Source organism: Coregonus lavaretus (assembly GCF_964263955.1).
Source record: "Coregonus lavaretus genome assembly, chromosome: 2".
Taxonomy (NCBI): Eukaryota; Metazoa; Chordata; class Actinopteri; order Salmoniformes; family Salmonidae; genus Coregonus; species Coregonus lavaretus.
This window is the reverse complement of record NC_139989.1, coordinates 86822263-86894351: the sequence shown is the minus strand read 5'-3', so window position 1 is coordinate 86894351 and position 72089 is coordinate 86822263. Positions and strand designations below refer to the sequence as shown.

General features: G+C 43.2%; 1 protein-coding gene across 1 annotated transcript; it reads left to right on the top strand.

Annotated features, from left to right (window-relative positions):
* The first annotated feature begins 33791 nt into the window (after positions 1-33791).
* Positions 33792-53992, top strand: LOC311141064 (NLR family CARD domain-containing protein 3-like). Its single transcript, XM_084176342.1, has 10 exons — positions 33792-33847; positions 36351-36435; positions 38755-38943; positions 46248-46356; positions 46852-47146; positions 47494-49283; positions 49560-49735; positions 51024-51197; positions 52040-52082; positions 52862-53992. The coding sequence occupies exons 3-10, from the start codon at positions 38771-38773 to the stop codon at positions 53330-53332; spliced, it is 3231 nt and encodes a 1076-aa protein (XP_084032468.1). The 5' UTR covers positions 33792-33847; positions 36351-36435; positions 38755-38770; the 3' UTR covers positions 53333-53992.
* The last annotated feature ends 18097 nt before the right edge of the window (positions 53993-72089 follow it).

The following is a 72089-nucleotide window of genomic DNA, read 5'->3' as shown; positions in this document are numbered from 1 at the left end:
CCTAAGCAATTTTAATATCTGTCGTTAAACCTAAACCTCAGCTCATCTTTAAATATTGTTCTTTCTTGTTGTCATAGAACTCCATCTGCTACTAATGGATCTCTGGATTGTATTTTCGAATTGTTATCACAGCATGTCAACTCTGAGTTTGTCTTGATGGGTGATCTGAATCAGGATTGGTTAACATCTAGCTCTGATCAACTCAATTCTATGCAATACCTATAATCTCACTCAGATTGTCAACAGTGTAACCAGGTTGAGTATAAAGTGTCCTCTGAAATCGTCTTTGATTGATTTAATCTTAACCATTGTTTTAATGCTTTTGGTGTTTTTCAAATGACATTAGTGATCAATGTGCTATTGCCTGTGTGAGAGATGGTAAAATTCCTAAGCGATCTCCACGTGTCATTACGAAAAGAAACTGGAAGCAGTTTGATATTCAAGTTTTTTTTTTACATTATGTATTTAGCATTGAATGGAATATAATATAATTAATCCCTGATGTTGAATTAGCCTTTTCTTACTTCCAGGATGTAGCAACAGGCCCCTTTCAAAACATTCAGGATTAAGGGCAGAGAGAATTGTTGGTTTATGATGAATTTACTAAGATCATAAGGGAACTAAATGCTATGTCGGCTAAAGCAAGAGGGTCTGGTTCAGCGGATGATTGGATGGCTTTTAAAAGTCTTAGAGATTGTAACCGAGAGACCCTCTATTCTGAAAGCTTTAAATCAGCATTTCCTAGATGCAGGCAGTTTATTTGAAAAGGTTAAAGGTCTAAATGAGCCCCCTGTGAATTTACCAGACACCCCGGTGCCCTCCTTCGCCAGGTTCTCCTTCCCATCCTTCTCTTTTTCAGAAGTGCGTAAAGCCCTGAAAGAAATTGATAGAAAGAAATCCCCTGGCCCTGATGATCTAGAACCCCGTCTCCTACACCAAGCTGCAGACATCGTTGCTCCCCCCTTAACATGTATTTTAAACCTCACGCTTGACGTTAAGGAAATCCCAAAGTTACGGAGATCCTTCGCTACTTGACAACTATCGACCCATATCATGATTGTCTGTACTGTCTAAGGTACTGGAGTCCCTAGTCAGTAGACAGCTGAAGGCCTACCTCCAAGAAAACAACATCTTAAATGGAATGCAACTGTTTCAGCAACATTGAAGGTTTTAAATGACATCCACTGTGGGGAACCCTGACCCTGACTACCATGTTGAACATGGTGAGATTGTAGACTCCTAATATGATAGTGCAGTTTGATTCTGTGATTTTACCGCTAGCTAGCTACTTCACATGCTGATATTGACTTTGGTATTAATGTGTGTAGCTACATTTGCTAGCTAGCTAGCTAGCCAGCTTGACCAGAGAGAGCGAACACTGCATTGTGGATTTTGTAGTGGACTTAGCTGCAACAGATTTCCACACGCTGCTCCCAATCTTAATAAAACAACAAAATGAAACAAAAAAATGTTGTTCTCACAGAGTTATTGAACACAAATCAGGGATCATCAACTAGATTCGACCTTGAGCCAATGGTCGGGGCCAGAGCATAATTATTAATTAATTATAAATCATTTGTAGACTGCAGAAATTTTACAAACAATAATTTCAAACCTTGCTTCCATTTGTAATCAATCACGTCTCTCTATTATTAGTGGGAATACTGGGGAACAGATTTCCAAAATAAAAATCATTTTGAGGGTGGAATTAGGTAAAGTACCTTTAGCAGAACTCTTTATGCCCCATAGATACTCCTCTCCATACCAATTAAACAGCTATGGGCTTACAGCTGCGGTACAGAATCCCTCCTCTGTACTGGAAGGCCACCAGATTCTGTTCCTCCTCACAACGGGGACAGTTAGCATATCTGACAGAGAGAGGGGATGGGATGGGAAGAGACAGAAATAAAGAGAAACAGAGAGAGGGGATGGGGAGAGAGACAGATGACAGGAAAACAACTGTAGACCTCCACGTGTCTGACGGATCTGAGGAAAACAACTGTAGTCCTCCACGTGTCTGATGGATCTAAGGAAAACAACTGTAGTCCTCCACGTGTCTGACGGATCTGAGGAAAACAACTGTAGTCCTCCACGATCTGACGGATCTGAGGAAAACAACTATAGTCCTCCACGTGTCTGACGGATCTGAGGAAAACAACTGTAGTCCTCCACGTGTCTGACGGATCTGAGGAAAACAACTGTAGTCCTCCACGTGTCTGACGGATCTGAGGAAAACAACTGTAGTCCTCCGCATGTCTGACGGATCTGAGGAAAACAACTGTAGTCCTCCACGTGTCTGACGGATCTGAGAAATTTAACAAGGTCTGAAAATAAGAACTATTAATATATGCTGTAACCCACCAATGAGAGAGAAAGAGGAAAAAGTATGTTTCTACCTCCTCTCCCCCTTCTTCCTGAAGTGTGCACTCGTTCACTCCCCCTCAAGAATGTAAAATCATTGGAATGGCGTGAGCATGGTGCTTGATGGAGTTTCCACAATATTTCCTAAAAATCCATGAGGGGGAGTGAACGAGTGCACACTTTTGGGAGGGGTTGAGAAAGGGGAGGGGCAGGATTGGACAAGTGTTGTGTCATCAAGTGTTGTGTCACCATACGTAAAAATGTATGCACACATGACTGTAAGTCGCTTTGGATAAAAGTGTCTGCTAAATGGCATATATTATTATTATCAAGGTTTCCTCCTGCCACACCCCTTCTACCATCCCAACTGAGTTAAGATGTTAGTTCTGTTAGTTACCAACCTGACGTAGCAGGCGTTAAAGAAAATGCCTGAGCTGTGGCTGGAAGAATCCGGAAGCATCCGGTTTTCAGGCTTTGCCTCTGCTTCCTCTCTGCTTTCTGAAAAACCCTGATGCTTCCGGTTCCGTCCAGTCCCGCTGAGGGTGATTTATTACAGTTTAATATCAGGGTTCTGAACTTCACCTCCGCTGGTCCTGCCACAATCACACTGGTTACTGATTGGTTGGTTGGTTCATTGACTAATTGACATACTTTTCCCCTTTTCTGAGAGTAGCATTTCTGAGAGGATAGAATAACTGTGTGAATGTGTTGAGTCGTTTCCCCAGGAGGATGTGCTTGGTGATTTGGAGTGTGTGTGTTTCTGTTTTCTAACGCAACATATGAGAATGTGAAGTGACAGCATGACCGATCTGCATTTATAATATGAATTAACCAAATGAATTATTAAACCATGAGAGATTGAGGAATGTGTTTATGCACGCTCTCTGAAGTTTGACCCCAAAGGCTGCAGGGTCGGTCTCTCTCTCTCTGTCTCTCTGTCTGTCTCTCTCTGTCTGTTTCTCTCTGTGTCTCTCTCTGTAGTCCCTGTGCCCAAGAACACCCACTCCAATTTGCATACCGCCCCAACAGATCCACAGATGATGCAATCTCTATTGCACTCCACACTGCCCTTTCCCACCTGGACAAGAGGAACACCTACGTGAGAATGCTATTCATTGACTACAGCTCAGCGTTCAACACCACAGTGCCCTCAAAGCTCATCACTTAAGCTAAGGACCCTGGGACTAAACACCTCCCTCTGCAACTGGATCCTGGACTTCCTGACGGGCCGCCCCCAGGTGGTAAGGGTAGGTAACAACACATCTGCCAAATAGATCCTCAACACGGGGGCCCCTCAGGGGTGCGTGCTCAGTCCCCTCCTGTACTCCCTGTTCACCCATGACTGCATGGCCAGGCACGACTCCAACACCATCATTAAGTTTGCCTGATGACACAACAGTGGTAGGCCTGATCACCGACAACGATGAGACAGCCTATAGGGAGGAGGTCAGAGACCTGGCCGTGTGGTGCCAGGATAACAACCTCTCCCTCAACGTGACCAAGACAAAGGAGATGATTGTGGACTACAGGAAAAAAAAGAGGACTGAGCACGCCCCCATTCTCATCAACAGGGCTGTAGTGGAACATGTTGAGAGCTTCAAGTTCCTTGGTGTCCACATCACCAACGAACTATCATGGTCCAAACACACCAAGACAGTCGTGAAGAGGGCACGACAAAGCCTATTCGAGAGCATCCTGACTGGTTGCATCACCACCTGGTATGGCAACTGCTTGGCCTCAGACCGCAAGGTACTACAGAGGGTAGTGCGTACGGCCCAGTACATCACTGGTGCCAAGCTTCCTGCCATCCAGGACCTCTATACCTGGCGGTGTCAGAGGAAGGCCCTCAAAATTGTCAAAGACTCCAGCCACCCTAGTCATAGACTGTTCTCTCTGCTACCGCACGGCAAGCGGTACCGTAGCGCCAAGTCTAGGTCCAAAATGCTTCTCAACAGCTTCTACCCCCAAGCCATAAGACTCCTGAACAGCTAATCATGGCTACCCGGACTATTTGCACTGCCCCCCACCCCCACACCATATTTTTACGCTGCTGCTACTCTGTTAATATCCCTACTGTTATTTTATTTTACTTCTGCTCTTTTTTTCTCAACACTTTTTTGTTGTTGTTGTTTTATTTTACTTTTTTATTAAAAATAGATGCACTGTTGGTTAAGGGCTGTAAGTAAGCATTTCACTGTAATGTCTGCACCTGTTGTATTTGGCGCATGTGGCCAATAAAATTTTATTTTATTTTATTTGAGTTCACACTGTCTAAACTTAGTTTTAGTGGATACAGTCAAAGCTGTCCCTGAGGTAGGACAGTTCTTCTCCTTACTAGAAAGACTGTATGTCTTCACATCTGGGTCATACATGTGCATCAAAAATGGCTTAGCGTACAAAGAGAGATGTACCCAGGTGCACCTAGAGCGCTTCAGAGACTAAGTGACACTCGCTGGGCATGTCGATATATGGCTCTACATACTATTATGGATAGATTGCCTGCCGTTAAGCGAGTCCTGCAAGACATAGTCCAAGAACACAACGGTGACAGATCTGTTGAGGCACGAGGTCTGCTTGCACAGATAGATTTACAATTCATTGTGTTCCTTGTTACACTCCATAAAGTTTTTGGAGAAGCAACATTTCTATCAGAGATTCTACAGTCTTCATCACTTGACCTGTCAAAGGCTGTTGATTTAGTTGAAGCCTTAGTTCAAACTTTGAATGACTACAGGGATGAGTCATTTTCTGATGACCTATGGAATGAAGTGTTGAACACAGCTGAGCAATGTGATACTGCATACAGCCCCCTGCAAAACCTTGCCTTGGGAGAGGTGTGCACATTTCATGGGCGGGATCTGTACCCAGGTGTCCCATGGGAAAAACCAGTGTCTTGACCATTAGACCAAAAGGTAATGCCTTCTTGACCTGAGGGTGACACTGATTTTGAAGTTGAAGGCAGGACTACCTCATTACCAGATCATGAGACAGACTCATGTTTTCTACACACATGGGATAGTGTAAAAGGAACTTTGCCTAGGAAGCCCATGCTAGAAGTGTTAAGAGGTGGAAGTTAGAGAATTAGTCCAGTAACTGAAAGGTCACTGGTTTGAGTCCTGAGCCAGACAATAAAACGTGGGATTTGATCTGAACTGGCAGATCTGTGACCAACCCCTTCAGAAAGACACATTCCCTTTGTTCCCTGTAACATGGACTAATAAAGTTGTACTGTACTGTGCTGTGCTGCACTTTATTGAACAGAACCTGAGAGTCCAGCATGTCAGGGGATGGGGTGGGGGGTGGGGGGTGAGAGCAGCAGTGGGGGATGGGTAGCTAGTCCTTGATTGGCTGTAGACCTGGGAGCCACAACTGCCAAGAGAAATTCAATCTACCCTTTTTATCAGCCAAGCCAACATACTGTTTTACACACCATTTTTGTGGACTGTTAATGTTTATATTTAAAATCAACACTGAGCTTTTCATGTTATAATCTGTTATTTATCAAATCTGATAGTAAGAGATTGAAACCATATACAATATACACTAGAAATGGTTGTAATGAAAACCTGAGACACTCCTATAGACCTATGGAATTATGAGGGGGAGGGAAATTATCTATTTCTGAAAGATTTTAGGATTTGAAGTAAATTCTTGCGTGGGAAACTGCATTCTGGTTTGTTTGTCTGAGTGAACAGAGCAGTTGGGGGAAGGGAATACACATACAATGTTTCAATCTCCAACTGTCTTGTTTCACAGACTCCTGTGAGAGAGAATATAGTAGACGGTTGCTGTCAAAAAGTGATTGGTGAGTTTTCCTGTGTCCTGTGTTTATGACCTTTTAAGGACATCCTGTCCGGACGTTCTCTTCACTATTTAGGGTGTGCTTATGTAACTTGATAGTGCAGCTGTTTCTTTGAAGTAAAGCACGTTGATGAGGAATATATGATCTATTATGCTGTGAGAGAAAGAGCACATATTTACCTGATTTGTTAAATATTAATAGTTAACAATGAATATGATTAACAATAGTAGAGACATTTCTGAACTACCAATGCTGTGCTTTTGGTAAGGATGGTTCCCTCTAGCTCCCTGCAGCTGGTCTGGGCGTGTAGTCAAGGACATGGGATAGAGATCAACTGGAGGAACAGGTAGACCTGGTAGCTCCCTGCAGCTGGTCTGGGCGTGTAGTCAAGGACATGGGATAGAGATCAACTGGAGGAACAGGTAGACCTGGTAGCTCCCTGCAGCTGGTCTGGGCGTGTAGTCAAGGACATGGGATAGAGATCAACTGGAGGAACAGGTACACCTGGATTGTTTCAATTTCTCGTTGCTTCCAAACAGCCACAAGAAGAAAACAAGGTGGCTCCTGATCTGCCAGGGAGGGGCGTGCTTGGATGAAAAGCAGAGATTGTTTTGGACAATTTGCAGAACTTATGAAGAGCTATACAAATCCTGTTGACTCTGTATTAACTTCAGCCTGCAATTGCATAACTAAGGATATTTTACATATACTCAGAAGCCGTTGTCTGTGTCATTTTCTAAAGTTGAAAGTTTGTTTAAGAATAAGAGAATATCAGCACTGTGCAAAGAACCTTCTACAACATGTTTGAAATAAAAAGTAATGGCCTGGTGATTGATGTGTCGTGTACTGACCTAGTTGAACTTAAAGTTTGAACTGTTTGAAAAATGTGAAACAGTTGGGAATTTTTGTAGTGAACTTATGGAGCTGCTGTGTAGTGAGCTTGTGACCCCTTGTAGAATGAAAAAGTAATTTCCGGGTAGGTCTGCCTGAGTATAGTAAGTGTTAGACTTGTCCTGTGAACACTACGAGCGACAAGAAACCTCAAGAGAGATCAACCACAGAAAACTCCTGAAAACACGTCTCCTAGACCAATTCTAGGTGTGTTGTGTCCTTCATGTCTGGGCCACAATGACAAAACCATCGATGCCATTCTTTATGATGCACCTGATTGTTTTAATGGTGGGATTGATAAGAGTGGAGGCCAACCGGATGATTCAACAGTGAAGATTTTCACACACAGCTGTCTCAACAACTTTTTCAGCCAAAAACCAGGAGTTTTTCTCCTGCGTTTCTCATGAGGGAATGGCTTAAGATAAGACTTGCTCTATGTCAGATCTAAAAGGCCCTGAATGGAACATCCCTGCCTGGGTACGTACTGGAAGAGGAAGTCTGTGGGCCAGAATGATTTGAAAGTCATACGAATCTCTTCAGTAGCGTATAGTCCAGACTCCAAAGTGACAATTGTAGGTTGTTCTGAATTCGACAGCGCAAATGCCACCAAATGTTAGTTCATATGTATTTTCAAACGCTTGCACAGAGGTCAACTATTTTGTGCCTGTCTTTAGCTTCAAGTGGCGAGATTGGTTTAAGGTGCTTGATATGATGAAACAAGTGCAACAGTTTTTCCACCATCGTGAACATTTACGAAGATGGTCCCTTCTGTCCTCAAGACAAAACTTTGGCCCTATCTATCTATCTATCTATCTATCTATCTATATATCTATCTATCTATCTATCTATCTATCTATCTATCTATCTATCTATCTATCTATCTATCTATCTATCTATCTATCTATCTATCTATCTATCTATCTATCTATCTATCTATCTATCTATCTATCTATCTATCTATCTATCTATCTATCTATCTATCTATCTATCTCTCTCTCTCTCTCTCTCTCTCTCTCTCTCTCTCTCTCTCTCTCTCTCTCTCTCTCTCTCTCTCTTCTCTCTCTCTCTCTCTCTCTCTCTCTCGTCTCTTCTCTCTCTCTCTCTCTTACACAAGAGCCACTGGTTCTTTGGGTTGTGTGTGTGTGTGTGTGTGTGAGTGTGTGTGGAGTTTCTTTAAAACAACTGTTTTGTAAACCTGTTTACCCTTTTAGAAAGAGTTCTCAGCTATCCATATTTTAATTGTCAACAGTTTGCTCATCTAGGGAGTCCCTTACACACAAGGGAACTGAATGTACACGTGGGGTCCCCCAAGTGTCTTTTAAACTACTTTTTTAAACCTGTTTAACCTTTAACCTTTTAAAAATAGCTCTCAAGGGGGGGGGGGGGGGGGGGGGGGGGGGGGGGGGGGGGGGGGGGGGGGGGGGTGGGCGTCCAGGAATGTCCGGGAGGCGTCCGAGGATGGGAATGTCCAGTGGATGTCTCAGTCAATTAAAAACAAAAAAGGTAAAACAATTGTATTCTTAAAGATGTCCCGTTTACTGCTGACCTAAACAGATCCATTTGACCCCCATAAAAGAGCGTCCGTGGATGTCTCAGTCAACCAAGAAAAAAGACCCAGAGGACCAGAAGGCCTGAAGACATACATCTTAAGAGACTCCTTGAATCATTTAATCCTCATGGAGCATTTTGAAGGTGAGTTGAATTTTCAATATGATGAAGGCTTCTATATCTAACTATGCATATATATATATATATATATATATATATATATATATAATTTATGTTGTATATTATAAATGAATATTTTAATAATGTATTGTATAAAATTATATAGTATATAATGAATGAGATGTTGCGTTATGGATTTTTTTAAACGAGAATGGACTCTACCTACATATGTATATATCCTACTGTTTATACCAAACAAATGTCAATTTTATGTAAAGTGTCTAATCAAGAGTGGACCACTGGCTCTACCTAGTGGATGATCAGTTACATCACAGTTGTAGAAATAAATTACCTGGCACGATAGTATACTCTTCTATATCCCTCTCTCAATGGATAACAATTCACTCAATGGATAACAATGGGTTTTTAAATATTTAACAGTATTTCAATATTTGGTTTTTGCAGACATTTTAAGACTGGATGACATACAATTTTCAGGTAATTAATATTGTTATTTTATTTATTTGTTTTTTTTAAGGGGGTAGATCAGCTTAATATTGCAGATAGATTGTATCTTCTATCAATGTAATTGTCTGCATCACTTCCAGTCCCCCATGTTTTTTATATACACACACACACACACATATTTACATTTACGTCATTTAGCAGACGCTCTTATCCAGAGTGAGTGAGTGCATACATTATTATTTTTTTTTCTCCATACTGGCCCCCAGTGGGAATCGAACCCACAACCCTGGCGTTGCAAACGCCATGCTCTACCAACTGAGCTACATCCCTGCCGGCCATTCCCTCCCCTACCCTGGACGACGCTGGGCCAATTGTGAGCCGCCCCATGGGTCTCCCAGTCGCGGCCGGCTACGACAGAGCCTGGATTAGAACCAGGATCTCTAGTGGACCACTGCGCCACTCAGGAGATAATACACATACACATACATATACACATATATATATATATATATATATACATATATATATATACATATATACACACATACATACACACATACATACACACATACAGTGAGGGAAACATTTTTTGGATCCCCTGCTGATTTTGTGATTGACAGTTATTTTGTGTTTCTTCCATTTGCGAATAATCGCACCAACTGTTGTCACCTTCTCATCAAGCTGCTTGGCGATGGTCTTGTAACTCATTCCAGCCTTGTGTAGGTCTACAATCTTTTCCCTGACATCCTTGGAGAGCTCTTTGGTCTTGGCCATGGTGGAGAGTTTGGAATCTGATTGATTGATTGCTTCTGTGGACAGGTGTCTTTTATACAGGTAACAAACTGATATTAGGAGCACTCCCTTTAAGAGTGTGCTCCTAATCTCAGCTCGTTACCTGTATAAAAGACACCTGGGAGCCAGAAATCTTTCTGATTGAGAGGGGGTCAAATACTTATTTCCCTCATTAAAATGCAAATCAATTTATAACATTTTTGAAATGCTTTTTTCTGGATTTTTTTGTTGCTATTCTGTCTCTCACTGTTCAAATAAACCTACCATAAAAATTATAGACTGGTCATTTCTTTGTCAGTGGGCAAACGTACAAAATCAGCAGCGGATCAAATACTTTTTCCCTCACTGTACATACATACAGTACATATCCTTTTTTAAAAATATATTCCCCTTTATTACTTTCCAACCCCTTTCCCTACTTGGAGTAAACTAGTGAACAACAATGCTTAGGCCTCTACTTCCAGCTTATGCTTACTATATACATTTTATGGACACAGTCAATTTTACAATAATTATATTTTGTTTGTTTTTGCTCCTGAACTTCTTCTACTCTCAACCTCTCCGATCATTTTCATGATGTCCATCCGGTTTGCTTCTATATGCCATATCTATCCATTCCAGCCTTGTGTAGGTCTACAATCTTGTCCCTGACATCCTTGGAGAGCTCTTTGGTCTTGGCCATGGTGGAGAGTTTGGAATCTGATTGATTGATTGCTTCTGTGGACAGGTGTCTTTTATACAGGTAACAAACTGAGAATGTGTACTTCCTAATATAAAAGGCTTATCAGGACGGATAAGAAGACAGGATGAAGTAGCATGCTGTGTCTCAACTAACAATGTTATGCAGACTTTCTTTAGAAAAGGTGAAGGTTTGTCTGCCAGACCTACCAGGAGAATCTGGACATTTTCTGCGACTTGGAGACGATGTGGTGGTAAAGGATTAATGAAGTCATTGATGGACAACACCCAAGTGGGAAGGTTAGTAATAGGTGTTGATGGCTACCTTGATGGAGGGCCAAGTAAGAGAGAGAGATTCCTAGATCTATATGGACCATTGGAGGACTATTCTAACGCAAAGGAGGAAGGTGGCACCGCTTCGGCTGGGCACTGTTTTGTTTTGTCTGTGTGTTTTTGCAGCAGAGACTATTGGTACGCTGATAGAAGGATACACTCCACAGAGAGACGGTGATAAATGGAGAAGGACTCTGCATGATCATAGAACTAGTGAAGGAAGAAGGTTCATGCATCATCACACCGTCTACACCAACGGAGGTATGGATAGAGGGGAGATTGAACAGGTATCAGGTCACCCGATGCTACAGATGGCTACGAGGAAACGGGCGATCTGGAGATGATAGTAGGTATATACACTGCTAAAGTGATAGTATTGAGAATGCATTGAGATAATGATCTGTATTTATTTTCAGGATGAGGAAAGTCATAATTGAATTATGAATGTTTATAGTGTATGTTAATATAAGTATACATTCTGAAAGTTGTAATGGGTGATTAAGTTGAGAGTTTTTTCATTTTCAGTGATAAGGATAAAGTGAATATGAATTGTCATTTTAAATTTGGTTGAGTTCAGTCATTTGGTTGGTTATAATTCATAAGATTAATGAGTGATTTAAGTGAATTATTAGTATGTATAAGCATAGAAATGTTTTCTATAGATATTAGGGGTTTAAACAGTGATACATTAAGGTCATGTCTTAGGATACATTTATATGATTTATTGAATAGACATTGTTGACTCATGCTGTTTGAAACATGGAAGTTAAGGTGAGGATTGTGAATGAAATCATGAATATGTTGATTAATTGGGTTAAAGTATTAACATATTAGTAATGATATAGATTTGAAGTATTGGGTGATATTGATACGGATGTTTAGAGTGGTAAATATCTATGTTGATAGGCAAGTACTTAATTGGTTATCATCATGGGGTTATGATATTTTCATATGATGTGAATTTGGTTGAATTATTAAAGCAGGAATAGTCTAGGGATGTGATGATGTAACAGGGGGTGATAATAGAGTGTTATAATGTGTATGTTATATCAGGTATATTAGGAGGACAAAGGCGGAGTTTAACATTGTATATTTTAACAATCATGAGTTTTTAAGAATTGGGTCTGAGATGTTAATCATTAGCATTGGATGCTATTATATTAAGATTAGGAGGATATGGTGATTTGAATGCTGTTGAAGTTTTTTAAAGGTTGTTTAGTGGTAATTCCATAGGAACATGGATGGCAAGTATTATATGTCCTCTAGTGGCAATAGTACTTACTGTAGCTATAGTTATGGGGTGTTGTTTTCACATTTTTCGGGGATTGATTTTAAGATCTGTACAAACGATTACTAACATGCCAGTTATTACAGCTAGAGATGTATCAGTTAATGGTAATACAAGGAGGGAAAGGACTAATTATTCCTCTATGTCATCTTGTTCCAGTTTAGAGTCCATTGATAATGTTGATTGAGGAATGGGAATGTTACGTTGGAAATGTATTCCATGGCATTTAAGGTTTACAGGATCGAAGATGGATATCTCAGTGGATCAGATAGAGCCCCTTGTGACCAGGGAGAAACTTGGGGTTCCTCTGACTGCGCGTGGATGAAGTAGACAGATGTTTTTGTTATTTTTATATTCACGTGTTCAGATTATAATATCCATGTAAGTACAAAGTGTCATGGATCTTTGTATTTGTAGTGATGATGTCAGGATGGTCACAATTTCGTTGATGTATGTTTTCTTGGTAGCATGAATAAGAAATGGGTATATTTGATTAGCATGTATCAGAAAAAGGGGTCATTTTAAAAGGGGGGATGATGTCTATGTGGGATTTTTCCTTATATATAAAATAAGGTTTTGACTACATAGATTATTAGCATGAATATATAGTAGTTAATTATGTGTTTATCTTTTACTCAGACTGAGTTTATAGAGGTTTGAGAGGTTTGATATCACATAAGATAGATGACTGGGAATTTATACCTTTGTTGATTAAATATATGGAGAATCAGGTTGGATTCAGGTATAGAATGTAGAAGGGGATCAATTCTCAGTTATCTAGCATAGTTTAGGATCTAGTCAGAGATATATGTGATACTGAGTAGAGAATATTGTATTATATTATATTATATATAGTTATATGTGAATTGTTGAGGTTAAGTCATGTCACTTACCACAAAAAAAAGAAAAAAAAAGAAAAGAGTGGATTGATATGATGTTTTTATGGTATAATGATGTCATGTCATAGTGTTGTGGGCACCAGGGAAGAGTTATTGGATAAGTGGTTAGGAGACAGAAAGTCTACATTCTATTATGTCAAAGGAGATTACTGATGTTTAGGATAGCATGATGGATGGACAGGATACTGGCTCTGGGGTAAAGAGTGATGAATATCAAAGACAGGGAGCGCCCATGGAGACTTGCCAGATGTATGTCAGGAAGATGGTAACAGAAGGGTATATAAGGTAGAGGGTTTCTTTGTTCAACGAGTTCAACTGACGAAGGCCAAAGCCACGTCCGCTGGTTAGATGAACCCACGAGCTCGTGATTCAATAAATAATTGGTATGAAATCTCCACAGAATGTCTAAGTATAACCTTGCATCCTTGATTCTTTGAGCACCCTAGAAACTCATCATAACAGTTGGTACCGTTAAAAATCCCTTAGCCACCTCCTCTATATAACAAGTATATAACACCTGGAATCACCCCTTTCTGTTTATTTAGTAATAAAGGGTATATAAGGTAGAGTCTTCTTTGTTCAAGATAGTTCGTAACATCAAGGGCAAAGCTCTGGTCATTGTTGTAACAAACCCGGTACCAATCATTAAACATTTGCATTAACTGTCTACAAAGTGTCTCAGTATATCCTTGCATCCTTGATTCTTTGATACCCGAGAAACTCATCATAACGGTCCCTTAATACAAGGTTTGGTTTACTGTCTCTATGTTAGGTTCATTAATACAAGGGTTGGTTTACTGTCTCAATGTTAGGTCCATTAATACAAGGGTTGGTTTACTGTCTCAATGTTAGGTCCATTAATACAAGGGTTGGTTTACTGTCTCAAAGTTAGGTCCATTAATACAAGGGTTGGTTTACTGTCTCAATGTTAGGTCCATTAATACAAGGTTTGGTTTACTGTCTCAATGTTAGGTCCATTAATACAAGGGTTGGTTTACTGTCTCAATGTTAGGTCCATTAATACAAGGGTTGGTTTACTGTCTCAATGTTAGGTCCATTAATACAAGGGTTGGTTTACTGTCTCAATGTTAGGTCCATTAATACAAGGGTTGGTTTACTGTCTCAATGTTAGGTCCATTAATACAAGGGTTGGTTTACTGTCTCAATGTTAGGTCCATTAATACAAGGGTTGGTTTACTGTCTCAATGTTAGGTCCATTAATACAAGGGTTGGTTTACTGTCTCAATGTTAGGTCCCTTTATACAAGGGTTGGTTTACTGTCTCAATGTTAGGTCCATTAATACAAGGTTTGGTTTACTGTCTCAATGTTAGGTCCATTAATACAAGGGTTGGTTTACTGTCTCTAAAAAATAAGTGTATTTTGAACAGAAAATGATTTAATCCCTAGGATAAGGTCCACAAATACACAAAGCTCTTTGCAAAGGTATTTGGCCTTGGTAAAACAAGGTGAGAGAGAGACCAACCATTTATCGCTTTCCCTACCGGAACTCTTAAAGGAGGAAGAGCATAGAGAGAGGCCTGCCCTGGTAATGCCTGGACCGGAGACCTTACAGGTTGAAGATCAAATACATGTTGAAGATAATGTTCTGCATGACATGTTAACACATGTTCCAGCACGTAACCGGAGAAATGTTAGATACATTATGAACAAAATAAAAGACTCACCAGTCGTGGCGTCTATGGCTTCCATAGAAGCTCCAGCAGTATCCTTGCTAAACAGCCCAGTGCTGAACTGTGTCTTCAAAGTGTCTTCGGAGTAGTTTAGTAAACATTCCAGGATAGCCCTGTAAGGATAGGTGGCACTGCTTTGACTGATAAGGCGTTCACCCAAAGTCACATCCACTTGGGAGAAGATGGTAGCCAAGGGGTAATTAATGAGGCTCACCTTGGCATCATTTGCAATATTGGTCCCATCTCTTTAGGCCACTCTGAGACGCAAAGGTAATAAGGTGTTGTTGAGGTCCAGGTAGTTGTCACCATGGCCTGGGATGGACAACTCTATAGGTCCATTGTCTGTGTTGTTGAGGTCCAGGTAGTTGTCACCATGGCCTGGGATGAACAACTCTATAAGTCCATTGTCTGTGTTGTTGAGGTCCCGGTAGTTGTCACCATGGCCTGGGATGGACAACTCTATAGGTCCATTGTCTGTGTTGTTGAGGTCCAGGTAGTTGTCACCATGGCCTGGGATGGACAACTCTATAGGTCCATTGTCTGTGTTGTTGAGGTCCAGGTAGTTGTCACCATGGCCTGGGGTGAACAACTCTATAGGTCCATTGTCTGTGTTGTTGAGGTCCAGGTAGTTGTCACCATGGCCTGGGGTGGACAACTCTATAGGTCCATTATCTGTGTTGTTGAGGTCCAGGTAGTTGTCACCATGGCCTGGGATGAACAACTCTATAGGTCCATTGTCTGTGTTGTTGAGGTCCAGGTAGTTGTCACCATGGCCTGGGGTGAACAACTCTATAGGTCCATTGTCTGTAATGGCAGAGAGTGGGGCTATCTCCACATAACAGGACCTATCTATTGGAAACTGGGTTAAGGGGGCCGTGAAAAGATGTAGCTCTGTCTTTAGAGCTTCAGAGGACATGCGGTGTAAAAGAGACATGTTGATTGTTCTTTTAGAAAACGCTTCTGAGTTTATATTTTAGCAGTTTTTGGTCGAGACCTCCTCACTTTACGTCGTCTTTGACTTACTGACTTTCTTCCAGCGGTTAACCTCCGCTTTTTAAGGGAGGACATACGTCTTCTACCCAGAGGTCTCTTTTTAAGGGAGGACATACGTCTTCTACCCAGAGGTCTCTTTTTAAGGGAGGACATACGTCTTATACCCAGAGGTCTCTTTTTAAGGGAGGACATACGTCTTCTACCCAGAGGTCTCTTTTTAAGGGAGGACATACGTCTTATACCCAGAGGTCTCTTTTTAAGGGAGGACATACGTCTTATACCCAGAGGTCTCTTTTTAAGGGAGGACATACGTCTTCTACCCAGAGGTCTCTTTTTAAGGGAGGACATACGTCTTATACCCAGAGGTCTCTTTTTAAGGGAGGACATACGTCTTCTACCCAGATGTCTCTTTTTAAGGGAGGACATACGTCTTATACCCAGAGGTCTCTTTTTAAGGGAGGACATACGTCTTCTACCCAGAGGTCTCTTTTTAAGGGAGGACATACGTCTTCTACCCAGAGGTCTCTTTTTTGGTCTTTGAGACAACAGCATGAGGCCTGAGCCTTCTTGATGGTCAGGATCTGATGACCCACGTCTACATTTACATTTACATTTTAGTCAGTACATTTAGCAGACGCTCTTATCCAGAGCGACTTACAGTTAGTGAATACATATATATATATTTTTTTTTTCATACTGGTCCCCCGTGGGAATCGAACCCACAACCCTGGCGTTGCAAACGCCATGCTCTATCAACTGAGCTACATCCCTGCCGGCCATTCCCTCCCCTACCCTGGACAACGCTAGGCCAATTGTATGCTGCCCATGAGTCTCCCGGTCGCGGCCGGCTGCGACAGAGCCTGGATAGTCATAGCATTAGCCACCACTTCACTTACTATGTTTTTGGCTGCTGATTTTAAATGAGGTTTGGCTATGCTAATGCCTCTCTTCATAAAGGGTATAACCATCCTAAAGAGGTTACGATATATACCCCCTATCCCCGAACCATACATGGTCTGGGTTCCATAATAACCAGGAAATCCATTACCCACTTGATCAACATAGGATGATACATAGTGGTTAGGATCGAGATGGTGGTTGTGTACCATAACCATTTTATTTATTTATTTATTTATTATTATTATTATTGTTTTTGTTTTTTATTAGATATGTAGAGAAGCTTTGACAGGTCTAAAGTGGAGTTTTACAATCACTTTTCCAGAAGTAAACTCTATATTTTGGTTCTGATCCGTTTTGATCTCAAGCTGAATGTTTTCAATATATTTCTTGCTTACAGTTACGTAGTGTGGCTTGTCATAGTTAACACTGACTACATCCCCATCCTTGCCATCTATATGAACTGTTCTCAGGAGGGGTACATAACTGTCTCCTACCCTTTGATAGGATATGATGTCGGTATGCACAAACATGGTGTCAAACCCTGCATGTATATCCACAGGGTATGGGAATAATCTATCTGTCACAGCCACCCCTTTATTGGGTGTCGTCCCCAACATGGTGTAAAGCCCTGCATGTATATCCACAGGGTATGGGAATAATCTATCTGTCACAGCCACCCCTTTATTGGGCGTCGTCCCCAACATGGTGTAAAGCCCTGCATGTATATCCACAGGGTATGGGAATAATCTATCTGTCACAGCCACCCCTTTATTGGGCGTCGTCCCCAACATGGTGTAAAGCCCTGCATGTATATCCACAGGGTATGGGAATAATCTATCTGTCACAGCCACCCCTTTATTGGGCGTCGTCCCCAACATGGTGTAAAGCCCTGCATGTATATCCACAGGGTATGTGAATAATCTATCTGTCACAGCCACCCCTTTATTGGGCGTCGTCCCCAACATGGTGTAAAGCCCTGCATGTATATCCACAGGGTATGGGAATAATCTATCTGTCACAGCCACCCCTTTATTGGGCGTCGTCCCCAACATGGTGTAAAGCCCTGCATGTATATCCACAGGGTATGGGAATAATCTATCTGTCACAGCCACCCCTTTATTGGGCGTCGTCCCCAACATGGAGGATAAATGACCACTGGTCTGTATAGCTAGCTCATCACCCCCTGTGATTCATACACGTTGTTGAATAGGGTTGTAGGTCAACACTATTTTCATATGATTCAGGGCTAGGAGGCCCGAGTCTCCTCTGCCCCACTCTTATTTTTTAAGACAAAAGCTATTTTAGAGTAAAACGTCTATAACCGTTAGCATGTATCGATCTCCATCATTTTTATCGGCAAGTGCCTGCATGTCACATAGATCAGCCTGAAACTGTGACAAGGGATGAATAGAAAAAAACTATATTTCGATGAAAATTGTTTTTCGCAACCTGCTCTGCTAGCCAATCGGTCACTTGGTCATCGTTTAACCTGCGGCCTGTTTCTTCAGCTGTAGCTGTCTGGAACCTCTCCTTCCCACCCAAAGACCCTGGGTTAGAGGGGGTATAATACATGACCCTGGGTTAGAGGGGGTATAATACATGACCCTGGGTTAGAGGGGGTATAATACATGACACTGGGTTAGAGAGGGTATAATACATGACCCTGGGTTAGAGGGGGTATAATACATGACCCTGGGTTAGAGGGGGTATAATACATGACCCTGGGTTAGAGGGGGTATAATACATGACCCTGGGTTAGAGGGGGTATAATACATGACCCTGGGTTAGAGGGGGTATAATACATGACCCTGGGTTAGAGGGGGTATAATACATGACCCTGGGTTAGAGGGGGTATAATACATGACCCTGGGTTAGAGGGGGTATAATACATGACCCTGGGTTAGAGGGGGTATAATACATGACCCTGGGTTAGAGGGGGTATAATACATGACCCTGGGTTAGAGGGGGTATAATACATGGACCTGGGTTAGAGGGGGTATAAATCATGACCCTGGGTTAGAGGGGGTATAATACATGGCCCTGGGTTAGAGGGGGTATAAATCATGACCCTGGGTTAGAGGGGGTATAATACATGACCCTGGGTTAGAGGGGGTATAATACATGACCCTGGGTTAGAGGGGGTATAATACATATAATACATGACCCTGGGTTAGAGGGGGTATAATACATGACCCTGGGTTAGAGGGGGTATAATACATGACCCTGGGTTAGAGGGGGTATAATACATGACCCTGGGATAGAGGGGGTATAATACATGACCCTGGGTTAGAGGGGGTATAATACATGACCCTGGGTTAGAGGGGGTATAATACATGACCCTGGGTTAGAGGGGGTATAATACATGACCCTGGGTTAGAGGGGGTATAATACATGACCCTGGGTTAGAGGGGGTATAATACATGACCCTGGGTTAGAGGGGGTATAATACATGACCCTGGGTTAGAGGGCGTATAATATATGGCCCTGGGTTAGAGGGGGTATAATACATGACCCTGGGTTAGAGGGGGTATAATACATGACCCTGGGTTAGAGATGGTATAATACATGATCCTGGGTTAGAGGGGGTATAATACATGACCCTGGGTTAGAGGGGGTATAATACATGACCCTGGGTTAGAGGGGGTATAATACATGACCCTGGGTTAGAGGGGGTATAATACATGACCCTGGGTTAGAGGGGGTATAATACATGACCCTGGGTTAGAGGGGATATAATACATGACCCTGTGTTAGAGGGGGTATAATACATGACCCTGGGTTAGAGGGGGTATAATACATGACCCTGGGTTAGAGGGGGTATAATACATGACCCTGGGTTAGAGTGGGTATAATACATGTTTTTAATCAGCTGCTCAGCCATCCTTCTGGCCTCTTTGATGACCATAACAATAATTCACCCATTTCAAATAATGACAACATTTCATTTGCATTTTTGCATTTTATTTTTGCGTACATTTTTATGTATTACGTATCCATTCAGTTTAGGTTGTAAAGACATATCTAGGATGATCAATGGAAACAGGATGCACCTGAGCTCAATTTCGAGTCTCATAGCAAAGGGTCTGAATACCTTTGTAAATAAGGCATTTCAGTTTTTTATTTTTAGTACATTTGCAAACATTTCTAAAAACCTGTTTTCGCTTCATCATTATGGGGTACTGTGTGTAGATTGATGAGGATTTTTATTTTGTTTAATCCATTTTAGAATCAGGCTGTAACGTAACAAAATGTGGAAAAAGGGAAGGGGTCTGAATACTTTCCGAATGCACTGTATATGGGAAATGCCATTAGGAAGATATATTCTTGTTTTACTGAACTATCACAATAATAAATAGAATGTTAGACCACACATTTTGGACATACTTGGACATTGTCCCAGGTCATTGAGAACGTTCCGTACATCACAGTTTCCTCCTGTGAATAGACCAGTATCCTCTTAAATATCTTAGTCTGGAATTAACATTGAGATTACTGACATACACGTAATAACCACTCATTGTACTCATAAATAAGGTAGCCTGTGTAATCACCTTGAAATAACAGAATTATGAAATAGGCTGAATCAAAATTGTGTTTACATATGTTTAAGACTCACACTTACCTCAGCCTGTTTCTTCCACTTCATGATCTGGGTATCATTGCCGACCCTCAACCTGTTAACATGTCCTCTAGTGGCATCAGAACATAGGCAGATGGCCATGGAGTTCAGAGTGATGAACATCTTCTCACAGCATCCTCCACTCCACAGCTCCATCTCCAGGCATGTTGGTACAAACTTCATTTTATTTTGCCTGCTGGTGAACAAGGCCATTGACAGCACCATCCATGTCCCTCTGTCAAGGAGGTCCTGCTTCTTACATTGAAAGTCGTCTCTGAAAAGAGGAGACATTAGAAGGTTTCTTCTCTTAGTTTTGTCTTTTGTCTCGGACAAGGCTTACATGTCAGAGGCGTACTTACTTTACTAATTGACTTGTAGAAACGGTACAACTATATACAACATGTCAATTGTGAAATGATTGATATTGGACATCTAGTGTGAACATGATATTGGGTTAATCCTCACCTTGTGGTGATTTCTCTACCTTTGGTGAGATCTACTTTGAGGTTTCTGGCCTGGGGAAGGGTTGCCCTCTAACAGGTGGTCATCAAAGGTGCCTTCTCCTCTGCCCCACGCCAGAGTCTCACTCCAGGAAAAGGTCTGAAAGACCTCTGTCTCCACCAGTTGGGACAAGGGACCATCTTTTTCCTGCACTAACTCCTTTTCTCTGAAAGTACATAGAAATCACACAAACCTATGATCCTACATTGTAGATGTATGGTATGGCATATCAACTGAATTATAATCTCAAGTCTAAAAAACAATCACTCTTATCACATACTTCTACTACCTTACCTCTTGATGATGTCCTCTTTGTACTTCTTCACGTGTGACCTCACCGTGGTCCTCTGTAGCTCAACTGGTAGAGCACGGCGCTTGTAACGCCAAGATAGTGGGTTCGATCCCCGGGACCACCCATACACAAAAATGTTTGCACGCATGACTGTAAATCGCTTTGGATAAAAGTGTCTGCTAAATGGCTTATTATTATTATAAACAAAGCATGGAGGTATTGATGGCAATCCAGGTAATATCTGGCCCTGGCAAGGGGACCAGACCCATAGACTGGAGGTGTCCTCTTCACCTCGGGGACAGGGGACTTTGTTGGTCTTCCAGACAATCTCACCTTCTTCTCCTTAGCTGGTGTAACAGCCAATCTCACCTTCTTCACCTTAGCTGGTGTAACAGCCAATCTCACCTTCTTCACCTTAGCTGGTGTAACAGACAATCTCACCTTCTTCACCTTAGCTGGTGTAACAGCCAATCTCACCTTCTTCACCTTAGCTGGTGTAACAGCCAATCTCACCTTCTTCACCTTAGCTGGTGTAACAGACAATCTCACCTTCTTCACCTTAGCTGGTGTAACAGACAATCTCACCTTCTCCTCCTTAGCTGGTGTAACAGCCAATCTCACCTTCTTCACCTTAGCTGGTCTTCCAGCCAATCTCACCTTCTTCACCTTAGCTGGTGTTCCAGCCAATCTCACCTTCTTCACCTTAGCTGGTGTAACAGACAATCTCACCTTCTTCTCCTTAGCTGGTGTAACAGACAATCTCACCTTCTTCTCCTTAGCTGGTGTAACAGCCAATCTCACCTTCTTCACCTTAGCTGGTGTAACAGACAATCTCACCTTCTTCACCTTAGCTGGTGTAACAGCCAATCTCACCTTCTTCACCTTAGCTGGTGTAACAGCCAATCTCACCTTCTTCACCTTAGCTGGTGTAACAGACAATCTCACCTTCTTCACCTTAGCTGGTGTAACAGCCAATCTCACCTTCTCCTCCTTAGCTGGTGTAACAGCCAATCTCACCTTCTTCACCTTAGCTGGTCTTCCAGCCAATCTCACCTTCTTCACCTTAGCTGGTGTTCCAGCCAATCTCACCTTCTTCACCTTAGCTGGTGTAACAGCCAATCTCAGCTTCTTCACCTTAGCTGGTGTAACAGCCAATCTAACCTTCTTCACCTTAGCTGGTGTAACAGCCAATCTCACCTTCTTCACCTTAGCTGGTGTAACAGACAATCTCACCTTCTTCTCCTTAGCTGGTGTAACAGCCAATCTCACCTTCTTCACCTTAGCTGGTGTAACAGCCAATCTCACCTTCTTCTCCTTAGCTGGTGTAACAGCCAATCTCACCTTCTTCACCTTAGCTGGTGTAACAGCCAATCTCACCTTCTTCACCTTAGCTGGTGTAACAGCCAATCTCACCTTCTTCACCTTAGCTGGTGTAACACCCAATCTCACCTTCTTCTCCTTAGCTGGTGTAACAGCCAATCTCACCTTCTTCTCCTTAGCTGGTGTAACAGCCAATCTCACCTTCTTCTCCTTAGCTGGTGTAACAGCCAATCTCACCTTCTTCTCCTTAGCTGGTGTAACAGCCAATCTCACCTTCTTCTCCTTAGCTGGTGTAACAGCCAATCTCACCTTCTTTTCCTTAGCTGGTGTAACAGCCAATCTCACCTTCTTCTCCTTAGCTGGTGTAACACCCAATCTCACCTTCTTCTCCTTAGCTGGTGTAACAGCCAATCTCACCTTCTTCTCCTTAGCTGGTGTAACAGCCAATCTCACCTTCTTCTCCTTAGCTGGTGTAACAGCCAATCTCACCTTCTTCTCCTTAGCTGGTGTAACAGCCAATCTCACCTTCTTCACCTTAGCTGGTGTTCCAGCCAATCTCACCTTCTTCTCCTTAGCTGGTGTAACAGCCAATCTCACCTTCTTCTCCTTAGCTGGTGTAACAGCCAATCTCACCTTCTTCTCCTTAGCTGGTGTAACAGCCAATGTCCTCTTCTTACCCTTCTTCTGGGTCTTGGTTCTTAGTGTGGCCAAGCACGGCCGGCACAGAAATGAGGTTTTAGATGGAGACACAGGATCCAGTGGTCTGGCAGTAGGAGGACTGGTCAGGGACAAAACACTTGTCCTATTGTACCCTCCTCTGCCTTTAACTCATTCTAAACTACAACCTACATATTGATTCTCAGACATATTGTCCTCACAACTGTCTGTCTCTCCCTATCTCTCAATACTGTATGTATGTGTGTGTGTGTGTGTGTGTGTGTGTGTGTGTGTGTGTGTGTGTGTGTGTCTGTGTGTGTCTGTGTGTGTGTGTGTGTGTGTGTGTGTCTATATAGTAAATGCTATATATATTATATGGTTATATATTGATCATTATATATTATATTTATATAAATGACGGTAGTGTGTATATATATATATAAATATAATGTGTAAAACTAGCAGTGTGAATGTTAAAACAATAAATGTTATAGAATAAGAGTTTACTGAAAATAATAAGTAATTTAGTGAATAATGGAACAAATGTAGTGAATGTGTCTGTTTGTAAATGAAACCTAGGCTATACAATTATTGTAATATGTAAAATAAACATATCTTTCTATGATTTATCTTTCCTGGTTGTTATTTCTCAGTGTCTCTGGACAGAAAATGTGCCAAGTCAATAAAGTTATGCGCCCAATTTTGTGTTTACTGACGCCTGTAATGATCTGCAAAATGTTGATTGGTTGACAGCCCATCTGTAGATTGTGTGATTTGATTGGACAACGAGTATTTGGAGCCCTTGGTCTAAGTCATTGGATATTCAAATGACACAGTTGCAAAAAAAAGGAGCAAAAAGTCGGTGGTTGAATTTCATTAACGTTTAATGAAAAAGTATGGATTTCAGCAAAAAAAGAAAGACACGCAACTACAGAGGACAAACATTTTATGATTCATTATTTTTTGAAGTATTGACCTTGGGAGAATACATAGCCTTTTTAGTGTTTTTCAAAATTGTTATTACACGACAAGTTCAAGCCAATTTTGTCTGCATTTTCAAATGATATATACTTATGTCTTATGTCTTAATTGTAGTAGCGTAACTGTGTTGTGAGATCTTAACTAGAACAATAAGAAACTATTACTGGATATAGTCAATAGGATAGTTGTTGTCATGGTAGACTTTTAAAACTAATTATGTGGCTGGCCACCCCTTTACAACTCAGAAGGCATGGTTTTGCAGATAAATGAGTAAACGTGAACTACACTCTTAAAAGAAAAGCTTCCTGTAGGATCCTTTAGGATAATATAAGGTAAAAAATATACCTTAAGATTAATTTCCAAGCCTATACTCTGCCATCAGCTCGTTGTTGAACCGTTGTAGACTTCAGGGGTTCTTTGAAGAAGCCTTTTCAAAAGAGGGGTTCGTTTTGGAACCAGCAGCGCCCTCGTGAGTAAAGGGCGCTCGAGCGTAGAATTCAAATTGTGACCGTTGGTCAAAAGACAACTGGAAGCGGGAAGCGCGCGGATGGTTGGAGAGACGCGACCAATAAGAGATGACTTGCAACGGATTGACGTGAAAGGTGAGTGAACCTTAGCTATTCGCTAGCTAAGATAATAATTCATCAAACTACTATCAAATAACTAAAAAACAATACATGATGTAATGTACTCTTGGTTTTTCATTAGCTAGCCAAGCTACATAGCCTGTAATGTTAGCTGGTAATTGTTGTATAAATGTTGGTACATTTTAGCTAACGTTAGCTACAGTAGCTAGCTAGTTAAAGTTACTGTAACGTTAGCTAATTTTAGCTAGCTAGACTCAATATTGAGAAATTGTAGTCATTTAAACCCATGATATACTTTCTCACCATCTCCTTCCATCCTCCTCCCTTTAGTACCTGGCTTATCCTGCCCCTGTCCAGTTAAGTGGTGGAGAGTTTGGGAGCTGTGAGCTCTGATAGAGAAATGTATCAAATACTACGAACAGGTAAGACACACACACACACACACACACACACACACACACACACACACACACACACACACACAGATGACCCAATGTAGATTATGTTCGACTTGACGAAAAGAAGAATACATAAAGCAGATCAGATTAGTTAGATGCATTTGATATTGAATACTCATGTTGTTTATGTTGTGTTTGTGTCTAATTGATGTCTTTCAGGTTGGTGTATTGGGGCGGATTGTTCTGTCCTCTGTATTTCAGACCAAAGCAAGACAACGTTGTTTGAATGTTAAATAACGAGGCAGAGGCATTGATGCGAGTAACCAGTCTTGTTCAGTATATTGCAATACATCCGGGTATCTCAAGTACACCGGTAAAACACTGGAGTTGCAGTAATGAACATTTACCAACAGATGGCATCAATGTGCCATCTTCCACCCATAACATCTTCCCTTTTATAAAATAGGACAGGAGCTGTCAATTCACTAACAAAACAAACCTAGTAGTAATTTCCAACATGAACAGTTAAGTATTTTTTATTTTTATTTTTATTATTTTTATTAACCACTTAACACATTTTGATACTCTCTTCACTTTTATCTCTGTCTGTCAACAATCCCTAATGGGAAACCTACAGATTAAGTCTTTTTGGTGGCTGGGACAGACGCCCGCAGCGTGAAAAGACAGGGGGCTTGTCTGCGTGGACTGCGGGCTCCCGCACAGGCGTGTCACCTGACTGTCTAAGGGGAGTATTGATGGGCGAGGGAGTGGCCGACCTGTGATCTCCTGGCTCTTCGCCCAGTGCCTCAGGCCCCATGTGACTTGCTGGGGTTCCGTCTTTTGTCATGCGACCCCTATGACCATCCGAGTTCTGAGTAGATGCTGGCTCAGCAATCCGAAGGTCAACCCTGTTACGACGGTACAGTGATCCATTCACTTCGACCAAGTAGGAGCATGGTGCCACTTTCTGTACACAGGATCCGAGTCTCCAGAGGCCCGTCCGGTCCCCTGGTAGTGGCTTCATTCGCACCGTTTCACCCACCCTGAGCTCAGGTAAGTCTTTTGCTGATTTGTCGTAGATGAACTTGGAGACCTGTCTTCTGTGACGTAGCTTCACCAGCACGTCTGTCACCACACATGGCTCCAGGAGAGTGCTTGCTACTGGCAGAGCTGCTTTTAAACGCCGTGCCATGAGGCGCTGGGCCGGGCTGCTATCCATGCCTTCTGTCGGGGTATTGCGCCATTGCAGGATTGCTTTCCAGGCATCTTTGCCCTCTCGCAGAGCTTTTTTGCAGAGGTTCTTTGCAATTTTGACTGCCGACTCAGCCTTCCCATTAGCTTTTGGGTGTCGTGGTGATGAAGTGACGTGCTCGAATTCCCATTCTGCAGCAAATTTTCGGAACTCACATCCGGAGAATTGGGGTCCATTATCTGAAATTACCCTATCTGGCTGGCCATAGCGGGCAAACTGAGCCTTGCAGCGTTTGATCGTTGTCTCTGCTGAGAGGTCGGGGAGGAGGTCAATCTCCCAGAAGTCTGAGTAATGATCAACTACCAGCAGAAAGTCTTTGCCACTGTGCTGGAAGAGATCTAGACTTACTATCTGCCAGGGGCGCATTGGTAGCTCGTGGGACATCATCGTCTCTCTCTGTTGCTCAATGGCATATTCATTGCAGATTGTGCATTTACTGACATAGTCTTTGATTTCACTCTGCATTCCTGGCCAATACAGTGTGTCCCGTGCTTGTCTGTAACAGGCCTCACCTCCTATGTGACTTGAGTGCACGCGCGCCAACATCTCAGGGCGCAGAGACCGGGGAATAACGACTCGCTGACCCTTGAATATTACTCCGTTTTGAACACTGAGCTCTTCTTTGACTGGCCAATATTCTCTGGTGGCTAAAGCAGTTTCTTCCTTGCAGTCGGGCCAGCCCATCAGAATCACAGACCTCAATGCCTGGAGTTGCTCGTCCCTGTCTGTGTGCTGTCTGATTTGTATAAGGCGCTGGTCCGTAACATTGAGGTAGTCAGCCTGGTTGATGTGTTCAACATCCATTTGCTCTGTTTGTAAGCTGCACACTGCGTGTTGTTCATGCATGGAGCGTGTGTGAGTGCCTGATGCAGTAGCCCTGCTGAGCGTGTCACTCACATACATCTCTGGCCCTGGCTTATACACCACCTTGAGGTTGTAGTTTTGTAGGGCCAGTAGCATGCTCTGCAGTCGTTTCGGGGCATTCAGGAGAGGCTTGCTGAATATAGCAATAAGGGGCTTGTGATCTGTCTCTGCGGTAATATTGTCACGCCCGTACAGGTAGTGGTGGAAGCGTTGGCATGCAAATACAATGCTGAGGCACTCCTTCTCTATCTGGGCATAGTTCTGCTCTGTTGGAGTGAGTGCCCTAGAGGCGAATGCCACAGGCTGGCCCTCTTGCATGAGGCAACAGCCCAGTCCATACTGGCTTGAGTCACTCTGAATCGTGACAGGTTTTGACACATCGTAGTATCGCAGTACAGGTGTCTGGGTGACCAGTTGTTTTATTTCCCTCACCGCTGTGTCATGTTTTGGGAGCCAATGCCAGATGGTGTCCTTGTCCATGAGCCTCCTTAGTGGTTCACACACTTCAGAGAGCCGCGGTAGGAACTTGGCCAGGTAGGTGACGAATCCGACGATGCGCTGCACTGCCTTCAAGTCAGATGGGTGGGGCATATCCAAGACAGCCTTCACTTTTTCTGGATCCGCCTTCAATCCGGTGGAGGACAAGATGTGCCCATGAAAGCGAACCTCTGGCACTTTAAACTGAAGCTTTTTTATGCTTAGCCTTAGCTTGACCTGTCTGCATCTGACCATCAGGGCCAGCAGCTTGGCGTCATGGTCACATTCTGCCTCCTCATCACTGTCCCCACAGCCCACTACGAGGATGTCATCTGCTATGGGTTCCACGCCGCTGAGTCCCATCAACAGCTCGTGCTGTTTCCGCTGATACACCTCTGGAGCCACGGAGACACCAAACGGGAGCTTCAACCACCTCTTCCTGCCCCAGGGTGTCCAAAGGGTGGTCATGTAGCTGCTGGGCTCGTCAAGCTTGCACTGCAGGAAGGCATCTCTGGCGTCCACGAGCGTGAAGACTGGTCTTTGAGAGCTTGTAAAGAACATCCTCCAACGTGGGCATAATGTAATGTGAACGTCTCAGAGCCCGGTTGAGGTGTTTAGGATCTATGCATATCCGTAGCTTGTCTGGTTTCTTGACGATAACCATATTACTTATCCAGTCTGTAGGCTCGGTGACGGATATGATGTGGCCATCTGCTTCGTATTTGTCAACCTGAGCCTTTGTAGCTGCTTTCATGGCCACTGGTACATTGCGAGGTGCACACTGGACAGGCTGGATTGCTGCATCCAACTCAAAGTGGACTTCGCCGGGAACTGACTCGACCGGTGCGTTGAAGACATCATGGTACTTGCTTAGGAGAGTCTCCTTGCTCAGGGGCCCAGCCTGGACGTTGTATATAATGTTAAGATCAGCTGGGATGGTGAAGTTAATAAGCCCAAGGCGCTCGCATGTAGAACCTGACAGTAATGGCTGTTGACTAGCCTCAACTATTTCAAACTCAAGAGTGTGTTTCTGGCCACGTAAAACACACTCTGTCACATACAGGCCTAAAGAGGTCATGAACTGGCCTGAATACAGTTTCAGCTTGGTGCTACTCTGTGTGAGTTTGTCTCTGGGCGCGAGCCTCCTTTTATCTTTAAGGCTCATAACGTTACATGTGGCCCCTGAATCTAGCTGGCATTGCTGTGATTTATTATTAAGTAGCAGAGTGACAAACCATTTTTTTCCTTTTGCCCTTACTGCCCCTATGCACTCGCTAGCATATACATCCTCTGTGCTGTTGTTCCCTTCATCTGTGTTTATTTCAATGGAGTGAACTTTACCCTCCTTTCTCTTGCTTTTCATGCAGGCCCTTGTGAAGTGATTAGCTGTACCACAGGATTTGCATATTTTTCCATAGGCTGGGCAGTGTTCTTTTCCTCGTCCATGAGAAATGCCACAATATCGGCATGCATTGGGGTTGTCTACTGCAGAGTTGGCTGTAGTATTAGCATTAGCTGTGGCAAAAGGGAATTTCTTTATTGGCTGCCTGAATGTAGCATTGACATTGTCCATATGTTGCCTTTCTAGCTCCATGGACCTTATCTGTATATCCGTAAGCTCTGCTGCACGGCATGTCTCCACTGCCAAGACTAGTGTCAGGTCACGTTCTCTCAGCAAACATCTGTGGGTGCCCTCATCAGTTATGCCAAGCACTATCTTGTCTCTGATCAGTTCATCTCTTAAAGCACCATAGTCACATGTAGCTGCCTTTTCCCTTAGCTTAGTGACAAAGCTGTCAATGGACTCCCCGTCCTCCTGTTTGCAACAACCGAAAACATAACGCTCGTAGATAACGTTCTTTGCTGGCTTAAAGTAAAGTTGGAGAGCATCAAGAATAGCTGTAGCGTTAACTTGCTGAGCTGCTGTTAGGTTCAGGTTGTGTTTGTATACGTGTTGGCATAAATAAAAATAAAATAAAATAATTCTGCTCCCATTATAGTCCTCAAAGTGGCAGCCACTACCTCATCGTCCTTTTCCCGAAGTCCCGTTGCTAGTGCATAGTCCTCCCATTCACCTCTAAACGTATCCCAGTTTATGCTCCAATCTCCGCTGAGCTTCATAACGGCGGGAGGGGAAATGTTCGCTGCCATGTCTAAACGCTGCTAACAACACTGAAGCTAACTAGCAAACTCAATCTAGCTAAGGACAATTCCGGAGGAGTTTTACTCAACTAAGCTTTTTAAAACCAGAACAGGTGACTCTAATTTGCGGAAAGCATGATTAGTTATCCGACTCTGACACCATGTTTGAATGTTAAATAACGAGGCAGAGGCATTGATGCGAGTAACCAGTCTTGTTCAGTATATTGCAATACATCCGGGTATCTCAAGTACACCGGTAAAACACTGGAGTTGCAGTAATGAACATTTACCAACAGATGGCATCAATGTGCCATCTTCCACCCATAACATCCACCACACCCTCTCTCATTAGCACCACCAGCTGAAGACAGTTTCTCCCTAATTGTGTTCCCCATGCAGGCCCTGCGCCACGAGGGTGCAAAAGGGGGCAATGGCATTGTGTGCATGGAGCACTTTAACAATTCCATGTCCAAGGAGGTCTGGGTGCAGTGTTGGGAATGATGGGCTCACCAAGCCTGAACCCCAGGACAGCCATACCACTGTCACCAAGCCTGAACCCCAGGACAGCCATACCACTGTCACCAAGCCTGAACCCCAGGACAGCCATACCACTGTCACCAAGCCAGAACCCCAGGACAGCCATACCACTGTCACCAAGCCTGAACCCCAGGACAGCCATACCACTGTCACCAAGCCTGAACCCCAGGACAGCCATACCACTGTCACAACTGTCACCAAGCCTGAATTCCAGGACTAATGGCTGAGGTGGGTGATTGTATATGTGGTTTATTATAATTGTATTTATCTGCAATAACTAGTTTCCATAATATACTGATATATATTTTAACAGTATTGTGTCTCTAGCTGTATAACCATTCCTGCTGCTATTTGTTCTGATATATATTTTAACAGTATTGTGTCTCTAGCTGTATAACCATTTCTGCTGCTATTTGTTCTTGTCTGTGTTCCTTTCAAATAAATAAAACGTTTCAACAGAGTTTCAACTGAAAATCAGAGACCGGGAAATCAAGTCACATGCTGGTGTAAGGACATGGATTGTTCAGCCTGTGGTAAAAAGGTCAACATCGGACAAGTCTCCAGAAACAAAAAGAGAACAGAGAAATCACAAAAACGGGAAACAAGAAACAGACATTCCAACGAAAGACACATAGACATGTTCACACTGTTGCGTAAGAGAACACTGAGGTGAGTGACTCATCAGACCAGGAAGTCACACTGAAAATCCAGACTTTTTCCTGGCGGGTCGCACGGCTACTATGTATCCCCCTTGCTAGAGGGACAGCCGGTGGGTATGGAGATAGACACAGGGGCAGCTGTATCTCTTGTGTCAGAAAAAAGACACTGAAACACCTTCCACTTCAACCAGCGCACCTCATGTTAAAGACTTACACAGGTGAATCTGTCGCTGTGAGAGACATCACTGATGTCACAGTTCAGGTAAACAAACAAACTGAAAAGATGCCACTCTATGTTGTGAAAGGAGACTATGCATCACTACTGGGATGTTCATAGTTGGAGAAAATGACACTGGACTGGCCATCAGTGCATACAATGACACATGGAGACACAGACCTACCTGCCATCTTAAAGAAACATGGAGAAGTCTTTAATGGACAGCTGGTTAGTATGAACGACATTACAGGGAAGCTTAGCATTAAGCCAGACAGCAAACCAACGTTTCTGAAAGCACGACCAAAAGTCAAGGCTGACTTGGACGCATTAGTCAAGAACAAAGTACTGGAGCCAGTCAGCATGAGTGAACGCATGAGCAACACCCATCTACCAGTCATTAACACTAGAACCGTCTGGCCTTTCAGCTAGTAGGGATGGGTACTCCAATCCTCGGGGTGTCACACTTTTCCTCCATCCCTAGCAAACACAGCTGATTAAACTAATCACATTCTAAATTTAAGATTATGATTAGTTAATTATTGGAGTCAAGTGTGTTAGCTGCGGCTAGGGCAAAAGTGTGACACCAATCAGGCCCCGAGGACTGGAGTTGCCCATCCCTGTGCTATAGCAAGGTGTGACACCAATCAGGCCCCGAGGACTGGAGTTGCCCATCCCTGCACTAGAGCAAGGTGTGACACCAATCAGGCCCCCGAGGACTGGAGTTGCCCATCCCTGTGCTATAGCAAGGTGTGACACCAATCAGGCCCCGAGGACTGGAGTTGCCCATCCCTGCACTAGAGCAAGGTGTGACACCAATCAGGCCCAGAGGACTGGAGTTGCCCATCCCTGCACTATAGCAAGGTGTGACACCAATCAGGCCCCAGAGGACTGGAGTTGCCCATCCCTGCACTATAGCAAGGTGTGACACCAATCAGGCCCCAGAGGACTGGAGTTGCCCATCCCTGCACTAGAGCAAGGTGTGACACCAATCAGGCCCCGAGGACTGGAGTTGCCCATCCCTGCACCATAGCAAGGTGTGACACCAATCAGGCCCAGAGAACTGGAGTTGCCCATCCCTGCACTAGAGCAAGGTGTGACACCAATCAGGCCCAGAGGACTGGAGTTGCCCATCCCTGCACTAGAGCAAGGTGTGACACCAATCAGGCCCCGAGGACTGGAGTTGCCCATCCCTGCACTAGAGCAAGGTGTGACACCAATCAGGCCCAGAGGACTGGAGTTGCCCATCCCTGCACTAGTGTGGTTTATAAATAAACGCTTGATAAATAGTGCATAAACTATTGTAAAGGATTAATTGCATGAAGAAATATTAGTGGAAATATATATTTTTTGTAACTTTAAAAAAAGTTAATTCTACAAAGTAAAATAAAAAAGGCCTATATCCTATTTCGGTTTCCTTTACAATAAAAACATTACAGTATAATCCATCTGATCAACTTTATTTGTAGATTCAATTAGTAATAGAGTTTTAGTACTTAATAAAGTCCATTTAGAGTTTATTTTGACAAAGTAGAATGAAAAATATAATAATAATAATAATATAACCAGCCAGGTGTTCAGGTGAAATTATCTGCTGTATTTCTAAACAAACACACCAGTGCATGAACAATTATAAAGGATTAATTCCATGAATAAATATTTGTGTTAATATATTCATGACAAGATATACAAACAATAATGTGTTGATTGTATCAGACACTGTACCGAGCCTTTACACATGAACCAATCACGTCTTCTCTTTATGGTTCGGTTCCACAGTCAGCACACAGCTTCGGGGCTTTATGTGAGCAAGCCCCACAAACAAATCGGTTGCCCTGCACACAGTTTTATGAGACTTTTTCAGTCCGCTCTTACTTACTTTTTCCCCAGTGGGAGCTGTGGTTCTTGGGGAAGAGGGAGATCAGGACCTGCTGTCTTGACATTGTGTATTTTTCCCCAGTGGGAGCTGTGGTGCTTGGGGAAGAGGGAGAGCAGGACCTGCTGTCTTGACATTGTGTATTTTTCCCCAGTGGGAGCTGTGGTTCTTGGGGAAGAGGGAGATCAGGACCTGCTGTCTTGACATTGTGTATTTTTCCCCAGTAGGAGCTGTGGTGCTTGGGGAAGAGGGAGAACAGGACCTGCTGTCTTGACATTGTGTATTTTTCCCCAGTGGGAGCTGTGGTTCTTGGGGAAGAGGGAGAACAGGACCTGCTTACTTGACATTGTGTCTTTTTTTTTGGGCTCCACGTGTCTCAAAACCACAGTCTCAGACAGTCTCTCACCCGCTGGCCTGGTTTCATCTTTCCCCAGATATGGAAAGACATTGAGCAAGTTGGTTTCGACATCCACGGCTAACCAAAACTAAAGTCACATGCATCATTATCAGTTTCTATCTGGTTTCTATTGGCCATTCAGCCATTGGCGACAGAATATTATGTTACTCGTTGTTGCTTAGTAACCAGAGCAATGCTGACACTAGACTGGTCGTGTGCTAAATGAATGAACAGCAGGGATGTTGGTGAAAAAAATGATATTTGGAAATAGAGCTGCACCTCTTGAATTTGGAGAGTTATTTGATAAAGGTAAGTGTCATAGAAACTGCAGAATTTGCTCTTTCAGATACAGCACTATATAGAAATCACAATGTTTTACCTGCATGTGACTCTGAAGGAGGATTTGATAAAGAGATGCTCCTTTCCCTGCATCTGTCAATTACAAGATGCGTCCATCTCTTCATGTACAATTTGACAACTGATAGGCCTAATATTGTCACTCATCAGACTATTGTCAATGTAATCTGGTCTATAGGCTAACTCTTATTATGTGTGAAATGAGTTTTGGTATAGTTTAGTTGTAGTTTTGATGGGCCGGCTGTGCAGGCTGACTGGCATCATTTGTTCACTCATCAACTTCGGTAGTCAAGGATATGTTTTGCATTATTCTAAAGGCCTACTTTTTGCAACACAATCTCACACTCAATTCGAGCAAATATGTACAAAAAGTATTTTAGCAGATTTTGTGCGTTTTTGTATGGCTTAATTCGCCCCCCAAAAATGTATTTTCCTATGAATGAAGTCGTACAAAAATGTGTATTTTCACACAAAATCAGCCACACAAAAATGCATGCTTTTTGTGCATATTTGCACGGATTGAGTGTGAGATTGTGTTGACTGCAACACATAGCATGTTTTCGTTTCCCACAATACATTTGATTAGTAATAGACTTATAGTAAATAAAACAGACCTGTAACAGCTTCTTTTTACAAAGTAAAACATAAAAGAGAAATGTATCAACCCACAAGGCGTGTGGTCAAATGATTTGCTGCTGATAAACAGGCATTACACAAACTCATCATTACACTATTGTTCTAAATGAATTCAACATCTGCACCCTCCTTATCATTCAGTTAAGCCTAATTTAAATTCAATTGTGAAGTAAGGTGCAAAACTATCGCCCATTCATCCATTTGTCATTTATTCAGTGAGGAAAGAGAGACTCATTAGTGGCGCATTGTCTTGGCAGATTAAGTGGGGAATAGGTGTGAAGAAAATGGGTAACAAGGCTCAAAATACTTTTCTGTCTGTGAAAACAGCATGTTTCTATGATCTGTCATTAAAAAGATAAAAACAAAAGTCTTTAAAAATGAACCCGTCCTCCTATAGCTCTTCCCACCAGCCTCCTCTGGGAAATGTCTCTGTTCTGGTAAAAGAGAAGTTGCTAGTATCACATCTTGTTTCTGTTGTATCTACATGTTTCTACATTAAACCACAGGTTCTGTTCTTGAGACTGATGGGGAAGAGTGGGGTGGAAAGGCTTTTGCAACACTACTTTAGTTAGCACAACCTTGTGACTAATTTTACTTCCTGTTTGCGATACTTGGGGGAAATTCAATGTTATCTTTCAACCTTCCCAATACCTTCCCCATGTCTCATATTCACTGTTATCTTTCTGCCTTCCCAATACCTTCCCCCATGTTTCATATTCACTGTTATCTTTAAACCTTCCCAATACCTTCCCCCATGTCTCATATTCACTGTTATCTTTAAACCTTCCCAATACCTTCCCCATGTCTCATATTCATTGTTATCTTTCTGTCTTCCCAATACCTTCCCCCATGTCTCATATTCACTGTTATCTTTAAACCTTCCCAATACCTTCCCCCATGTCTCATATTCACTGTTATCTTTAAACCTTCCCAATACCTTCCCCATGTCTCATATTCACTGTTATCTTTCTGTCTTCCCAATACTTTCCCACACAGAGATGGCTTGATGTGGTGAGCAGCATAGAGTGTATAGTCCTTTAGTCTCTATGGACCAGATGGCCAGTTGGTGAGGGCTACAGCATGGGGAAAGAAACTGGGATGGGGGTCTATAACATCCAATCACATAGGTTTACAGCAGCTGACAGTTGCAACATCATTGCTAATAACGCAAACTGCCTTGGTTTAGATAAAGACAAGCTATGTACAGATGTAGGATCTTAATTTAATCAGCCTGTTGCAGGAGAACTACAACTTGTTGTGTATTTAAGGGTTAAAAAGGCTTCTGAAGTTTGTAATTTCCACTTTTCCCTTTTGAAAAAGGTCAATTTATTATTACATTTACGTCATTTAGCAGACGCTCTTATCCAGAGCAACTTACAGTTAGTGAATACATTTTTATTTATACTGGCCCCCTGTGGGAATCAAACCCACAACCCTGGCGTTGCAAACGCCATGCTCTATCAACTGAGCTACTTCCCTGCCGGCCATTCCCTCCCCTATCCTGGACGAATTGTGCGCCGCCCATGAGTCTCCCGGTCGCGGCGACAGAGCCTGGATTCGAACCAGGATCTCTAGTGGCACAGTTAGCACTGCCTTAGACCACTGCGCCACTCAGGAGACTGATTATAATCCACATAATATTTCAAATGTCGTGTTGCTTCAGGATTATTTTCCTGCTGTAGCAAACCGGCTCAAATTAAGATCCTACATCTGTAGCAATATACCTGTCTTTAATGTACATGGCTATATTAGGAGGACAGGATTCTCTTTACACCATTGCTTTTTGACCATTTGACATATTTTATTTACTGTTGTTTAGGCTGGTTGAATGAGTTCCCTATGAGAGGCTACTTCATCTGCAAGAAAACAGGCGGCCGCACCAGTTTCCTCATATGAAATACAAAGTAAGTGTGTAGCCTACGCACTTACAAAATGGCTGTTTAAACTGTGGGACACATTTCTCGGCAACATTAAAATTAGGGTAAATGTGTTGATTTGAAGGAAAGACGGGCAGAGTCTGGTAAGTCTAGGCTACATAGAACTATTATATTAGAAAGTTAGGTTGTTTACAGACATTCAATAGTCAGAGTAGGTTAGATATATGATCACTTATCATGCTGACCAACCTGAAGGTCTCTGTTGGAAATGTGAAACATATCATGCCTAGGCTACATGCTCTGTCCTGCTACTGGTAGGCCTGTAACATTATGGGAACTGATCTGAACAGGTTTAGGCTGGTCATCTAGGATATGTAGGCTATAGCTGAGGTATAGACCTCCATCTGCATATCACTAACAAACCGCTATTATATACTCAGCAAAAAAAGAAACGTCCTCTCACTGTCAACTGCGTTTGTTTTTAGCAAACTTAACATATGTAAATATTTGTGTGAACATAACAAGATTCAACAACTGCGACATAAACTGAACAAGTTCCACAGTGATTGAAAAATGTGTCCCTGAACAAAAGGGGGATCAAAATCAAAAGTAACAGTCAGTATCTGGTGTGGCCACCAGCTGCATTAAGTACTGCAGTGCATCTCCTCCTCATGGACTGCACCATATTTGCCAGTTCTTGCTGTGAGATGTTACCCCAGTCTTCCACCAAGGCACCTGCAAGTTCCCAGACATTTCTGGGGGGATTGGCCGTAGCCCTCACCCTCCTATCCAACAGATCCCAGACGTGCTAAATGGGATTGAGATCCGGGTTCTTCGCTGGCCATGGCAGAACACTGACATTCCTGTCTTGCAGGAAATCACGCACAGAACGGGCAGTATGGCTGGTGGCATTGTCATGCTGGAGGGTCATGTCAGGATGAGCCTGCTGGAAGGGTACCACATGAGGGAGGAGGATGTCTTCCCTGTAACGTACAGTGTTGAGATTGCCTGCAATGACAACAAGCTCAGTCCGATGATGCTGTGACACACCGCCCCAGACCATGACGGACCCTCCACCTCCAAATCGATCCCGCTCCAGAGTACAGGCCTCGGTGTAACGCTCATTCCTTCTACGATAAACGTGAATCCGACCATCACCCCTGGTGAGACAAAACCGCGACTCATCAGTGAAGAGCACTTTTTGCCAGTCCTGTCTGGTCCAGCGACGGTGTGTTTGTGCCCATATGTGACGTTGTTGCCGGTGATGTCTGGTAGGGGCCTGCCTTACAACAGGCCTACAAGCCCTCAGTCCAGCCTCTCTCAGCCTATTGCGGACAGTCTGAGCAGTGATGGAGGGATTGTGCTTTCCTGGTGCTTTCCTGGGCAGTTGTTGTTGCCATCCTGTACCTGTACCGCAGGTGTCATTTTCGGAGGTACCGATCCTGTGCAGGTGTTGTTACACGTGGTCTGCCACTGCGAGGATGATCAGCTGTCCGTTCTGTCTCCCTGTAGCGCTGTCTTAGCCGTCTCACAGTACGGACATTGCAATTTATTGCCCTGGCCACATCTGCAGTCCTCATGCCTCCATGCAGCATGCCTAAGGCACGTTCACGCAGATGAGTAAGGACCCTGGGCATCTTTCTTTTGGTGTTTTTCAGAGTCAGTAGAAAGGCCTCTTTAGTGTCCAAAGTTTTCATAACTGTGACCTTAATTGCCTACCGTCTGTAAGCTGTTAGTGTCTTAGCGACCGTTCCACAGGTGCATGTTCATTAATTTTTTATGGTTCATTGAACAAGCATGGGAAACAGTGTTTAAATCCTTTACAATGAAGATATGTGTTATTTGGATTTTTACGAATTATCTTTGAAAGACAGGGTCCTGAAAAAGGGACGTTTTTTTTTTGCTGAGTTTATATTATAACCTAGCCTACTTTACATAATATAACATATCTTACTTGTTGCAAAAAATACTTTCTGAATGGATCAATGATTTCCCCTCAGATCAATCATGCCCGTTTTAGCCCTTCTGTCTACATTCTCAGATTCAAAGACAACAAATAGCCGACTTTTAATTAATACAAATAAGTGTGAGACATGGCCTTGTGTTGCTGCACTGTCTATAACTACCTTAACAAACAGTGACTTATTATTATTATTGACAGTTAACATGGAGAAGAGATGTCACAACCAGATGTTCATCTGATTGCATTAAATAGCCTGACTGTTTCGATATGTCTGTTAGTAAATGTTTTATTTCTAAGAGATCATGAGTAAAAGAGAACAATGGACATTCTAGAATGAGTTGTCACTGTGTTCACCACAACCAACATGCTGCATCTCTGTTTAGGGGTCAGTGGTCTAAAATGAGTCTCTCTGGGGAGAGAGAGAAGGGGGGCCCTGCCTCTAAAATGAGTCTCTCTGGGGAGAGAGAGGAGGGGGTCCCTGCATCTAAAATGAGTCTCTCTGGGGAGAGAGAGAAGGGGGGCCCTGCCTCTAAAATGCGTCTCTCCAGGGAACATGACACCAAAGCTAAGAGGTGAGAGGTCAATTTTCTGAAGAATTTATTACGTTTATTTACACAATAAATAGCTATCTTAAGATGAATGCACTTCCTGTAAATCACTCTGGATAAGAGCATCTGCTAAATCAGGAGTTCTCAATCCGGGGTCAGCGGAGGTACTGCAGGGGTTCTGCAGCACCCTGACTGGACTCGTTGCAATGGAAGACATTTGATAGAATTTTCACACGACACGACCACTTTGCCTACTCTTCATTATTGCCTAATATAATGGAATGCATATATTTTTAACCAATTCTGATGGTTGTTACAAGCAGAATTTTGACAATATTACCATTATACCAATACACTCTTCACACCCGTTTAACAACTCTAAATAGCTTTGGCATCGTAGGCATCAGGGTCCCTTGTCAATAATGTTGCCTACAACTTTGCATACAATGTTCATTTTCATCGAACACATATTTCGCCCTAGATGCCTTCAATTGCCCAATTTATAGCCATTGCCAATTTAGGATTCAATTTTTAACAACGTGATGTTGCGCTCCAAAGTGATAACTTGAAATAACATGATATAGGTAATTAAATAATAAAGTTAGATATATTTTTGGGTTCAGTGAAGAAGAACCTTTAGAGTTCTGATCAACGAAAGGTGAATGTTTTGAGGATGTGAACCCAGCAGCCCTCCAGTGGTCAGATCAAGCCCGCCCGTTTTTTCCAGCGCCCGGCCCGTGATTCGAACCAGCCACCTTTCTGCCATAGGTCCAACTCCTGCCACTGCTCCAACTCCTTAGCCGCTGGGCGAAAACCTGAGTTTATCTTCTGAAATAAGCATGAGTTAATCTGCCAAACCTAAGACAAAATGCTATGCATTCATTTATACCCATAAGAGTAAAATGTCTTAATTCTCAGCACTTATACGACCAATTTTCTACTCTGAGATACTTTGTGGATTTGGGCCCAGATCTCAAAATATTGTTATAAAAAAAACTTTGAATGTTTGTTTTACATATAAAAATAAATAATATAATATTACTAATGTAAGCCACTGTAAAGACTGGGTTTAGTTTATTGTGTGGCTCTGCTCATGTCCGCGTTCTGGAACTGTCCGCGTCCACGTACAGAACTGCCCGCGTCCACGTACGGTTTGGCGCCAAGCATATTGTCCAGTTACGCGCAGAGTGGTCGGTCTGAGGTGATCTTGGGGAACAACGACGGAGTTCTTTACAGTGTTGAGACGCCGAAGTGTATTGTTCAATTTGCTTTTTTTGCGTAATGGTCATAGACAGTATGAGTGTAGCCAGATCCTTTTCACTCGCTATTCTTGTTTAATTGTGTGGTTCACCGGATTCGTCATCATTCTCGAGGGACAGACGAACGACCTGCTAGTTAGCCAAGCTAGTCGGTACAGCTAGCTAAGCTAGCTACTCTACCAGCAGCATCCTAGTTATCCTAGCTACCACTACATCATCACCGGCTGCCTGCATTTCTTGTGGACCGATGGAGCTCCCGGGTTGTTTCTTCCACCTGTTAAATACCGTGGAGGGCTTCTCCCTCTCTCGTTGACGGATGCTGGCCTACGCTCCCTCTGTCCGGTTCTCCTCTCTTCACTAGATGGACGGTAACTTTACCATTTAACCCCTCTGTGTCCAAGGACTGAACTTTTGAATATTATTTTCGGGGCGCCTCAAGTGACATTTTTTACAACGTTTATTTCTGATAAAATTATTTAATTGCATCCGCCATGGAGCCCAGTTTCATAATATTACCTTCTGTCCCTGGTTATGAAGTAATCGCGAAACAACAGGCCTTATGTTTGGGCATTTTTCACCCTACCAGCTCCTATAAGTTCTATTGAGCTCCGTGACACCGACTCGCCTTCAGAACGTTCTATTCCCAGCCCATTGTTCTGCGTCACAATGCCAGCTTAACTATTGTTATCAATGAGACCTGCCTGCGTTAACCCTGTAGGTTTACCTCAGGTAACTTATTATTAACAAGGTTACGGCTACTTGGTGAGCGCTAACCCTGTATGTTTACCTCAGGTAACTTACTATTACCAAGGTCACTGCTACTTGGTGAGCGTTAACCCTGTAGGTTTACCTCAGGTAACTTATTATTAACAAGGTTACGGTTACGGTTACTTGGTGAGCGCGCTCAATGTTAACCTGAGTACATGTGGTCTGAGGTGATCTTGGGGAACAACGACGGAGTTCGTTACAGTGTTGAGACACCGAAGTTTATTGTTCAATTTGCTTTTTTGCGTAATGGTCAGTGACAGTATGAGTGTAGCCAGATCCTTTTCACTCGCTATCCTTGTTTCATCTTGTGGTTCACCGGATTCGTCATCTCTTCACTAGATGGAAGGTAACTTTAGGGGCGGCAGGTAGCTTAGTGGTTAAGAGCGTTGTGCCGGTAACCGAAAGGTTGCTGGTTTTAATCCCCGAGCCGACTAGGTGAAAAATCTGTTGATGTGACCTTGAGCAAGGCACTTAACCCTAATTGCTCCTGTAAGTCGCTCTGGATAAGAGCGTCTGCTAAATGACTAAAATATAATGTGTTTAACCCCTCTGTGTCCAAGGACTGAACCTTTTGAATATTATTTTCGGGGCGCCTCAAGTTACATTTTTTACAACGTTTATTTCTGATAAAATTAGTTCATTGCATCCACCCATGGAGCCCAGTTTCATAATATTACCTTCTGTCCCTGGTTATGAAGTAATCGCGAAAAAACAGGCCTTAAGTTTGAGCATTTTTCACCCTGCCAGCTCCTATTAGTTCTACTGTAGATTTACCTCAGGTAACTTATTATTTACAAGGTTATGGATACTTGGTGAGCGTTAACCCTGTAGGTTTACCTCAGGTAACTTATTGTTAACAAGGTTACGGCTACTTGGCGAGCGTTTACCCTGTAGGTTTACCTCAGGTAACTTATTATTAACAAGGTTACGGTTACTTGGTGACCGCGCTCAATGTTAACCTGAGTACATGTTGTGGTGAGCCACAGTCTAAGAGGTGTTGTCTGGCGCAAAGCCATCAAACGTTAAACATTTTCTGGTCATGGTTAAACATATTTGTTTTAAGAAAAATGTGTACAATCTAAACAAAACGCATGTCCCTGTCCTCTTTTTCAAGATGTGGCAGATTTAAACAGCCAGAAGACATTTTTTAATTAAGAAATAACAATTTTTCTGATGACTTGTTGTTTCTAAATGGCTGCTGGGTAATTTGATCTGCATCGAAATCTTCGTTCATAGCCATCAAATTGAGCAAATGCTGCGCAGGTTCACTGAGTTGCAAACCAAATGGGTATAATGGGGTGATTGTTGTCTAATCGCGTGGTCTAGCTAATGGATTTGTAGATCTGACTCAGTTGCTACCTCAGATTATGAGCCTAGCAAGTGTCATATAGCTCAGTTGGTACAGCATGGTGCTTGCAACGCCAGGGTTGTGGGTTCGTTTCCCACAGGGGGCCAGTATGAAAATGTATGCACTCACTAACTGTAAGTCGCTCTGGATAAGAGCGTCTGCTAAATATGTAAAATGTAAATGTCAAAAATTTCATGAATGAGTTATATAGTACCCACAGATGGCCAAAGGGAGGCGCAAGAGTGCACAAAGTGCTATACAGAAACTCTTAACCTACTTACATTTACATTTACGTCATTTAGCAGACGCTCTTATCCAGAGCGACTTACAAATAGGTGCATTCACCTTACAGCCAGTGGGATCACCACTTTACAATGTTTTTTTTTTTTTTTTTTTTTTGTGTTGGGGTTTGGGTTGGGGTAAGGGGGGGGGGGGTAGAAGGATTATTTTATCCTATCCCAGGTATTCCTTAAAGAGGTGGGGTTTCAAATGTCTCCGGAAGGTGGTGAGTGACTCCGCTGTTCTGCCGTCATGAGGGAGCTTGTTCCACCATTGGGGTGGCAGAGCAGCGAACAGTTTTGACTGGGCTGAGCGGGAACTATGCTTCCGCAGAGGTAGGGGAGCCAGCAGGCCAGAGGTGGATGAACGCAATGCCCTCGTTTGGGTGTAGGGACTGATCAGAGCCTGAAGGTACGGAGGTGCCGTTCCCCTCACAGCTCCGTAGGCAAGCACCATGGTCTTGTAGCAGATGCGAGCTTCAACTGGAAGCCAGTGGAGTGTGCGGAGGAGCGGGGTGACGTGAGAGAACTTGGGAAGGTTGAACACCAGACGGGCTGCGGCATTCTGGATGTAGGGGTTTAATGGCACAGGCAGGGAGCCCAGCCAACAGCGAGTTGCAGTAATCCAGACGGGAGATGACAAGTGCCTGGATTAGGACCTGTGCCGCTTCCTGTGTAAGGCAGGGTCGTACTCTCCGAATGTTGTAGAGCATGAACCTACAGGATCGGGTCACCGCCTTGATGTTAGCGGAGAACGACAGGGTGTTGTCCAGGGTCACGCCAAGGCTCTTCGCACTCTGGGAGGAGGACACAACGGAGTTGTCAACCGTGATGGCGAGATCATGGAACAGGCAGTCCTTCCCCGGGAGGAAGAGCAGCTCCGTCTTGCCAAGGTTCAGCTTGAGGTGGTGATCCGTCATCCATACTGAAATGTCTGCCAGACATGCAGAGATGCGATTCGCCACCTGGTTATCAGAAGGGGGAAAGGAGAAGATTAATTGTGTGTCGTCAGCGTAGCAATGATAGGAGAGGCCATGTGAGGATATGACAGAGCCAAGTGACTTGGTGTATAGGGAGAATAGGAGAGGGCCTAGAACTGAGCCCTGGGGGACACCAGTGGTGAGAGCACGTGGTGCGGAGACAGCTTCTCGCCACGCCACTTGGTAGGAGCGACCGGTCAGGTAGGACGCAATCCAGGAGTGAGCCGCGCCGGAGATGCCCAGCTCGGAGAGGGTAGAGAGGAGGATCTGATGGTTCACAGTATCAAAGGCAGCAGACAGGTCTAGAAGGACAAGAGCAGAGGAGAGAGAGTTAGCTTTAGCAGTGCGGAGAGCCTCCGTGACACAGAGAAGAGCAGTCTCAGTTGAATGACCAGTCTTGAAACCTGACTGGTTTGGATCAAGTATACCTACCAGTAACCTATTTTAGCCGTAACCCCTAATTCTAGGGTAGGGTAGCCTAGAACACTTTTAGAAACTATTTTAGTAATAATATTATGTTAGTAAATACAATTATAGTATTAAATAGCGTTTTGATTATTTTGTTGTTATTTTATTATATGTATAATAGCAAGACAGAACACTTGATAAATAAGACACATTTGTTTTATTTTTCAAATGTGGTTTGAATTGGGTGACCTAGTAACCTCTGTGTGAAAGTCCAGCAATTGGCGTGGGGCAGGTTTGAGACTGATCTAATACACTTTATTTCTCAGCTGCCTCACCAATGTCTGTACGTGAATTAATAACTTTTGGTTGCTAAATATTTCCAATAGATCGCAGCATAAGACCACGAAGCATCAGTTATAGGCTACAAGCAGCAATATGATTGACATAAAATAGCATGCAACCAAATACTATATTTCCAATGATTTTCTAAAATGGTCACTCATTACTTTAATTAGCTATATAAATAAATAAATAAATATGCCATTTAGCAGAGGCTTTTATCCAAAGCGACTTACAGTCATGCATGCATACATTTTTGTGTATGGGTGGTCCCGGGGATCGAACCCACTACCTCGGCGTTAGAAGCGCCATGCTCTACCAGCTGAGCTACAGAGGACCACCTATATATCTCGTATTAGGCCTGTGTTGCTTTTGGAAGAGCAATTAAATAGTGACTATAGCAGGTGTTGAACCCCTGGTAAATAATCACTAGTCAGATGCTCCAACCTCAACCCTAGTATACATGCATTTTTAAATATCTAATATTGTGATTAAACAACCTCGGAATAGATAAGACAAGAGTGCATCTTCCAGCCTACCAATAAATTACATAATGCAACCCTCCCAGTTAGCAAATGTACCTCAACATGCCTCTCGCTTGTGCTAGAAGGCAGAGTGCTCGTTGCTGGGTGATGAATCTGACAATGAATGTACCAGGAAAATACGTTTTTCTCGACCAGAGGTGACTAAATTAATGTTCAGGCTTATTGATAATCGTTATAGTAATGAAGTATAATTTCAAAACATGAGCATAAAAACAGGTAATAATAAACATGAATCGTCATTATATTATTTCACAGTAATCTGTTAAATGCTTTTTCAGTCGTTCCTCTTGCGTTAGCAGTGTGGAAAGGGACAGTAAAAAGCGTGTGCAGGAGTTTTCCTGTGAGGGGGAGTGGTGGTGTATCCAGGGAGAAAACTAAACTAACCTTCTGAAATATCATTCGTGGTCTTATGCTGCCATCTCTTGGAATTATTTAGCAACTGCAGTAGTCCTGAATAAAGTATATCCTTACTAAAGTAGTAATTACTCAGAATTGCAAAATATGACATTTTCTAGTTCATTTTACCACTTACAACCATAAAATAACAATTTATAGCATAACAAACAATGAAACTGACATAAATCAAAAGCACCATACATTTAGTTAACTATATATATATACTATTTATTTAGATGGGTGACATTATCTGCCAAAGTAACACCACTGTAGATAAAGAAGAGCTCTCCAGTAGGTGAACCAACACATTTAAAGGCCATTTTCTCAAACATGAGGTTACAAGTTTATCATCTTTCAAAGCAGAATTACTTTCCCATTGTTCCTCAACTGTAGTGTATGATATACCTTATTCTAGCTGAGTCTCTACTTTTATCCAATGGAAAAAACACCATTTCAAATTTTGCTACATAAGATCAAATCGAGCCGGTCGGTCACATTTGACTGTGTAAAACCTAGCAGTACTATTTATTTCTCTGAGAGTGAGGAAGATACATTATTACTGTGTAAAACCTAGCAGTACTACGTATTTCTCTGAGAGTGAGGAATATATATTATTACTGTGTAAAACCTAGCAGTACTACTTATTTCTCTGAGAGTGAGACAGATATATATTATTACTGTGTAAAACCTAGCAGTACTACTTATTTCTCTGAGTGAGGCAGATATATAGCATTTTGCAAAAAAACATGAATTTGTCTCTCTAAAATGAAACCATCAAGTGATAGATTTTAAACAAATACATGTCTGTCATTGAACAATCCCATGCCATGATTAGCTACTGAAAAAACACACCAATCAATTTCATAATTTCTTTAAACAATAAAAGCTAATTTATGAACATTTCTGAAAATGGATATATAGCGTTTTGGAATGAAACTCTTCTTATGTTTCCCCATCTGAGTTCAGAGTAGATGAGAGATGTAATGTTTGTCTCTGTTGTGTTGAAGCCCAATCAAGCAGGAGAGACCAGCCTCCCCTGTACCCAGCTGTGTGTCCATGAAGAGTGACTGGTCTATGAGTCAACCTCTAAACTTTAGAGAGGGAGACTTTTCTAGTGAACAAAGGTAAGAAGAACTCATGGGTCATGGTCAGTGAGTTAAACAACACTGTCTCTAGTCATTTCTCCTCTCCCATTTTCCCATTTATTTTTGTTGTTTTCATAATCCATAGGCCAATAATTTTTTCCATTTTCATAGTCCTGAAACAATATTACACAAACACAACATTCCCTCCCTGTGTGTGTGTGTATGTGTGTGTGTGTGTGTGTGTGTGTGTGTGTGTGTGTGTGTGTGTGTGTGTGTGTGTGTGTGTATGTGTGTGTGTGTGTGTGTGTGTGTGTGTGTGTGTGTGTATGTGTGTGTGTGTGTGCACTCCCTGGATGAGGAGATGTAATCTCATGTTTTGTCCACAGAAACCAACAGGAGAGATCAGAGTCAGATATTCTCAGTGGTCAGTCTTCCCAGAGTCATCAAACAGACCTGGACTCCATATTCAGTGTATGTGGTCTTGTTATGTACATTTGTTTTTGTTTACCTCAAGTAAAGTTGATCTGTCAATCATTCATTAATGAGAAAGCATTTCTTCTCTTGCTTAACTTATTTACTTGATTTATTTCAGTTGCTTGAAGATAATATTATGACATTTGTGAAGAACGAGCTGAAGATGTTCAAGAGGATTCTTAGTCCAGAACTCCCAGAAGGCTTTGAGAGTCAGAAGCAGGATAAGGAAGTGGTGGATGCTGAAGATGAGAAGCAGGAGAGCAGTGCCAGAGAGGGGGCTCTGAAGATCACACTGCACATCCTGAGGAAAATGAACCAGAAGGAGCTTGCTGACACACTGGATAAAAGTAAGAGCTGTCTGCCTCATGTTGAATGCTGTTTTAGAACATTTTTTAAAAGCTGTAGCTAAAGTACAGCTAAAGTAGCTGTGTAACTCAATGATATTGTAGCAGCCTTAACACAACACCTAGTGACCTCATCAAGTAGCAGCGGGGATGTGTTGTGGTGATTAATTTAGACAGAGAGAGAGAGAGAGACAGAGGAGAGAGAGAGACAACATTAATAACACTTCTATTAATAATAAGTATAATAAACAAAATAATACTTTTATTTAAAATGTTATAACAGTCCTAGAATACTGTAGGCATTAAAACAGATGTAATATTAATATCCTCTGTGTTATTTCTTCATTCAGATGAGCTTGCTGTGATTTGCCAACGTGAACTCAAATCTAATCTAAAGAAGAAGTTTCAATGTGTATTTGAGGGGATCGCTAAACAAGGAAACCCAACACTTCTCAATAAGATCTACACAGAGCTCTACATCACAGAGGGTGGAACAGGAGAGGTCAATAATGAACATGAGCTGAGACAGATTGAGACAACAACCAGGAAACAAGCAAGACCAGAGACTGCAATCAAATGTAACGACATCTTCAAACCCTTAACTGGACAAGACAAACCTATCAGGACTGTGCTGACAAAGGGAGTCGCTGGCATTGGAAAAACAGTCTCTGTGCAGAAGTTCATTCTGGACTGGGCTGAAGGAAAAGCAAATCAGGATGTCCATTTTGTATTTTCATTCCCTTTTCGGGAGCTGAATTTGATGAAAAAGGAAAAACACACTTTGATTAAACTTCTCAATCACTTCTCAATGGAAACCAAAGAATCAAGAATCTCCAACTACGACAAGTACAAAGTTCTGTTAATCTTTGATGGTCTGGATGAGTGCCGACTGCCCCTAGACTTCCAGAAAAACAAGATCTGTTGTGACGTCACAGAGTCAACCTCAGTGGATGTTCTGCTGACAAATCTCATCAAGGGAAATCTGCTTCCCTCGGCTCTCTTCTGGATAACTACCCGACCTGCAGCAGCCAATAAGATCCCTTCAGGGTGTGTTGACCAGGTGACAGAGGTACGAGGGTTCAATGACCCACAGAAGGAGGAGTACTTCAGGAAGAGATTCAGTGATGAGGACCTGGCCAGCAGAATCATCTCACACATAAAGACATCAAGGAGCCTCCACATCATGTGCCACATTCCAGTCTTCTGTTGGATTTCTGCAATAGTCCTTGAACACATGCTGAAACATAAGAGAGAAGAGATGCCCAAGACTCTGACTGAGATGTACACACACCTTGTGGTGTTTCATACCAAACAGAAGAATGAAAAGTATCTTGGGAAAGAAGAGACAGGTCCACACTGGAATAAAGAGAGCATTCTGACACTTGGAAAACTGGCTTTTCAACAGCTTGTGAAGGGCAATCTGATTTTCTATGAAAAAGACCTGAAAGAGGCTGGCATTGATGTCAATGAAGCCTCAGTGTACTCAGGATTGTGCACACAGATCTTTAAAGAGGAATGTGTGCTGTACCAGGACAAGGTGTACTGCTTCGTGCATCTGAGCATTCAGGAGTTTCTGGCTGCTGTATATGTGTTCCTCTCATTCATCAACAACAATGAGAATCTAATGGCCAAACCTCAATCAATGTTCAGCTACTTTTTTGCGCTGTCAAGAGACAAGCCTGAAGTTACAGTCTTCACGAGTGCTGTTGATAAAGCCTTACAAAGTGAGACGGGAAACCTGGACCTTTTCCTCCGCTTCCTTCTGGGCCTCTCACTGGAGTCCAATCAGAAGCACTTACGAGGTCTACTGACAAAGACAAGAAGCAGCTCACAGAGCCATGAAGAAACAGTCAAGTACATCAAGGAGAAGATCAGGAAGAATCCCTCTCCAGAGAGGTGCATCAATCTGTTCCACTGTCTGAATGAACTGAATGACCATTCTCTAGTGGAGGAGATCCAAAGCTACCTGAGATCAGGAAGTCTCTCAGAAGAAGAACTTTCACATGCACAGTGGTCAGCTCTGGTCTTTGTGTTGCTGACTTCAGAAAAGGAGCTGGATGTGTTTGACCTGAAGAAATACTCCAGATCAGAGGAAGGTCTTCTGAGGCTGCTGCCAGTGGTCAAAGCCTCCAGAGCTGCTCTGTGAGTACATAAAATGACATTTAAGTACTAATCATCAGGAAGAAATGTTCAGAGAAATATATGTATTATAATATGTATATACTTAATTTTGAAAAACATATTGAATCAATGCATTGATGTTCACTTTAGTATAACAATATGACCATACAATTCTAGGAGACAGAAGATGAATCTATATGTTGTTTAAGAGAATAAACCAAATGCATCTGCCATTGTCCTTCTACACTACTGGTGTTAAATTAACAGTTTGTGAAATCATGATCATCTCTCTGTCAGGCTGTCAGGCTGTCTAGTCACAGAGGAAGGCTGTGCTTCTCTGGTCTCAGCTCTGAAGTCAAACCCCTCACACCTGAGAGAGCTGGATCTGAGTAACAATGACCTGGAGGATTCAGGAGTGAAGCTGCTCTCTGCTGGACTGGGGAATCCCCACTGTAAACTGGAGACTCTGAGGTCAGTATTCCTGTAGTTGGTCAACAAGTGATAACTGTTCACCAGATCCACATGTGTTTACCAGGCACACATAGTCCACACCATATGTGTTTGGACAGTGAAGTTTACAGTTTTAAATTTGGTGCTATGCTCCAGCATTTTGGATTTGAGATAGAATGTTTCATATTAGGCAACAGTATGTAATGTCACCTTTTATTTGAGGTTTTTCATACATATCTGTGTTACTGTTTAGATATGAAAGCACTTTATGTATCTAGTTTTGACAAATTCACTTATATTGTATTAAAGCAGTCATAAGTTTAGTATTTGGTCCCATATTCCTTACCCACAGTGATTACATCAAGCTTGTGATTCTACAAACGTGTTGAATGCATTTGCAGTTTGTCTTGGTTGTGTTTTGGATGATGTTTTTCCCAATAGAAACTGAATGGTGAATAATGTCCTGTCATTTTGGAGTCACTTCACTTGTATTGTCAGTAAGAATAGAAGATGTTTCTGAACACTCTTACATTCATGTGGATGCTACCATGATTATGAATAATCATGAATGAATCGTGAATGATGATGAATGAGAAAGTTACAGAGGAACAAGGATCATACCCCCTCTGTTATTGGTAATGGTGAGAGGTTAGCATGTTTTGTTGTAGCCTCTGTAACTTTCTCACTCATAATTGTTCATGATTCATTCATTATTTTTATTAATCATGGGATCATCAGGATTCATTCAGTAGTGTTCAGAAACATGTTATCTACTCACTTAGACAGAAAATTACTCCAGTCATCATCCACCATTCAGTTACTATTGGGCAAAACATAACCCAAAACACAACCAAAACAAACTGCAAATGCAACCAACGAGTTTACAACCAAATACTCAACTTTTGAATACTTTAATACACTATAAGTGAATTGGTCAGAATACTTATGACTTCTTCAAAAGGGGGGACTAGGCACATAAAGTGCTTTCATTTCTAAACGGTGAAACAGATATGTATTAAAATACCCTAAAATAAAAGGTGACATTATATACTGTCACCTCATATGAAACATTTGATCTCAAATCCAAAATGCTGGAGTATAGAGCCACATTTAAAATGTTAGCTTCACTGTCAAACTAGATATGTTGTGGACTGTATACTCAATGATTTTTTTCTAATAATGATATAGATATGGCAGGTTTCAGGACACTGGTATAAATGAAAATGAAAAGGGTTTAAAAAATATACTGCCACTATTTTCACCACCAAATAATAGCAGTGTGGTTTTAATATGTTTTGACTCATTGCAGGCTGTCAGGCTGTCTAGTCACAGAGGAAGGCTGTGCATCTCTGGTCTCAGCTCTGAAGTCAAACCCCTCACACCTGAGAGAGCTGGACCTGAGCTACAATCACCCAGGAGACTCAGGAGTCAGACTGCTCTCTGCTGGACTGGAGGATCCACACTGCAGACTGGAGAAACTGAAGTATGTAGAGGGTTTATGTCAATGTTCATATCAGACATGTTGGAGTTATCAGGCTAGTTAAGACAAACATTCTGACCACCACTTGGACTAAGTTATATGCTGACTGTGTGTGTGTGTGTGTGTGTGTGTGTGTGTCCAGTTTGTGTGTGTGTGGTGTGTGTGTCCTGTGTGTGTGTGTGTGTCCAGTGTGTGTGTGTGTGTGTGTGTCCAGTGTATGTGTGTGTCCAGTGTGTGTGTGTGTCCAGTGTGTGTGTGTTTCCAGTGTGTGTGTGTGTGTGTGTGTGGGTCCAGTGTGTGTGTGTTTGTTCAGTGTGGGTCCAGTGTGTGTGTGTCCAGTGTGTGTGTGTCCAGTGTGTGTCCAGTGTGTGTGTGTCCAGTGTGTTTGTGTGTGTGTGGTCCAGTTTGTGTGTGTGTGTCCAGTGTGTGTTTGTGTGTGTGCACACACTGGACACACACACACTCACACTGGACACAAACACACACTGGACAAACACACACACACACTGGACACACACACTGGACACACTGGACACACACACACACACTGGACACACACACACACACTGGGCACACACAAAGAGGACAAACACACACACAGGACACACACAAACAGGACACACATACATACCACACACACACATTGGACACACACACGCACACTGGACACACACACACACAGACACACACACACTGTACACACACTGGACACATACACAGATAGTACCGCTTGTACAAAGTTATATGCTAACCGTGTGTGTGTGAGTGTGTGTGTTTGTGTGTGTGTGTGTGTGAGTTCACGTGTATCACTCAATTACTGTCTGTTCTTCTGCTTACCGCTACAGTGTGGAACATGGTGGAGAGTACACAATGAAACCTGGACTTAGAAAATGTGAGTGTTGACTGCTGTGAAGAATATGACTAAGAATAAGTCTTAATTCAAGTGAAGTCAAAGTCAAAGACCACCATCATTACTTACTTGGTCATATTAAATATCAGCTGTAGTTCTACAGAAGCACAAATCAGGGACACCAAAGTTTACAAAGAGTTGCTTTGACAATGTGTGTGTCTGTGTGTGTGTGGCGTGTTCGTGTTACTTTAGAAATGTGTGTGTGTGTGTTCAGTGTGTGTGTGTGTTCAGGATGTGTGTGTGTTTGTCCAGTGTGTGTGTGTGTGTGTGTGTTCAGGATGTGTGTGTGTGTGTCCAGTGTGTATGTGTGTGTGTGTGTGTGTGTGTTTGTGTGTGTGTGTGTGTGTGTGTGTGTGTGTGTGTGTGTGTGTGTGTGTGTGTGTTCAGTGTAAGTGTGTGTGTGTGTGTGTGTGTGTGTGTCTGTGTGTGTGTGTGTGTGTGTGTGTGTGTGTGTGTGTGTGTGTGTGTGTGTGTGTGTGTGTGTGTGTGTGTGTGTGTGTGTGTGTGTGTGTAATTAATGGGAATAAGTGTGTTTCATATTACCATACAGTATAACATATGATCATTCAACAAATCTCAAGTTACCTTAACTTCTTTTGATACCTAGAAACATCTACAGTAAATGAATTAGTGAAAAGTGAGTTAACATTCTAATGTGAATGATGATGATTTCTAATATTGTGTCTGGTTTCATCCATCAGATGTCTGTGATCTCACACTGGACCTAAACACAGTAAACAGACTCCTATCTCTGTCTGAGGAGAACAGAAAGGTGACAGGTAGGAGAGAGAAGCAGCCGTATCCTGATCACCCAGAGAGATTTGAGGTCTGGCCTCAGGTGCTGTGTAGAGAGGGTCTGACTGGACGCTGTTACTGGGAGGTAGAGTGGAGTGGGGGAGGGGCTGGTATAGGAGTGACATATAAAGGAATCAGCAGGAGAGGAGGGGGTGATGACTGTAGGATTGGATGGAATGACAAGTCCTGGAGTCTGATCTGCTCTGACAACGGTTACTCTGCCAGGCACAATAAGAAGTCCACTTCCATAGACGTCCCCTCCTCCAGCTCCCACAGAGTAGGAGTGTATCTGGACTGGCCAGCCGGCACTCTGTCCTTCTACAGAGTCTCCTCTGACACACTGACCCACCTGAACACATTCCACTCCACATTCACTGAGCCCCTCTATCCAGGGTTTTGGGTTTATGGTGTTGACTCCTCAGTGTCCCTGTAAATAATAACTATGGTCACACACACACACACACACACACACACACACACACACACACACACACACACACACACACACACACACACACCCACACACACACACACACACACACACACACACACATACACACACACACACACACACACACACACACACACACACACACACACACACACACACACACACACACACACACACACACACACACACACACACACACACTGGACAAACACACACACTGGACACACTCACACTGGACATACACACACACACACTGAACACACACACTGGACACACACACACACACTGGACACACACACACACTGTACAAATACACACACACACACACTGGACACACACACACTGGACACACACGCACGCACACACACACCGGACACACACACACACACACATACACTGGACACAAACACACACACTGGACACACTCACACTGGACATACACACACACACTGGACACACTCACACTGTACACACACACACACTGGACACACACACATTGGACACACACACACTGGACACACACACTGGACACACACACACACGGGAAACACTCACACACACACACACACTGGACAAACACACACACACTGGACAAACACACACACTGGACACACACACACTGGACACAGTCACACACACCGGACACACACACACACACACACACACACTGGACAAACACACACACTGGACACACACACTGGACACACACTCACACTGGACACACACACTGGACACACACACAAACTGGACACATACACTGGACACACACACACACACTGGACACACACACACACTGGACACAAACACACACACACACACACACCGGACACACACACACACTAGACACACACGCACTCACACACACCGGACACACACACACACTAGACACACACACACACACACACACTGAACACACACACACACACACACACACTGAACACACACACACACACACTGAACACACACACTGGACACACACACACACTGGACACACACAAACACACACACACACACACACTGGACACACACAGACACACACACACACACACACACACACACACACACACACACACACACTGGACAAACACACACATTGACACACATTTTAATGAAAGGAAATCCCATATAGCCTACTGGACAGGACTTTGCTATGGCATCTTCTGTTTGGGTGTCTCAGGTCAGGTCTGAGCCATGATCAGAATGTGTCTCTGTGTCTATTTCCAGCCCTGCCATTTCTACCTGTCCTGATCTAGTGTTTCACCCCTGACCTCCTCACACCGTCTCACTGTCCATGTCTGCTTTTAGCTCCCACCTCTACTTCACTGTGTTATAATGGACCTTATGCTTGTTATGTCACCTTTGTAACCAGTTATCAAACATACTGACCTTTCTGACCCTATCCCATGGCCCTACTTTCTAGAAATGAACATTTAAATTCCTCTATGAGTTTTGTTTTGTGTCCATTTACTTATCTATGTATTTGTTGTATATTGGGGTTGTGCCGCAGAGCATCATGGGGGTTTGTATGTGTTGAGATGATCACGTTCGAGATAAATGGTTGAACTGATTCCTGTCTCCTGTCTCATCATTATTGAATTGTTATACAGACGTGGTTATGAAACCCACGAGACATAACAAAAGATTGGCGATGAGTAAGTCTGAATCTACAGGAACTCTTCTGTCTGGAAGAAGTGAGTTTTTACAACTGTTTAAAACTGTTATTTTCTGTGGTACAGTCTAGGCTAATGTTAGCACAGTGTATTGCTAGCAGAGGCAAGTGCATAGTCGAGATAGCTAAGAATGAGCGTTAACCAGTGGTGTAAAGTACTTAAGTAAAAATACTTTAAAGTACTACTTAAGTAGTTTTTTGGGGGTATCTGTACTTGACTTTACTATTCATATTTTTGACTACTTTTACTTTTACTTCACTACATTCCTAAAGAAAATAATGTATTTTTTACTCCATACATTTTCCCTGACACCCAAAAGTACTCGTTACATTTTGAATGCTTAGCAGGACAGAAAATGGTCCAATTCACGCACTTATCAAGAGAACATCCCTACTGCCTCTGATCTGGCAGACTCACTAAACACAAATGCTTTGTTTGTAAATTGTCTGAATGTTGGAGTTTGCCTCTGGCTGAACGTACATTTTAAAAACAAGAAAATCGTCTGGTTTGCTTTATATAAGGAATTTGAAATGATTTGTACTTAAGTATATTTTAGCAATTACATTTACTTTTGATACTTAAGTATATTTAAAGCAAATACTTTTAGACTTTTACTCAAGTAGTATTTTACTGGGTGACTTTCACTTTTAGTTGAGTCATTTTCTATTAAGGTATCTTTACTTTTACTCAAGTATGACAATTGGGTACTTTTTCCACCACTGGAGTTAACATCATCATGGACGGCAGAAAAGGACTGGAGACGGACGTCATAGTGGGAAAACAACGTGATTAAAAGGGAGGAATATACAGTGATTAAAGGAAAGGACATTTATTCAACTGTGAAGACAAACCTTTTAATTAAAATTGCTAAATGAGCGAATTTAGGTGGAAACTTCAGTGAGTGAAGTGAATGAAGATCACGTGACTGAGGAAAATATTGCTTTGGTTGAGGACAATATTGAAGTGAGTGACAATCAGGAGCTTATTGAGATACGAAAAATTATTGGAAATGTCGGAAACATTGGACAGTTTGATAAAAATATTGAGCAGTGGAGCTCATATACAGCACGATTTGAATATTTCGTTCTTGTAAATGACATGGATGAGGACAACATTGTGCCTACATGTTTTAGTGTAATGGGGCCAAAGGCATTTAATTTACTAGGCAGCCTGCTACAGCCAGACAGAACAGGTAATAAGACATATGGGGATATTGTGGAGATACTTAAAGGACATTTTTCACCAGAACCACTAGTTAATGCTGAAAGGTTCAGGTTCCACAGGAGACATCAGGAAGAGGGAGAATCAAAAAAAAAAGAAATATCAGAACATTGAGTTAAATGACAGACTAGTATGTGGGCTACGGAGTGAAGCTACACAAAAGAGACTGTTGACTGAAAGTCATCTGACCTTGGCAAAGGACATTGAAATCAGTGTGTCCATGGAACTAGCTGCTAAAGAGGCTCACCAGTTGAGTTCATCAGGAATTTAGTGGGTTCATCTAACAATCCTAATCACCAGCTGATACATTGTAATCACCTTACACCTAGAAAACATAATTTAATGAAAATCATAACCTCTCTGTGTGATCTATGTAATCAAGGTGCCTTGGACTCCTTTAATCATATGTACTGGGAGTGACCAGGGGACATTGTTTTGGAAAGTGATACCCTCTGTCTTATCTGCTGTAGTGGATATCATCATACTTTGTTCCCCCAAACTGTTATCACCTAATGATAATTCACCTCTGTCATTACAGAAAATACGTTTAATGTTGTCAGGTTTGACAGCAGCTAAAAATATGTTGTCAACCACCACGCCTCATTGGATCAGCACTTTTATAGATACAGTTGAAGTCGGAAGTTTACATACACCTTAGCCAAATACATTTAAACTCAGTTTATCACAATTCCTGACATTTAATCCTAGTAGAAACTCCCTGTCTTAGGTCAGTTAGGATCACCACTTTATTTTAAGAATGTGAAATGTCAGAATAATAGTAGAGAGAATGATTTATTTCAGCTTTTATTTCTTTCATCACATTCCCAGTGGGTCAGAAGTTTACATACACTCAATTAGTATTTGGTAGCATTGCCTTTAAATTGTTTAATTTGGGTCAAACGTTTCGGGTAGCCTTCCACAAGCTTCCCACAATAAGTTGGGTGAATTTTGGCCCATTCCTCCTGACAGAGCTGGTGTAAATGAGTCAGGTTTGTAGGCCTCCTTGCTCGCACACGCTTTTTCAGTTCTGCCCACACATTTTCTATAGGATTGAGGTCAGGGCTTTGTGATGGCCACTCCAATACCTTGACTTTGTTGTCCTTAAGCCATTTTGCCACAACTTTGGAAGTATGCTTGGGGTCATTGTCCATTTGGAAGACCCTTTTGCGATCAAGCTTTAACTTCTTGACTGATGTCTTGAGATGTTGCTTCAATATATCCACATAAATTTCCTTCCTCTTGATGCCATCTATTTTGTGAAGTGCACCAGTCCCTCCTGCAGCAAAGCACCCCCACAGCATGATGCTGCCACCCCTGTTCTTCACTGTTGGGATGGTGTTCTTCGGCTTGCAAGCATTCCCCTTTTTCCTCCAAACATAACGATGGTCATTATGGCCAAACAGTTCTATTTTGTTTCATCAGACTAGAGGACATTTCTTCAAAAAGTACGATCTTTGTCCCAATGTGCAGTTGCAAACCGTAGTCTGGCTTTTTTCTGGAGGTTTTGGAGCAGTGGCTTCTCCTTGCTGAGCGGCCTTTCAGGTTATGTCGATATAGGACTCGTTTTATTGTGGATATAGATACTTGTGTACCTGTTTACTCCAGCATCTTCACAAGGTCCTTGGCTGTTGTTCTGGGATTGATTTGCACTTTTCGCACCAAAGTACGTTCATCTCTAGGAGACAGAACGCGTCTCCTTCCTGAGCAGTATGACGGCTGAGTGGTCCCATGGTGTTTATACTTGCGCACTATTGTTTGTACAGATGAACGTGGTACCTTCAGGCGTTTGGAAATTGCTCCCAAGTATGAACCAGACTTGTGGAGGTCTACAATTACTTTTCTGAGGTCTTGGCTGATTATTTGTTTTGATTTCGCCATGATGTCAAACAAAGAGGCACTGAGTTTGAAGGTAGGCCTTGAAATACATCCACAGGGACACCTCCAATTGACTCAAATTACGTCAATTAGCCTATCAGAAGCTTCTAAAGCCATGACATAATTTTCTGGAATTTTCCAAGCTGTTTAAAGGCACAGTCAACTTAGTGTATGTACACTTCTGACCCACTGGAATTGTGATGCAGTGAATTATAAGCGAAATAATCTGTCTGTAAACAATGACTTGTGTCATAAACAAAGTATATGTCCTAACCGACTTGCCAAAACTATAGTTTATTAACAAGAAATGTGTGGAGTGGTTGAAAAATGAGTTTAAATGACTCCAACCTAAGTGTATATAAACTTCTGACTTCAACGGTAGATATAGATGTATATATATATATATATACCATCACCCAGCAGGGTTAGGGTTAGGACAACTGTCTATAATATAGATATAGATGGATATACAGTGGGGAGAACAAGTATTTGATACACTGCCGATTTTGCAGGTTTTCCTACTTACAAAGCATGTAGAGGTCTGTAATTTTTATCATAGGTACACTTCAACTGTGAGAGACTGAATCTAAAAAAAAAATCCAGAATATCACATTGTATGATTTTTAAGTAATTCATTTGCATTTTATTGCATGACATAAGTATTTGATACATCAGAAAAGCAGAACTTAATATTTGGTACAGAAACCTTTGTTTGCAATTACAGAGATCATACGTTTCCTGTAGGTCTTGACCAGGTTTGCACACACTGCAGCAGGGATTTTGGCCCACTCCTCCATACAGACCTTCTCCAGATCCTTCAGGTTTCGGGGCTTTCGCTGGGCAATACGGGCTTTCAGCTCCCTCCAAAGATTTTCTATTGGGTTCAGGTCTGGAGACTGGCTAGGCCATAAAATGCAAATTAATTACTTAAAATCATGCAATGTGATTTTCTGGATTTTTGTTTTAGATTCCGTCTCTCACAGTTGAGGTGTACCTATGATAACATGCTTTGTAAGTAGAAAAACCTGCAAAATCGGCAGTGTATCAAATACTTGTTCTCCCCACTGTATATATACCATCACCCAACAGGGTTAGGGTTAGGAAAACTGTCTATAATATAGACCCCTATCTGTTAATGTGCATGAACACAAACACACATTTCTAAAGTAATACGAATGCGCCACACACACACACACACACATTGTCAAAGCATCTCTTTCTGAACTTTGGTGTCTCTGATTTCTGCTTCTGTAGAACTACAGCTGATATTTAATATGACCAAGTAAGTAATGATGGTGGTCTTTGACATTTTCTCAGTCCAGGTTTCATTGTGTTCTCTCCACCATGTTCCACACTGTAGCGGTAAGCAGAAGAACAGACAGTCATTGAGGGATACACCTTAACTCACACACACACACACACACACACACACACACACACACACACACACACACACACACACACACACACACACACACACACACACACACACAAACACACAGTCAGCATATAACTTTGTCCAAGTGGTGTTAAGAATGTTTGTCTTAACTAGCCTGATAACTCCAACATGTCTGATATGAACATTGACATAACCCTCTACATACTGGAGTTTCTCCAGTCTGCAGTGTGGATCCTCCAGTCCAGCAGAGAGCAGTCTGACTCCTGAGTCTCCTGGGTGATTGTAGCTCAGGTCCAGCTCTCTCAGGTGTGAGGGGTTTGACTTCAGAGCTGAGACCAGAGAAGCACAGCCTTCCTCTGTGACTAGACAGCCTGACAGCCTGCAAAGAGTCAAATCATATTAAAACCACACTGCTATTCTTTGGTGGGGAAGATATTGGCGGTTTATTTTTCAACATTTTCAGTTAAATCAGTGTCCTGAAACCTGCTCTATCTATTCATAAATGGATGTTTCATTATTAGAAATGACAAATTATCAATGTATTGCTTTTAGAGTTAAAAATGTATAGTAAAATATTTGAGTAGACTGACCAGAGCAGTTTAAAAAGCAGTGTCAGTCAAAAGACAGACACTGAGGTATCAGATTTAGATTGTATTGAATATACAGTCCACACCATATCTACAGTGCATTCAAAAAGTATTCAGACCCCTTGACTTTTTCCACATTTTGTTAAGTTACAGCCTCATTCTAAAATAGATTAAATTAGTTATTTTTCCTCATCAATTTACACACAATACCCCATAATGACAAAGTGAAAACAGGTTTTTAGACATGTTTGCAAATATATAGAAATACCTTATTTACAGAAGTTTTCAGACCCTTTGCTATGCGATTCGAAATTGAGCTCATGTGCATCCTGTTTCCGTTGATCATCCCTGAGATGTTTCTACAACTTGATTGGAGTCCACCTGTGGTAAATTCAATTGATTGGACATTATTTGGAAAGGCACACACCTGTCTACATAAGGTCCCACAGTTGACAGTGCATGTCAGAGCAAAAACCAAGCCATGAGGTCGAAGGAATTGTCCGTAGAGCTCCGAGACAGGATTGTGTCGAGACACAGATCTGGGGAAGGGTACCAAAAAATGTCTGCAGCATTGAAGGTCCCCAAGAACACAGTGGCCTCCATCATTCTTAAATGGAAGAAGTTTGGAACCACCTAGATTCTTCCTAGAGCTGGCCGCCTGGCCAAACTGAGCAATCGGGGGAGAAGGGCCTTGGTCAGGGAGGTGACGAAGAACCCGCGAAGAACCCGATGGTCACTCTGACAGAGCTCCAGAGTACCTCTGTGGATATGGGAGAACCTTCCAGAAGGACATCTCTGCAGCACTCCACCAATCAGGCCTTTATGGTAGAGTGGCCAGACGGAAGCCACTCCTCAGTAAAAGGCACATGACAGCCCGCTTGGAGTTTGCCAAAAGGCACCTAAAGACTCTCAGACCATGAGAAACAAGATTCTCTGGTCTGATGAAACCAAGATTGAACTCTTTGGCTTGAATGCCAAGCGTCACGTCTGGAGGTAACCTGGCACCATCCCTATGGTGAAGCATGGTGGTGGCAGCATGCTGTGGGGATGTTTTTCAGTGGCAGAGACTGGGAGACTAGTCAGAATCGAGGGAAAGATGAACAGAGCAAAGTACAGAATGATCCTTGATGAAAACCTGCTCCAGAGCGCTCTGGACCTCAGACTGGGGTGAAGGTTCACCTTCCAACAGGACAAGGAGCCTAAGCACACAACCATGACAATGCAGGAGTTCTAAAAACCCATAACTTTGTCATTATGGGATGTTGTGTGTAGATTGATGAGTAAAAAAAAACAATTTAATCAATTTTAGAATAAGCCTGAAAAAGTGGAAAAAGTGAAGGTGTCTGAATACTTTCCGAAAGCACTGTGTAACTATGTGTGCTCGATTGTATACACCTGTCAGTAACGGGTGTGGCTGAAATAGCAGAATCCACTCATTTGAAGAGTGTCCACATACTTGTGTATATTATGTTAATTATTTATGCATAGTCACTTTAACTCTACCCACATGTACATATTACCTCAACTACCTCAACTAGCCGGTGCCCCCGCACATTGACTCTGCACCGGTACCCCCCTGTATATATAGCCTCCCTACTGTTATTTTATTTTACTTCTGCTCTTTTTTTCTCAACACTTTTTTTTGTTGATGTTTTATTTTCCTTTTTTTATTAAAAAAATAAATGCACTGTTGGTTAAGGGCTGTAATTAAGCATTTCACTGTAATGTCTGCACCTGTTGTATTCGGCGCATGTGGCCAATAAAATTTGATTTGATTTGATTTGATATATAGTGTATTTCCCTGGGATATTACTCAGGTCCCACCAGTCCAGTTATGCTGCTCTGGCGCCATCCTGTGGACTGCTGGGAACACAACTTCAACTCCATTACATTCAATGTATCCCACAAAGTGCCACTTGGCTGGACAAAGCAGTCTGAATGGAAATCAGGTCCATATATGAATACAGGCAGACACACAGCCTTACATGTCATATCACTGAGTCTCAGTTTAAATCACGGTTTAAACATAACAAGTCATTGCAAGTGAAACCATTCCTCAATTAGGTTTTAGGTTTTATTCACACCAAAGAAAAGAAGTGAAAGACAAAACACTGCAGATAAATAAATAGGTAAAAGCTGTGTTCAGGTGAGGCTGGAAGCGCAAAAGGGCTGATATGAAAATAAACAGGTAAAAACAGTGTTCAGGTGAGGCTGGAATCGCAAAAGGGCTGATATGAAAATAAACAGGTAAAAACGGTGTTCAGGTGAGACTGGAAGAAAAAACATGTTTGATTATGTATGTGTGTGTGAGAGAGAATTAGGCTACATGGAGGATTATTGGGTAGTTTGGTTCATCAGGCTGACCCCCAGTCTTCATGGAGGGGATTATTGGGTAGTTTGGTTCATCAGGCTGACCCCCAGTCTTTATGGAGGGGATTATTGGGTATTTTGGTTCATCAAGCTGACCCCCAGTCTACATGGAGGGGATTATTGGGTAGTTAGGTTCATCAGGCTGACCCCCAGTCTTCATGGAGGGGATTATTGGGTAGTTTGGTTCATCAGGCTGACCCCCAGTCTTCATGTAGGGGATTTTTGGGTAGTTTGGTTCATCAGGCTGACCCCAAGTCTTCATGGAGCGGATTATTGGGTAGTTTGGTTCATCAGGCTGACCCCCAGTCTCCATGTAGGGGATTATTGGGTAGTTTGGTTCATCAGGCTGACCCCCAGTCTTCATGGAGGGGATTATTCGGTAGTTTGGTTCATCAGGCTGACCCCCAGTCTTCATGGAGGGGATTATTGGGTAGTTTGGTTCATCAGGCTGACCCCCAGTCTTCATGGAGTGGATTATTCGGTAGTTTGGTTCATCAGGCTGACCCCCAGTCTTCATGTAGGGGATTATTGGGTATTTTGGTTAATCAAGCTGACCCCCAGTCTTCATGGAGGGGATTATTCGGTAGTTTGGTTCATCAGGCTGACCCCCAGTCTTAATGGAGGGGATTATTGGGTATTTTGGTTAATCAAGCTGACCCCCAGTCTTCATGGAGGGGATTATTGGGTAGTTTGGTTCATCAGGCTGACACCCAGTCTTCATGGAGGGGATTATTGGGTAGTTTGGTTCATCAGGCTGACCCCCAGTCGTCATGGAGGGGATTTTTGGGTAGTTTGGTTCATCAGGCTGACCCCCAGTCTTCATGGAGGGGATTATTGGGTAGTTTGGTTCATCAGGCTGACCCCCAGTCTTCATGGAGGTGATTATTGGGTAGTTTGGTTCATCAGGCTGACCCCCAGTCTTTATGGAGGGGATTATTGGGTATTTTGGTTCATCAAGCTGACCCCTAGTCTTCATGGAGGGGATTATTGGGTAGTTTGGTTCATCAGGCTGACCCCCAGTCTTCATGGAGGGGATTATTGGGTAGTTTGGTTCATCAGGCTGACCCCCAGTCTTCATGGAGGGGATTATTGGGTAGTTTGGTTCATCAAGCTAACCCCCAGTTTTCATGGAATGGCTTATTGGGTAGTTTGGTTCATCAGGCTGACCCCCAGTCTTCATGGAGGGGATTATTGGGTAGTTTGGTTCATCAGGCTGACCCCCAGTCTTCATGGAGGGGATTATTGGGTAGTTTGGTTCATCAGGCTGACCCCCAGTCTTCATGGAGGGGATTTTTGGGTAGTTTGGTTCATCAGGCTGACCCCCAGTCTTCATGGAGGGGATAATTCGGTAGTTTGGTTCATCAGGCTGACCCCCAGTCTTCATGGAGGGGATAATTGGGTAGTTTGGTTCATCAGGCTGACCCCCAGTCTTCATGGAGGGGATTATTGGGTAGTTTGGTTCATCAGGCTGACCCCCAGTCTTCATGGAGGGGATTATTCGGTAGTTTGGTTCATCAGGCTGACCCCCAGTCTTTATGGAGGATTTATTGGGTATTTTGGTTCATCAAGCTGACCCCCAGTCTTCATGGAGGGGATTATTGGGTAGTTTGGTTCATCAGGCTGACCCCCATTCTTCATGGAGGGGATAATTGGGTAGTTTGGTTCATCAGGCTGACCCCCAGTCTTCATGTAGGGGATTATTGGGTAGTTTGGTTCATCAGGCTGACCCCCAGTCTTCATGGAGGGGATTATTGGGTAGTTTGGTTCATCAGGCTGACCCCCAGTCTTCATGGAGGGGATTATTGGGTAGTTTGGTTCATCAAGCTAACCCCCAGTTTTCATGGAATGGATTATTGTGTAGTTTGGTTCATCAGGCTGACCCCCAGTCTTCATGGAGGGGATTATTGGGTAGTTTGGTTCATGAGGCTGACCCCCAGTCTTCATGGAGGGGATTATTGGGTAGTTTGGTTCATCAGGCTGACCCCCAGTCTTCATGTAGGGGATTATTGGGTAGTTTGGTTCATCAGGCTGACCCCCAGTCTTCATGGAGGGGATTATTGGGTAGTTTGGTTCATCAGGCTGACCCCCAGTCTTCATGGAGGGGATTATTGGGTAGTTTGGTTCATCAAGCTAACCCCCAGTTTTCATGGAATGGATTATTGGGTAGTTTGGTTCATCAGGCTGACCCCCAGTCTTCATGGAGGTGTTAATTCGGTAGTTTGGTTCATCAGGCTGACCCCCAGTCTTCATGGAGGGGATTATTGGGTAGTTTGGTTCATCAGGCTGACCCCCAGTCTTCATGGAGGGGATTATTTGTGTAGTTCGGTTCATCAGGCTGACCCCCAGTCTTCATGGAGGGGATTATTGGTTAGTTTGGTTCATCAGGCTGACCCCCAGTCTTCATGGAGGGGATAATTGGGTAGTTTGGTTCATCAGGCTGACCCCCAGTCTTCATGGAGGGGATAATTCGGTAGTTTGGTTCATCAGGCTGACCCCCAGTCTTCATGGAGGGGATTTCTGGGTAGTTTGGTTCATCAGGCTGACCCCCAGTCTTCATGGAGGGGAATATTGGGTCGTTTGGTTCATCAGGCTGACCCCCAGTCTTCATGGAGGGGATTTTTGGGTAGTTTGGTTCATCAGGCTGACCCCCAGTCTTCATGGAGGGGATAATTTGGTAGTTTGGTTCATCAGGCTGACCCCCAGTCTTCATGGAGGGGATTATTGGGTAGTTTGGTTCATCAGGCTGACCCCCAGTCTTCATGGAGGGGATTATTGGGTAGTTTGGTTCATCAGGCTGACCCCCTGTCTTCATGGAGGGGATTATTCGGTAGTTTGGTTCATCAGGCTGACCCCCAGTCTTTATGGAGGGGATTATTGGGTATTTTGGTTCATCAAGCTGACCCCCAGTCTTCATGGAGGGGATTATTGGGTAGTTTGGTTCATCAGGCTGACCCCCAGTCTTCATGGAGGGGATTATTGGGTAGTTTGGTTCATCAAGCTGACCCCCAGTCTTCATGGAGGGGATTTTTGGGTAGTTTGGTTCATCAGGCTGACCCCCAGTCTTCATGGAGGGGATTATTGGGTAGTTTGGTTCATCAGGCTGACCCCCAGTCTTCATGGAGGGGATTATTGGGTAGTTTGGTTCATCAGGCTGACCCCCAGTCTTCATGGAGGGGATTATTGTGTAGTTTGGTTCATCTGGCTGACCCCCAGTCTTCATGGAGGGGATAATTCGGTAGTTTGGTTCATCAGGCTGACCCCCAGTCTTCCTGGAGGGGATTATTGGGTAGTTTGGTTCATCAGGCTGACCCCCAGTCTTCATGGAGGGGATTATTGGGTAGTTCGGTTCATCAGGCTGACCCCCAGTCTTCATGGAGGGGATTATTGGGTAGTTTGGTTCATCAGGCTGACCCCCAGTCTTCATGGAGGGGATTAATGGGTAGTTTGGTTCATCAGGCTGACCCCCAGTCTTCATGGAGGGGATTATTGGGTAGTTTGGTTTATCAGGCTGACCCCCAGTCTTCATGTAGGGGATTATTGGGTAGTTTGGTTCATCAGGCTGACCCCCAGTCTTCATGGAGGGGATAATTCGGTAGTTTGGTTCATCAGGCTGACCCCCAGTCTTCATGGAGGGGATTATTGGGTAGTTTGGTTCATCAGGCTGACCCCAAGTCTTCATGGATGGGATTATTGGGTAGTTTGGTTCATCAGGCTGACCCCCAGTCTTCATGGAGGGGATTATTCGGTATTTTGGTTCATCAGGCTTACCCCCAGTCTTTATGAAGGGGATTATTGGGTAGTTTGGTTCATCAGGCTGACCCCCAGTCTTCATGGAGGGGATTATTGGGTAGTTTGGTTCATCAGGCTGACCCCCAGTCTTCATGGAGGGGATTATTGGGTAGTTTGGTTCATCAGGCTGACCCCCAGTCTTCATGGAGGGGATTATGGGGTAGTTTGGTTCATCAGGTTGACCCCCAGTCTTCATGGAGGGGATTTTTGGGTAGTTTGGTTCATCAGGCTGACCCCCAGTCTTCATGGAGGGGATAATTCGGTAGTTTGGTTCATCAGGCTGACCCCCAGTCTTCATGGAGGGGATTATTGGGTAGTTTGGTTCATCAGGCTGACCCCCAGTATTCATGGAGGGGATTATTCGGTAGTTTGGTTCATCAGGCTGACCCCCAGTCTTCATGGAGGGGATTATTCGGTAGTTTGGTTCATCAGGCTGACCCCCAGTCTTTATGGAGGGGATTATTGGGTATTTTGGTTCATCAAGCTGACCCCCAGTCTTCATGGAGGGGATTATTGGGTAGTTTGGTTCATCAGGCTGACCCCCAGTCTTCATGGAGGGGATTATTGGGTAGTTTGGTTCATCAGGCTGACCCCCAGTCTTCATGGAGGGGATTTTTGGGTAGTTTGGTTCATCAGGCTGACCCCCAGTCTTCATGGAGGGGATTATTAGGTAGTTTGGTTCATCAGGCTGACCCCCAGTCTTCATGTAGGGGATTATTGGGTAGTTTGGTTCATCAGACTGACCCCCAGTCTTCATGGAGGGGATTATTGGGTAGTTTGGTTCATCAAGCTGACCCCCAGTCTTCATGGAGGGGATTATTGGGTAGTTTGGTTCATCAAGCTAACCCCCAGTTTTCATGGAGTGGATTATTGGGTAGTTTGGTTCATCAGGCTGACCGCCAGTCTTCATGGAGGGGATTATTGGGTAGTTTGGTTCATCAGGCTGACCCCCAGTCTTCATGGAGGGGATTATTGGGTAGTTTTGTTCATCAAGCTGACCCCCAGTCTTCATGGAGGGGATTATTGGGTAGTTTGGTTCATCAGGCTGACCCCCAGTCTTCATGGAGGGGATTATTGGGTAGTTTGGTTCATCAGGCTGACCCCCAGTCTTCATGGAGGGGATAATTGGGTAGTTTGGTTCATCAAGCTAACCCCCAGTTTTCATGGAGTGGATTATTGGGTAGTTTGGTTCATCAGGCTGACCCCCAGTCTTCATGGAGGGGATGATTGGGTAGTTTGGTTCATCAAGCTGACCCCCACTCTTCATGGAGGGGATTATTGGGTAGTTCGGTTCATCAGGCTGACCCCCAGTCTTCATGGAGTGGATTATTGGGTAGTTTGGTTCATCAGGCTGACCCCCAGTCTTCATGGAGGGGATTATTGGGTAGTTTGGTTCATCAGGCTGACCCCCAGTCTTCATGGAGGGGATTACTGGGTAGTTTGGTTCATCAGGCTGACCCCCAGTCTTCATGGAGGGGATTATTCGGTACTTTGGTTCATCAGGCTGACCCCCAGTCTTCATGGAGGGGATAATTCGGTAGTTTGGTTCATCAGGCTGACCCCCAGTTTTCATGGAGTGGATTATTGGGTAGTTTTGTTCATCAGGCTGACCCCAGTCTTCATGGAGGGGATTATTGGGTAGTTTGGTTCATCAAGCTGACCCCCAGTCTTCATGGAGGGGATTATTGGGTAGTTTGGTTCATCAGGCTGACCCCCAGTCTTCATGGAGGGGATTATTGGGTAGTTTGGTTCATCAGGCTGACCCCCAGTCTTCATGGAGGGGATTACTGAGTAGTTTGGTTCATCAGGCTGACCCCCAGTCTTCATGGAGGGGATTATTGGGTAGTTTGGTTCATCAGGCTGACCCCCAGTCTTCATGGAGGGGATTATTCGGTAGTTTGGTTCATCAGGCTGACCCCCATTCTTCATGGAGGGGATTATTGGGTATTTTGGTTCATCAGGCTGACCCCCAGTCTTTATGGAGGGGATTATTGGGTAGTTTGGTTCATCAGGCTGACTCCCAGTCTTCATGGAGGGGATTATTGGGTAGTTTGGTTCATCAGGCTGATCCCCCAGTCTTCATGGAGGGGATTATTGGGTAGTTTGGTTCATCAGGCTGACCCCCAGTCTTCATGGAGGGGATTATTGGGTAGTTTGGTTCATCAGGCTGACTCCCAGTCTTCATGGAGGGGATTATTGGGTAGTTTGGTTCATCAGGCTGACCCCCAGTCTTCATGGAGGGGATTATTGGGTAGTTTGGTTCAGTTTGGTTTAGCAGTAGGCTAAACTAGCTAGCTGCATTTGCAAAATGACAATCTTTCTCTCTCTCTCTCTTCTCACCACATTTTATGCACTGTAGTGCTAGCTAGCTGTAGCTTATACTTTCAGTACTAGATTCATTCTCTGGTCCTTTGATTGGGTGGAAAACATGTTTGTTCATGCTGCAAGAGCTCTGATAGGTTGGAGGACGTCCTCCTGTCATAGTTACTGTGTAAGTCTATGGAAGGGGGGTGAGGACCATGAGCCTCCTAGGTTTTATATTGAAGTCAATGTACCCAGAGGAGGACGGAAGCTAGCTGTCCTCCGGCTACACCATGGTGCTACCCTACAGAGTGCTGTTGAGGCTACTGTAGACCTTCTTTGCAAAATAATGTGTTTTAAATAATTATTTGGTGATATGTGATTATGTTTAGTATAGTTTTATCTAAAAATGATTGTATTTTTATGAAATTCAGTGAGGAGGATGGTCCTCCCCTTCTTCCTCCGAGGAGCCTCCAGATCACTGACTTCCTGAAATGTTCGAGGGACCTCGTTGGGTACCTCCCCTCTTTCCCAAAGAGGAGGAAGAAGGGAGAGTACCCAGTTGTCATCTGCTTCTTGGTCCTCAGCCCAAACATGATGGACTCTAAACATTCAGGCCACCTTTCAGGCTGCTCATCCACCAGAGGGTCCTGAAAATACAAGTACAATTGTTGGACATCTGACAGACATGGTAGAGGCCATATTGTACACCTCAATACTTAGAATGTATAGCAGGTTGTCACTGTATACAGTGTTAGTACCTACCTTTGAACGGTTCCATTCATCCACCTGGTGAAGTAGTCCCCCATTGTGCAGATGTAGGTGTAGTTACCCCTGTTGGGAACAAGTGGCCCCACCAGGTCCATTCCCACCAACTCCCAGGGTTCTGAGGTCTGAAAAATAATTCCATACTTTGCCTTAATAACTGACGGCTAGTGTTGAGATGTATCGCTTTTTAAATCATTGACATTGGGATGATTCATAGACAGCTCCATCATTATAATTGTACCTTCACAGATTTATTATAATTCACTTCCTGAATGGCACAGCCAGAATTCCACCTCTGCCTTCTGTTCAACAATAGGTATTTCCTCTGGCAGTTAGGACATCGGGACACCTCTCCCTTCTGTTCAACAATAGGTCTTTCCCCTGGCAGATAGGACATCGGGACACCTCTCCCTTCTGTTTAACAATAGGTCTTTCCCCTGGCAGTTAGGACATTGGGACACCTCTCGCTTCTGTTTAACAATAGGTCTTTCCCCTGGCAGTTAGGACATTGGGACACCTCTGCCTTCTGTTTAACAATAGGTCTTTCCCCTGGCAGTTAGGACATTGGGACACCTCTCCCTTCTGTTTAACAATAGGTCTTTCCCCTGGCAGTTAGGACATTGGGACACCTCTCCCTTCTGTTTAACAATAGGTCTTTCCCCTGGCAGTTAGGACATTGGGACACCTCTCCCTTCTGTTTAACAATAGGTCTTTCCCCTGGCAGTTAGGACATTGGGACACCTCTCCCTTCTGTTTAACAATAGGTCTTTCCCCTGGCAGATAGGACATTGGGACACCTCTCCCTTCTGTTTAACAATAGGTATTTCCCCTGGCAGATAGGACATTGGGACACCTCTCCCTTCTGTTTAACAATAGGTCTTTCCCCTGGCAGATAGGACATTGGGACACCTCTCCCTTCTGTTTAACAATAGGTCTTTCCCCTGGCAGATAGGACATTGGGACACCTCTCCCTTCTGTTTAACAATAGGTCTTTCCCCTGGCAGTTAGGACATTGGGACACCTCTCCCTTTTGTTTAACAATAGGTCTTTCCCCTGGCAGTTAGGACATTGGGACACCTCTCCCTTCTGTTTAACAATAGGTCTTTCCTCTGGCACCTTAAGAGAAGATACGTACAAGACGTGTGGCATTGTTGAAGCCTCCTCATTTTCTCTAAGGACACCAAATCAACTAAATGCACTTCATCACCATGATTAACAATTAACAAGCAGAGTTTGACTCAAAGGTGTGTGACCATTAACATTGGCTGCATATCCATTGTCCTTCTACCAAAGTGTGGACTTGCACATTTCTTTTTCTCTCAGGGATTTACCAATGGTGTAAAGTAGCTCAAACCAATTTCAGGTGGCTTCATCAACAGACGGAATGTATTCCACATTTTGACAAGGGCCCATACGGTTCCATAGTGTTCCACAGGGTTCCACAGGGTCCCACGGGGTTCCACAGGGTCCCACAGGGTCCCACAGGGTTCCATAGGGTTCCACAGGGTCCCACAGGGTTCCATAGGATTCCATAGGTGTCTGGTCAAAGTAGTGCATTATACAGGGAAAAGTTATAGGGAATAGGGTGCCCTTTGGGACGCATTCCTCCAGTTGAGCCCCACCCTGCCTATTGTAAATCATTTCTCCATCCCATTCCTCCAGTTGAGCCCCACCCTGCCTATTGTAAATCATTTCTCCATCCCATTCCTCCAGTTGAGCCCCACCCTGCCTATTGTAAATCATTTCTCCATCCCATTCCTCCAGTTGAACCCCACCCTGCCTATTGTAAATCATTTCTCCATCCCATTCCTCCAGTTGAGCCCCACCCTGCCTATTGTAAATCATTTCTCCATCCCATTCCTCCAGTTGAGCCCCACCCTGCCTATTGTAAATCATTTCTCCATCCCATTCCTCCAGTTGAGCCCCACCCTGCCTATTGTAAATCATTTCTCCATCCCATTCCTCCAGTTGAGCCCCACCCTGCCTATTAAAAATCATTTCTCCATCCCATTCCTCCAGTTGGGCCCCACCCTGCCTATTGTAAATCATTTCTCCATCCCATTCCTCCAGTTGAGCCCCACCCTGCCTATTGTAAATCATTTCTCCATCCCATTCCTCCAGTTGAGCCCCACCCTGCCTATTGTAAATCATTTCTCCATCCCATTCCTCCAGTTGGGCCCCACCCTGCCTATTGTAAATCATTTCTCCATCCCATTCCTCCAGTTGAGCCCCACCCTGCCTATTGTAAATCATTTCTCCATCCCATTCCTCCAGTTGAGCCCCACCCTGCCTATTGTAAATCATGTCTCCATCCCATTCCTCCAGTTGAGCCCCACCCTGCCTATTGTAAATCATTTCTCCATCCCATTCCTCCAGTTGAGCCCCACCCTGCCTATTGTAAATCATTTATCCATCCCATTCCTCCAGTTGAGCCCCACCCTGCCTATTGTAAATCATTTATCCATCCCATTCCTCCAGTTAATCAAATGAAGAGGAAAGGCTGTGACTATAATTGATGTAGTAAATTAATCTTCCCGTCAATAACTTATTTTGATAAACGTCCTTTATTTTTTTTGTGTGTGTCGCTTTGGAAGGTTTAATAAAACATTAATCTAGCCAAGAAATCCATCTTTTCATTGATGGAATATTCAATAGACTGAATATTAATGTACTAATGAGATGAATGAGTTGCATTTCAGTCATGTGTGGTGTTGTTGTGTGGAACAACTGATAACTGACTAAATACCTCAGCCTTAGGA

Excerpts from the sequence above, each read along its gene's own strand:
- LOC311141064 (XM_084176342.1), top strand. The coding sequence starts at position 38,771 with ATGAGTCTCTCTGGGGAGAGAGAGAAGGGGGGCCCTGCCTCTAAAATG. Across the intron at positions 38,944-46,247 it reads CATGACACCAAAGCTAAGAG|CCCAATCAAGCAGGAGAGAC; the intron begins GTGAGAGGTCAA and ends GTTGTGTTGAAG. Across the intron at positions 46,357-46,851 it reads GAGAGGGAGACTTTTCTAGT|GTCAATCATTCATTAATGAG; the intron begins GAACAAAGGTAA and ends TAAAGTTGATCT.